The sequence below is a fragment of the Seriola dumerili genome, unplaced genomic scaffold, assembly GCF_002260705.1.
Source record: "Seriola dumerili isolate Sdu_G_001 unplaced genomic scaffold, Sdu_1.0 BDQW01000111.1, whole genome shotgun sequence".
NCBI classification, from domain to species: Eukaryota; Metazoa; Chordata; class Actinopteri; order Carangiformes; family Carangidae; genus Seriola; species Seriola dumerili.
In genome coordinates this window covers 768,303-840,391 of record NW_019174366.1, presented here as the reverse complement: position 1 = coordinate 840,391, position 72,089 = coordinate 768,303, and the positions used below count along the sequence as shown (strand labels likewise).

Genomic DNA, 72,089 nt, shown 5'->3' with positions numbered 1-72,089 from the left:
ATACGATTTATTTAAATTTTATTTAAGAAATGAATGCCATTGATGTGTTTTTTTTTAATTTTTTTATTTGAAATTCGATTTTGCATGTGTGCAATATTAAGTTGTATCAAGCTTTGTTTGTCCATATTGTTTGAACTGTTTGGGTCCATTTTTTTCAATAAATATCAATGTTGGCCCCGCGACTTTGTCCCAAGTTTTAAATTTTGGCCCACTGTATATTTGAGTTTGTCACACCCCTGCCTTAGAGAAGGGGTCACTGCAAATCAATACAAAGTTGCTCTGACTGGTCATCAACATTTCTATAGTTATGGGAGTGGTCCACAGGACATGATTTGTCACTGATGTTTTGATGAATATGAAACTAATTGAATCCCAACTGAACACCCACGGGAGATGTTAGAGTGACCACCATGAGGGAATATCTGTATGAAGATTGTTCTTCTTCCAGTAGAGTTCAGAGACTTGGAGCAGTGAAGCTGTTCTAGCAGCTCATGATGGAACTCTTTATGCTGGCTTTTCCTTTCATTTGTCACCTGTCTGTACTTTTTCTGATAGGTGAGGGCATGTATCCTTTTAATAGAGCACAAATACATGCAGTCTATTTCTTTTCCTTACATTACTGAACTGTCAAGCCTTTTATCTTCTGTTCAGTAATGACAAACCACCAGGCACTTTGGTCAAGACTTTGATCTCACAGCCTGGTGATTGTCTTTAGGTTTTTCCGCTCCGATTACTGATCCCACAGCAGCAGCAGCAAGAGGAGGAAGGCGTCCCCAGTTAGCTCTTCCTGCCCTGTCCCTCCCTCCCTCTTCTTCCCTCACTACTCATCTCGCTCTCTTAGGGGTGGAGTTTGTCACTGAGGAGTGAGGCAGATTCTGTCAATGAGGTAGTTGCTGTTGAAAGCAGAGGAGAGCAGACAGGTAAGGAAGGAGAGGTAGAAGAAGAAGAAGACGAAGGAGAGGAAGCACCAGATGTCAGCAGAATCAGGTAAGGACATGTCTAAAATGTATGTGTAGATCTCTGCTGGGGAGCGTTCTTGTTCAGTGCATAATAATAATCATTAACTGATGTCTAAATGTCTCACATTGTTTTGTCAGTACTTGGTATTCATTAACACAGCCAGATACACAGTGCATTGAATGAAATCTGGTTTTTACAACTTACCCAGCCTCATCACTGTTTATTTATAGCTAATTTGATTTAAAACTACCAAACATGTAACGCTTCAGCACAAAACAGCACTTTGACCCGTTTACCACACACTCAGCTCTTACTTCTTGCAGTATTCAGGAGCTTTTTTTAAGACTCTCACAGTTGCACAGTCTGGACTACGCTGCTGAACAGCAGCCAAACATTAGCCCTCATTCCCCGATGGCTTGTCTTTCTGAAAATTGCTGGCTGCTAAGGACCCTGTCATTATTAAGATTAGAAGAAGAAGCTGCTGCTGTGAATGGAACAGGCATGTCACAGCTGTGTGTTTTGTGTCCATCACTAAACTGTGGTTGGTCAAGGCAAGATGTAAATCAGCTGGGTTATGTGACCTTAATGAGCTTTTATTATTATCTGAAGCTTGTGCTATGTAGTGGGGGAGTGGGTGAACCAGTAAATAGACGAGGAACATATGTTCTGTTTTATCATTTGGTATATATCAAATGTTTTATGTTTAATAATGTATAACATTTGACAGATGATTTATGATGTTATCCAGTGCACTTTTAAATTATAAGGGGATATTAGCAAAGAAATATTTTCCTATGTTTTTACCTGTAGAACTTGGAAAGTGGTCCTGCTTTTTATAAACATCTCTTCCAGCTGGGCTCTGTCTTCTCCTAAATCTGCTTCAGCTCACACAAACCATTTAGAGGGCACTCCAGTGATTTAGTATTTCACTTCCATAAAGTTGGGGGACCCACAAGAGACAGATTTTTTCTTTAAAGTGACATTTATTCACTGGTGTGTCAATCCTTTATATAATGCAACTTGAAGGCGTCTTTCTGTTTGGACCTCCCTGCTTTGTCTCCACATCCTCAGTTACTTTACACTTTAGGGCTTTCGCCATTATTTGGTCTAGTATGACCAATAGCCTATGGTGACTAATGTTAGCTAATGTTAGCAAACTTTAAATGGCCCATACTTGGGCCACATGCTAGTTTTCTTCGGTCCAGTATATGCCTGTTCTATGGCCCGATTCTGGCCCATATCAAGCATGATCGTCAGATCTACTTCCACATCTGGACAATTCTGGCGCACACACACAGAAAATCTACCAGCTGTCAGCCAACATCAGAGGATAACAGCTGGAATCTGCACAGATGTGGTAGTATATGGGCCAGGACTTGGGCTGAGGACCCAGGCATGGGCGAGAAGATTGCTGACTTTGTGGACTCTTTTTAATTCTGCTATTGTTTTCTGCTACTGTTCATCAGAAGTCACAACAGGCTCACTTTAGTCTTAGTCTTTCTTCTTGTATTGCATTCACACATCTTTGGGAATCAGCTTGTGGCTAGAGGCTGAGTGACTTCTCACAAGCACTATTCTCATTAGCACTATTTCAGCTGCAATGGCTCTGCAAGCTAGCTCTCTGAGCAGGCTTATAAACGAAACAGCTACTAGACTATAATAGCTTCCTGTTTTGGTTTCTTGTCAACACTGTACTGGTACTGATCAAAAACACAAATGTCACCAAAGATGTATGATTCCACTGAAATGAACTAACTTTGCCCTGAAATTGTTGTTGTTTTGATCTTCATTCATAAAGTTTGTGTAGTGCCCTTTAAGAGGTGAATCAGCTGGAGAGAGTGGTACCATACCTTCCTACTTCATGTTTTGTTTAGGTTTGGATCAAGGAGTGCATGTTGTACTACCACAGGCTTTGTTGGGAATGTAAATGTAGTCTGGTCATTAGGACCCTGCGCTTTGACACTCAGCAGATGCTGGGCCTCATCCTGAATGACTGTTAGCTAGAGAAACTGTTCAGTTCTGACATGTGAGGTTTAATTTCAGAGTGATTGTGGTTTGTGGTCTTTACTTGTCTATGCGGAGCTAAATCCACAGTATACTGTACGTGACTTCCCTGGATGCATCTTGTTGGCATTATATTGTAAAGCGACTGTAACATTAAGCTCTGCCAAAAAAGGAAAAGGATCAACTGCAAACAGGGACGAGAACCTCAGAATGCCCCAGGCAGATTAACATTAGGACCTTTCCAGCACTCCACCTCCCATCTGCAGCCTCCCCAGCTGGGCTCACATCAGTCAAAGGCTATCCAAATCTTTAACAGGACAGATTACTGAGGCCTTTGTGCTGTTACACTCAGAAGTAAATATCAGGTGACATAGCCAGGCGTTTAGTCTGACACAATGCTGGACAGACTGTTATCTGCTAAGATGTGATCTACTCTCAGCTGTGGCATGCAGCTGGACTTTGTTTTGCTACATATCTCAATTCTGTCAAAGCTGCCAGGGAAGGTAGCATGAACATATGTGCTCATTGTGGGTAACAGAGACGATTTTGCATATCACTTTCCCTCGATCTGACTGTTACAGACCTTTGCAGTAACTGCTGTTAACATTAGTAAAACAACTGACTCTGTAGCCAAGAATATACACTGTAATCCTTCATATACTTCAATCAGTACACTTTTCTATTTTAACTGATTAATTTAGATCACAATTTAAGACACAAGCAGAGCATTCTGGGATTTGTAGTATTAGCGGTACATGCGCTGTATAATACCGGCAGGCCAGCTCTAGTAGTCATTTGGTATTGCCTCGCGGGCCAAATATAATTACACTGCGGGCCATATTTGGCCCACGGGCCAGAGTTTGACACCTATGCTCTAAGGCATAGGTGTCAAACTCTGGCCCGTGTTAGCCATCCCAAAAATGGCGAAAAGAGAGGCAGAAAACAGGAGCTTTCTGGACAGGTGGGAGGCAGAATATCTGTACAGTAAGTAACAGTAAGTTCCAAGCAGTGGAAGTGAGTAAATGTTCAGTTAAAAGTGGAAAGGTATAAAAATGCGTTGATGAAATTTGACATTTCTGTCAAATGGTGGAATAAATAACCCCGTGAAACTTAACAATTGGGATTTATTATGGTTCCACGAGTCGGGAATGAGACATCAAGTCAGGATAGCGAAAATGGATCTAACTCACGACAATGAAGCTCAGAAAATACACGATTCTGTCAAACATGGTGTGCTGTTAAAAAGCCTTACCTGTTGTAGCATCCTGTTTCGCCTTCGCCCACTCCAGTACTTGGTACACAGGCCTCATGGTTACTAGTGAGAGAAGACGAGTGACGAGCTACCTCACCTATCATTACCATATGTTTTCCACATCTCTGTGGACCAGTGCCTCTGGTTTTACAACTCTCAAATGTGGATTCATCGTTGTGATGAGGCTTTATCACTGCAGCTCTACTATAATATCCCTCTGTATGTAACTGTGGACTACTGTTGTTGCTGACTCAGTCTGATCACTTCCTGAAGTCACCTGAGGAAGAGCTGCTCTTCCATTTTTCCTTACATATCACACTAAAACATGTCATCACATGCGTTTTTCATGACTCTGTTGACTGACGTCTTTCACATGGATCTAAATGCAGATGTCACTTTAGTCTCTGTTCCTGTTGAACACTGGTCAGTTTAGCAGACTAAAGCTCCTGCCCCCATCCTCTTGATACAGAATCTGAATCATCTGGGCCTGATCAGTCATTTTATACCTGCCACAGAGCATGATGGGATGTTAACTGCTTCACTGTACCAGTGCACCTGTGTGGAAGCATCTGCATGCATTATACTTCTCCACTCACTGATTCAGGTTGTTTCTTTAGTTTGTCATCTGTCTGTATTTACTGCTGTTTTCCTTTGTGAGTCAGTGTTGTATTTGTCCTGGATAAAGATCAGGAGGTACAGTACTTTTCAAAGAGCCATGCATTATACCACCCTGGTGCCCATCATGTAAGTATCAACTTCTGTCCAGAAAAAGAACATTTCAGGTTATTTCTTTATGACACCAGCATATTGTTATAGAACACCACATTACTTTATTTGGTGCTTTTTTTTAATTAATCTTCTTCTCTTAACTTGTTTTATAGGTAAATTCAGTACAATTTGTAATGAATAAGTAAACACCACTGAAATAACAGGGAAGAAAAAAATTTACAAGAGAAACCTTTTTAATTCCTCCAAATGTCATTTCAACACTGCTTAACCTGTAGTTGTGTATAGAGCCAATAGAGGTCAGTAAAGAGCTGTGTTGCTAAAATCCAAACATTTGACAGGTTGTATATTCTTTAAATGCCAGAAAGCATCAACCCTTCCAGTTCAGCCAAATTAGAGCAGTGGCTTCTAAGATACAGGTTCAATACATTGAATTAAAACATCATGAGGACAGATTTATGTGTTTTTCTTGTAATACTATAACTTAACTCTCATTACATCATACATTTCTTATTTAAAAAAATATTCATTATCCATATCAGTTATAGGGTCACAGGATGCCTGGAGCCAATCCCAGCTGACATTAGGCGGGGCACACCCTCGACAGGTTTCAGTCTATCACAGCTGATATTTAGTGACAAACAACCATTCGCCAATTATCCTAATGTGCATATCTCTGGACTGTGGGAAGAAGCCAGAGAACCCGGAGAGAACCCATGCAGACACAGGGAGAACATGCAGACTCGACACAGAAAGCCCTTCTCACTGTGAGGCGACAGTGCTAACCACTGCACATCCGTGCCGCCCATCTTTAAAAGATATGATTTTTGGGTACCTCTTTACAAGACTATCCTTATAAAGGATTTATGAATGGTTTATAGCTAGTTTATTAATCAGCTTGTTAACACTTTATGAATCATTTATAAGCTGTTTTAACACATTAGATTAAAAGAGCAATAGTGACCTGTCGCTTGCCAAATAGTGAGCCCATATGTATATGTACTGTTAAGCCTACTGAACTTTCTTCATCATCATCATCCAGCATTTGTACCTGCTGCTTAAGTTACATTTATTTATCAGTTACAAACATTTGTAACTGGCAACAGGGAGTCTTATTGTAAATAAATTAATAACCTAATTATAAACCATTTATAAATCCTTTATAAGGATAGGTATTTTTGAAATAAGAAAATACTTGATTGTAAAAATATTAAAATGTTTTCTTGTAAATAAAATCATGGCTAATATTTTTTTTTCAATATGGTGACATTACTGTCACAGCATTATTTTCCCAATAGCGGCACTAACACTTCATCCTACCAGATCCTCAACTGTAGTACAGAGTGGTGTTGGTAATTGGTAATTACCTGTCCATGTCTTTTTTTTTTAATTTTTTATAAGAGTTATTGATGATGATGAAAACATTGTATGTATTACCCTATGAGTATAACATATATCACACATGAGGCTGCAGTCGTCATAGTTACAGTCCAAATCACTGTTGTTGCTCATGACTGTTGTTTGACTGAGAGTTTCCAGTCAGTGCATCAGCCTGTGGTTGTCGTTCAGAGCTGTGCAGGACTGAGGCTCATTACAGTCCATGGTAGAGTGTTTGTCAAAAGGAAGCAACATTCCTCAGCTTCAGAGTGGACTGCTTCACTAGGTCCTGACAGCCCCTGTGGTTCCTGCATACCTATTAGTGTACAGACTGTTACACTACTGTGCCAGATGGAAACTTCAGCAGCGCTCTGACAGGACAAGCAGCACAGACACACGACCAAATCAGACTACTTAGGAATAAAACAAACTCAGAATGGTTCGAGGAGTCTGTGTGGGGTTTTTTGATGTGATGCTGGTCTTCCTCCTGCTGAGCTCGATCACAGGCTTGTTGCTGATGGATCACCGCAGAGATGCAGAGGATGACCAGGAGCTCAACAAAGCTATTTTGGAAATGCTACATATCAATAAAGTGTCTGCGAGTCATCAGGCCAAACCACATCCCTACATGAGGAGGGTCTACCTGCGTTTGGACTCACTAGAGGCTCAGGACTTTGGCAGGTCAGATGGAACACTAGTGCAGAGCTTTCGCAGTGTTGTTGGTAAGGTATTTATTACTATTATTATTAGTGCTATTAAATCTATCTAAACAAAGAAAGTGATGAATCCACTGGTTGACTCCAAGATACTGGTGATGGTGCATTAAATAGTGAAGGTACTTTAAAGCTGCTATCATTGATATTTTGCTTTCTGGGGGCAGTGGAAAAACCTGTTACCGAGATTTCACCTTATAAAGTTGATGTTTCTAACATGGTAGCAAACATACAGAGCAATATTAGCATTCATTTAGAGTGGTGTCAGTGAGAAAGCACCTACTGGAAACTGGGTTGTGATGAGATGTGCTGTTATGGAACCAATACAGTAAATTAGCAGCAGAGCGTAAAACCAAAACAATAAGCTAAAAGAAGCTAAAAAAGCTCTGTAGAGCTGAGGGATGAGTGGCCCTTTTTACATTACACATTGTCTTTTGTTAATATAAAAAAATATTGATTAGTGCAACTTTAATTGGAATAAGTAGTTGCCTAAAAGTTAAGATAAGTTGAGCATTAACTGACTGGAAATACCTTTGACATCATTGGGGTTATATTGTGAGACCTGGCAGGTATTACGCTGTAACTGCAACTGTTTTACAGGCTGAGCTGTGCTTCTTATTAAAGTGGTGGAATGTATCTTTGATTTTGTATCAGCTTCAAAGGAGCTATTTTTAAGTTTTGCCATAGCCAACGTTAGCATTAGCAGCTGGTAACTTACCAATCGGTACCACTTTACAATAAGATGACCCTTATAAAGGGTTTATGAATGGTTTATATATATATACCATTTTATTAATTGACTTGTTAATAAACTAAATCATTTATAAGCTCTTACAACACATTAGATAAAAAGGGCAACAGTGACCTGTTGCTTGCCAAATAGTGAGCCCACATGTCTCTGTACTGTTAAACCTCATATCTCATTAGTTACTGAGCTTTCTTTGTTTTCTCCATCATCCAGCATTTGTACCTGCTCCTTCATCACATATTTGTTAAGTTACTAGCAATTAACCTCCGTCAGCATCTTAATGGTCAAAATGTTCCATTTGGCAGATCAAATTATGGCAAACCAAATGATCATATCACATGACCAGATTCATCCTTTAAGGATTGTTTACCTTGACATGTATCAGCAGCCGTCCTCATTCTAATCACTGGTGTTAATCAGATTGTTCTGTACAGTGGAGATGCTTTTTGCTGGTTATTATAAAGTGTAAAACACATCTCCTTTTACTAATGAGTTACTATAAGGCTCTTTATTACCAGCTATAAATGGTAGTAACATTAGTAAGATTAATGAGTAGTAAGTATTAACTTCATCTTGCCTGCATCAATGTATGAAAACTGTGTTTATGATTTATAAAGTTTTAACAACAATAAACCATATATGAATCCTTTATAAGGACAGTCTTGCTGTAAAGTGGAGGTTAGAATACGCCCTATGAGACGGGCCGACTACGTTGGAGCTAGCTGGTTAGCATGCTAACTTCAGTAAAAAAAAAAAAAAAAGACGTGAAGGAAAAACAAGAGCAGTACTCTCCACCTCTGGATTCAGCTGTTGGTGAGTAAATGGACTCACAACGTTTCTTTGAGACTGTTAATGCTAACATTGGCTCTGTAGCCGTGGCTAAACTTATGAATTTCTCCATTAACTGATCATTTCCTTTTCTCTTTATGATATGACTCACCCAGGTCCAGATGAGGCTCCTCCAGGCTGGATCTGGTTCAATGTCAGCAGTCTGAACCCCTCCATGCTGGGTGCAGAGCTGGTTCTGTTCAGAAAAACCCTCCACCCCCGCCCACTCAGTGTGACTGTCACCCTGCACAGTGTCACTGCTTCACAGGGAGCTCTGCAGGAAAGTCCAGCTCTGGAGGAGAGACTACTGACCCTGGACCAGCGACCCTCATCTGGATATGACGTGTTTGATGTATCAGCTGTTCTGGCTGTGAAGCCTGTGGAGGTAGTGGGCTTTCAGCTGCGTTACACAGATGAGAGTGGGAGTCTGGTCCTTCATGAAGCCCTAACACAGAGTCTATACTGTCTGAGCAGAGGCTCTCTGAGTGAACCCTTACTGGTGCTTTACCAAACACACCCTCTCCACACCTAACTCACTGGGACCACTGTACAGTGTTGAAATGACAAGTGAAGCTGATACAGCATTTTTATTATAACCTATCTAATCAATTCAGTGTTATTCACCTCTGATATGTTGGATATTATGCAGAAAGTTTGGGAAAAATAGAGATCATAATGGTGAGGTTGACGTTTTGTACATTTTGTTATTGACACTTGACAAAATCAAATCCAAAATTTGTTTTTCTTTTTTTTTAACTTTTGGGCTTGAGAAATGTGTCACAGGCAACTTTCTTTAATGAATGGCCTTTTCAAGCATCAGTATCACTGTCAGAGATGCACTATTATTATTTTGATCTATATCGTTTAAGAAAAACTACTGCCTAACTTAATTTTAGTTACCATCTCTTATTTTGAAAGATTCCACTGGAAGTATTAATTCTTTAAGGTCTGACTTGACACTGGTGGAGTTGATGCTTGCCATTACAATCATGAAAGTTTACTGTTCTCTAGTGGACACAGTGAGTAGCTACCACACAACATAAAAACTGAAGTAACAGCAGTGCCATAATTGACTAATATAGCTAACAGTTATTGATTAATAACCATTACTATCAAACTCTATCAGTGTCTTTATTAGAAATGACACCAGTAACATCAGTATTGGTAACAGCTGCATAATGCAAAGTTTTGTATTCGTAAAATGTCAGGATAGAAATGTAGTGTGTTTAGAGGTGGTCATCAAGAAAGAGAGAATTGTTCTCATGCTTCCTGTGAAAACTTTCAAAGTAAAAGTTAGTGACCAAATGATAAGAAATTATGAGTAATTATTATTATTATTATTATTATTATTATTATATTCATTATTATTGTTGATGTTTAGTCTGAGTTTTAGAGATCTCAGTATTGTCGTTTACCAAAATTACAAAAGACACTTCTGGTTTTATTTGTCCAGATTTTGAGATATCTGTCTCCACCCAACACAATGGAGGTGAAAGAAGTTTTGCTTCCTTATTTCTTTTTCATTTCTAATCACAACATTTCTCCCAGCAGTAGTGACTTTGGATGTTCCACAGAACAGAATGTGAACAGTTCCAATATGGACTATTTCTTAAGTTGTTAAAAACCTGAACAAATACAACCAAAACTATGTGTTGGAGAACATGAGATGTAGCCTACTGTATAAAATACCTTACTGCTTGTGTGAGTATTTTTACACCGTCATGTACATGTTGGTGGATAAAATAATTGTGAGTTTTATTGATATTCTTGTTATTAATATCCCATTCATTTGGATTTGGATCCTGTTGAGGATGGAGGGCTTGCACTGGGTGACAGGTGAAGTATAGCCTGGACACCTCTCACAGGCTACAACACACTCATATATTGATAAACACATTCACAGTCGCATCTACAGGTAATTTAGGGTCTTCAAATTGGCAAACCTGCAACTCAGGCCATGTCTTCAGATATACTGGAAAATTTAGGGATTTCTTTATGACATAAAGAGGAATTTCCATTCTACATTTACACACATTGTTAGACCTTTTACACATTTTGGGTTCTTAGCTAGGTTCTAACACCGTTTGGACTAAATAGACCTTTCCTAGGCAGAAGACTAAATAAATATATTACATTAAAAATTAACCTGGCACAAGACAATAATGTATATATGACAAAGTTTCTTAAGTGGGTGGGGTTATGCTGTAGGCTAGCAGTTTGTCATTATACAGCCCTGGTTATTATGTCTTTATGATTATTACTAACAGGCATGTAGCTACCATTCAGAACACCAGTGTTAATAATAACAAAAAGAGGAGTTACCGTTTTCTGATGACACATATTACACATATTGAGTGTTTTTCAAAAAAGAAAGACAGAAAAGAAAACACACAAAATTGAAACTGAAATTAAGATATAAGTAAATTCCACCAAAATTACATACAGAAATGTAACATAACATTTCACAAAAACTGAGTTTGCAAAAAAAGAGTTTGCACTGACCTATTTCAAAAATCCTGCCTATACATTCACGATGATTATGACGACGACAGTGATGATGATGATGATGATGATGAGGATAAGGATGAGGATGATGAGGATGATGATGATGGTGAAGATGATGAAGATGAAAATGAAGATGAAGATGACTGAGCAAATGTTTTTAGTTCAATTCTTATATTTTTAAGCAACATTTGATAGTTTTTTTGGGAGGAAAAACAGAAAATATATTTTTATGATAATTTATTATTTTACGAGACTGCTACTACTACTACTACTACTACTACTACTAATAATAATATACTTATTATATAATAATAACAGTTATTAGTAGAAGTAGTAGTAGTAGTAGTAGTAGTATTAGTCTCGTAAAATAATAAATAATCATAAAAATAGGTTTTCTATATTTTTCTATAAGTTATTATTATTATTATTATTATTATTATTATTATCATTAAGTAGTAGGCTATCATATTATTAACTCGACATCAACATCATCTAAGACACAGGAAGTGTATCATTCTTCCTCTGATCTGATTGGTCACAGTCTCAGTCCTTCAAGTCTTTTTGTAGCCAATGATTGACGACCAACCACAGTAACTGCTCCGCCTCCTGTAGGCGCAATTCTCCCAGAAAGCGGAGGACAATATTTTATACCGCAGTTTGTCGCGTTAACGTCCTTTGATAATTTTCCCGCCGGGTGTGTGAGCGTGTCCCGATCTCCTCTCAGCATGGCGCCTGGGTGGATGTGATGCAGCCGTGTGAACGTTTGAAGACAAAGTGAGATGCTTCCCCGGAGCGCTGAACCTGTTCCATCCCGCACACAAAGCCTGTGAAGCAGGCCGTTTTTCCGACCAGAGACGCTGCGCTTATGATGCCGAAACATGTCGGGGAATCATTACAAAGGACACGAAGTCAGCTGCTGCATCAAATACTTCATTTTTGGATTCAATATCCTGTTCTGGGTAAGACTTTTATTTTTTTTATTGTACGCGTCTGCGCCTCTATCCAGTGCAAGTCGGTTATTTTCATGTCCACTGGCCAATAGGGAGGAAGGCCCGAGTCGTCATTACATTTCATCCTGGGTCCGTTATCTGTCAAGTTCATATTCAGACTGAAATCCGTCATTAATCTTCCACTCAGCCTGAACGCAGTCAGAAATGTTGGGACAGAAGCAGCTGGAGCTCGGTCCACAACAGAGAGAACTAATCGGCTTTTTGTAGTGAACTAATGACAGCTCAGCGCCTCAGTGTCCGGCTGCAGGCTGCAGGCTTATATCATCCACTCACACACTCATATCACATTCATACTGGTAATACTGAAACATTTCAACTTCAACTTTACAATATATGGAGACATGACGTCATATGTTTAAAAAAGTGATGTCATTCATGTCAACGCACTAAGAATCATGTGCGTGTAATGGTGTAAGAATGTCAATTATTTTCATTATCGATTAATCGAAGGATATTAACTATTAAATGCCAGAAATAATTGAAAAACGCACGTTCCCAGTTCCTTCACTGTCAATGTACAACTGTCAACTTTAGAATCAAAGGAATAAACACAGCTGAGAACATTTTGTTACCCTGTGTTATTATGACTGAATCATTAGATTAAGTGATGATGAAAATGATCTTTAGTTGCAGCCCTGATGGTCATGTGTCATGGAAGAAACATTTTTTTCCACCATCATGGTGATAATAATACAAAAAGGTTCAGATGCTTGAAACTAACATTTCAAATCTGATACACTCAATACACTATGAAAAATATACAGTACAAGAAATTATATTTTCACATACAGTATAAGATATGTTTCTTTTTATGCAGGCATGAAATATGATTTAGGGATTACAGCTATTATAGCTATACAGCTAAAAGGACAATCTTAGAATTCCAACTCTAACATAAACCATATTTTAAAAAAAAATTGTGGTACGTAAGTCAGCAATAATAGTTCTAATCTTTAGTATTATAGTAAATAATTCCAAAATGAATTATTATAAATAAGGGCGGCATGGTGGTCCAGTGCTAAGCATTGTCGCCTCACAGCAAGAAGGTTCTGGGTTCGAACCCTGGGCTTGGTGCCTTTCTGTGTGGAGTTTGCATGTTCTCCCTGTGCCTGTGTGGGTCCCACAGTCCAAGGACATGTAAATTAGGTTAATTGGCGACCTTAAAGTGCCTATAGATGTGAAGGTGAGTGCAAGTGGTTGTTTGTCACTATATGTCAGCCCTGTGATAGACTGGCGACCTGTCCAGAGTGTACCCCGCCCTCATCCAGTGTCAGCTGGGATTAGCTCCAGCCTCCCCGCGACCTTACAAGGATAAGTGGTAAAGATAATGGATGGATGGATGGATGGATGGATGGATGGATGGATGGAGATATAAATAAATGCCACTATGAGATAAGAAAGGCGAGGGGCAGGGACAGGAACCAGGAGAACATCACAGAGCCACAGTGGCCTCAGAGGAAATGTTCCTGTATTTTCTTTTAATAACAGTTTGACAGACTGATGTCATGTCATTATGCATCAACACATTCACTGTAATATGACATGACTGTGATTTGTTTGCAGCTGTTGGGCATGGCCTTAGTTGGAATTGGATTGTGGGCATGGAGTGAGAAGGTGAGTACAGACACTCTAGATAGAAATACTGTTTTATATTGATATTTAATATATATTTTTTATTTAATTGTTTTTTTGAAATTGCTAGAGATTTTTATTAAAGGTCAATTACAATTATTATAATACTAATATCGTCCTGATTTAAACAGACAATCACTCATTAAATGCTCTTTATCATTTTTATGTAACTGCTTTTTCCAATTGAAGCTGCACTAATCAATATTTTATATTAATAATGGATCAAGTAATTTAAAGGTGTCTCTTGTAGAGACTGAGCTGCCCTGAGCCTACAGAGCACTTTAGTCTAGCTTGTTGTGTTGGTTGTACAACTCCAGTCTCATAAATGTCATTACCCCAACAGCAGGCAAAAACCTCTCTGTACACCAAAAATAGACAAAGTTAGCAACTAGCTAACTAGCAGCTTGTTTTGATGCCCTCTAGTGGGCAAAAAATCTTTAGTTTTAAATTCCAGTTATCCAGTGTTTGCAGAATTTTTTCCTTGTGAAGGATGATAAGTCAATTTTTATTTATATAGCGCCAGTTCAAAACATAAGCTATCTCAAGGCACTTTCCAAATAAAGCAAGTCTAGACCTCTTTATGATATTATTTACAGAGACCCAACAATTCTCACCAAGAGCAAACACTAGGCGACAGTGGCAAGGAAAGACTTCCTTTTAAGAGGCAGAAACCTCGAGCAGAACCGGACTCAGGGTGGGCGGGGCCATCTGCCTTGACTGATTGGGTTGGAGAGAGAGAGAGAGAGAGAGAGAGAGAGTGTGAAAGAGAGAGCAAGAGAGAGCACAGAGGAAAAGAACAAGAAAATGCAATGATAGCAATATTAATAAAAGTGATAGAAGCGGCAGTAACAACAAAAGGAATGTAATGGCAACTGTATTGCTCCTACTGATAAAAATAGTAATGACAGCTAATAGTATTAATAATTATCATTATTAATTATAGTAAAGTAGGTGTTAAACAGGATCATGGGGGCAGTAGGTGGTTTGCAGTTGCAGGTCCAGAGTCTACAGCTCTGGAGGCGGGAGGACCTGCAGAGAGTAACAGGAAGGAGATAGAGAAGGAGAAGGTGGAGAGAGAGAGGCACACAGCCTGGGCGCTTCATGTGCTTGAGGGAAAAAACAAACAGTTAGAATGATGCAGTGATATTCAGAAAGTTAACAGTGATCTCATCGGCAGAACAACCTGGATTATACTGTACTGAGTTTACTGATTTATTGAGACTGAGGCCCACTCACCAGTGGTAGGATGACAGCAGGTACAGAGCCTGAATTTATAAAAGAATAAGAAGCTAACTGAAAGTTAAGGCATAAAAATAGGTTTTAAGTTTAGATTTGAAAGTCTGAACGGAGTCAGACAGTCTGATATCAGCAGGGAGGTTGTTCCAGAGCAGAGGGGCCTGATAGGAAAAGGCTCTGCAGCCAGCAGACGTCTTTTTAACTCTGGGAACCGACAGGAGCCCTAAATTCTGGGAACGAGGGCATGAGCTGGAGTATGAGGTTTAAGCAGATCAGGCAGGTATGAAGGAGCAATTCCATTTAGAACCTTATATGCCATCAAAAGCACCTTAAAGTCTGATCTGACATGAACAGGAAGCCAATGAAGGGAGGTTAAAATCGGTGTAATTTGGTCAAATTTTCTGGATTTAGTAACAATTCTAGCTGCAGCATTCTGAACCATTTGAAGGCTTTTAATACGAGCACGTGGCCAGAAAACAAAACGTTACAATAATCAAGTCTTGATGAAACGAAAGCATGAATTAAGATTTCATTATTTAGTCATCAGACCAAATCATAGCCATGTTACGTAGATGAAATAATGCAGTCTTGCTGATATCTTTAATGTGCTGATGAAAGGAGAAGGAGGAATTGAATGTGACTCCCAGATATTTGACTGTGAGACTATAAGAAATAACACAGTTATCAAGAGTTATTGTTAATTGATCAAACTGGTGTCTATGTCGGGTCGTGCCATCATCTCGGTTTTGTCTGAATTTAGGATTAAAAAGTTATGAGATAAACAAAAGTTGAAAAAACTATCGAGTTTAAAATAATGTTCAAGCTTTCAAACGTAACACACCATATGTTTATCAAATCATTATTATTCCAATTCACCGTGAAAGCAGGGTGATAGAAATAAGAAGACTTGTCAAACCATGTGACTGAAGCAGCTCATATTCCCCAATATCTAGTGAAGTGTTATAAATCAATCTTTCCCCCAGAATTCAGTCAGGTTCCCTCCTGTGTTATGCCACTGCGACCCGACTGGCAAACATGTTCTGACAGAGGTGTAACTTTAGACTGACTGTGTTGTTGTGCTCCGTCTCCTCGCTCCAGGGGGTTCTGTCCAACATCTCATCCATCACAGACCTGGGCGGTCTGGACCCAGTCTGGCTCTTCATGGTGGTTGGGGGTGTCATGTTCATCCTGGGCTTTGCTGGATGTATCGGAGCACTGCGAGAAAACACCTTTCTGCTGAAGTTTGTATGTTCCACGTTAAGAACACGTTCCAGTCTGAACGCAGCAAAGACTGATCAGAAAATCCAGCGTTCTGCAAATGACTCAAGTGTGAATTGGTCTTTTTGTCTTCTTTATGTTTTAGTTCTCTGTGTTTCTGGGAATCATCTTTTTCTTGGAGCTGACGACGGGGGTCCTGGCGTTCGTCTTCAAGGACTGGATCAAAGACCAGCTCAACCTGTTCATCAACAATAACATCCGGGCGTACCGGGATGACATCGATCTGCAGAACCTAATCGACTTCACTCAGGAATATGTGAGTTGAGAAGACAGTTGAACACAAATGTTCAGTCATGGCCTTGGAATTAATAGTTTGACACTTACTAGCGTTTTCCTGGGCTTTCAATCACGTCTCGCCTGCTTCAGCACATGAAGTTTTCAATCTGCTGAAGAAGTGAGATGTGATTTAAAGCTCCAGAAAAAAAGTTTGTAAGTGGACCTTTAATTAAATTGTTAAATTGTTAAATTGTTAAATTGTTAAATTGTTAAATTGTTAAATTGTTAAATTTTTAAATTTTTAAATTTTTAAATTTTTAAATTGACATTGACATGCTGACATGACATGCTAAAAACAATGTAAAACATCTGGGTAGTTAATTACATTATGGGAGAACTGTTATAAACATGAAATTAGATTTTAAAAATATTTGTAGAACTATTTTTACTAGTAGTACTCAGTGCTGTGTACGCTGAATAATGTTATTGAATGTTTTGCCAGTATATTTAGTTTAAAACTCCGTGTTGATCCATTAGAAGATATATTTGTGGTTTTAAGAACCAAAAACCATCTCAGTGTAGTTTTACATCTCCTCTCTCAGGCTTATCTCTGGAGCTCTAGTAACAACAGGTTGGCTAGCCAATCAGAAGCGAGGAGGCTTTGAGCCTCTCTTCTGATTGGCTGACTGTTTATTTTTCAGGTAAACACTCAGATAAACTATATCCTGCAAGGTTGGATGGTGGGTCCAGGTGGGCGAGGCTTGGGCATGGGTGAGGGCAGTGACTGCTTTGTTGTGACATCACAAAGTTACAGAAGTCCTGATGGCTGGTTTTAAGGCTCAGTTTCTGAATACAGGCTGTGTGCATTTCTCTGTGGACTGAGGCTTTGATACTTTCACAGTATTAATATAGAACCTAGACCTGCTTTATAATCAAACAACACATGGACAGAGACCTTTAGACTATAATGAATTTGAAGTCTGATCAAGTCCATTTGCTTGTGAAAAGGCCTGACTGTGAACACTGATTCACCGATGATCAGATCTTTTCCTTTCTGCCTGACTTCAGTGGGAGTGCTGCGGTGCGTTTGGAGCAGACGACTGGAACCTGAATATCTACTTTAACTGCACTGATGGGAATCCCAGCCGGGAAAAGTGTGGAGTTCCCTTCTCCTGCTGCACCAAGGACCCAGCGGTACGAGTCCCCAGCACGGCGTACATACACACATTTATAGAGTTCATGTGAAGCTGTTTGAATTTAATGCATGTGTCTGCAAGGTATTTAAAACAAACACAGTCTAGTATGTGGACTGTAGCAGCTCTTTGAGAGAGTTCGGACCAAATTTTCCCTGTTACTTCACAATGAAATCTTGACTGTGCAGTTAATTGGGTTGTTGGCCCTGCCATTCACTTCCCATCAGCCTCAGTTGTGCTTTGTGTTTAGTCCTAATTAGCAGTAGTCACATTCTAACACCTAAACTAAAATGATGAACATGGTAGATATTACCTGTCATCCGAAGACTGCAGAGACCACAAAGGCTGAACTGAAACGACATGTTCTGGTCCATGGAAATTTCCCATTAATCCTTGACTGCTGTTTTGAGCAGTGATTAATCTATAGATATAGATATCTATGGCGTGTAATGAGTCTTGGAATAGGTTGGGGACCCACCTTCAGGATCCTTGGTTGCCCGGGAAACGGGCATATTTGAAGTCTTTGAGTCTTTGAAATGGCACAGACTGCTGTGATGCAGTTGTTTTTAAATTGCAGCCTTCAAGGATGCGGCCCCTGAATTGAGACACAACTATGCTGTTACACCTGTGAGCATGCTGACAATAGCATTTAGCTCAAAGAAGCTGTGACTAAATACAGTGCTGCTAACATGGCTGTAAACTCTCAGTCTTGTTCTTATTAGCTGCTAACTTCAAATTGCTGCTCACAAACTTTACTCTTTCTGTCTGTAGGAGGATGTGATAAACACTCAGTGTGGATACGACATTCGAGCTAAACCAGTAAGTAACATATATCTACATCACTCACTCTCATTTCCTTCCTGATTTTAGAGTTGGTGATTTTCCTCTTCCAAAGATGGATTAAAGCTGTTAATAGCTAATATTTATGCTTATGTTAAATATGACAATTGAAGGCCAAGATTTAAATACAATAGGCCGTTTGTCACCTAAGAATGAAAAGGTGGGAAAATCTCTGAAGAATGTATTTTTATCAAATAATTTTACAAAACAAAACAAAAAAAAAAAAGTGGGAGTCCAGGTAAGCAGACAGCCATCCTTACATCTGGAAAGCTTAATATACTTTGCAGTTAAATGTCATACCAAGCTGTAATTCTATGTCCTTTTTCCAGTCCAGTTCTATCAGCACTGACTTCATCCTTTGAGATTTAGTGGCTCCCAGATCCAGTAGAATAAAATGGGTGTATCTTTCAAGGCTGTGGAGAAAGCTTCAAAAGGGGCGGTACTTGTTACTGTATGCAGCCATTGATTTAGAGCGAGAGCTTTATCAGTGGTCCAAATGAAGAGAATTAATTTCCGAGCAGAGTGCAGCAAAATATGCAAAAGGTCTCCATTACAAAAATCAGTCATCATTCAGTCACAGCAGGTGAGTCCTTACACCCAGATGTAAAGGATGGTTGAAAATTTAATCAAGTTGTTGAACAATAGTAATCCAATACCACCAGACATGAGGGCTGCTCCACAAACAATGAAAGAATGAACCGACAGCTGATTGACATTTAGTACAAAGATCTGATAGCTCTAGATTCATTCTGTGTCTGGCTGCAGGAGTGAAATAAAGCCAGTGTAAAATAGGAAATGTAATTCAGCCTCTCCCAGGCTGAATTAAATGCTAGGACAGTAGAAGACATTCCAGGCCTCTTCTATTATAGTGCCCACATCAGATTCCCACTTGCCTATAACTTTGTTAAGTTGTCCACCTTGTCCACCAAAAGCCTGTTGTGCTCAAGGCTCAGTAGCAGTGGCTACCGAGTCAGTCAGATCCAGTCTATTTTTGCACCAAAGAAATGATATTATAGCATTATTTAGCTGTGCAAGACATAATTGGGAGCATTTTAAAGAAAAACAAGAGACATGGGAGAATAGAATATTGTAATAAAGTAATACTGTAATAAAGGCATAAAAAGCCTGAAATAATACTTTATTAGATTAGCTCAATCCCTTTGGGAACTGACTGTCTCGGAGAGTATAGATAAATCAAAACATCATCAGCATATAGACGTACATAGATCTTATTTAAAGAAATTACTTCTATGCTGATATCTTGGTTTAAGATTACAGACAATTTCCATAGCCAAGGTTAACAATGGTAGACTCACCAGGCAGCCCTGTTTTGTGCCCTGTTCAGTACTAACATTATTGGACCTGAGCCCATTAGTAGAAGGGAGAGGTGAGGTATACAAGATCTGCATCCACTTAACAAAGTTTTCCCCCAGATCAAATTTATGAGCATGGGGGGCGCCCTGGTGTCTCACCTGGTAGAGGGCGTACCATGAAGGCTTAGTCCTATCAGCAGCGGTCCAGGTTCTAGTCGGGCCCCCATGGCCCTTTGCTGCATGTCATCCCCTCTCTCTCTCCTTGACTTTCGTGTCTCTCTCTCTCTCACTGTTGCTATCGAAATGAAGGCAAAAACCAAGGCCTCAGAGCTGTACATTGAGGAAGGCTGAATAACACTGGGTAGTCATCTTACATTATGAGAAGAATACCTCCCTTGTATAAAACCAGTCTGATCATTAGTGATGATGGAAGGGAGGACATTTTCTAAACTTAGAGCCAAGACTTTTGCTAAAACCAAAACACATACAGGCCAATATGAAGAACATACATCTGGTTTTACCCTTTTTCAATACAAATGGAATATTTGACAAATCTCTCCTAATTTCCTTTCATTAAACTGTAGCTGAGACTGAAAATTAGTTTTCACAAAATGTCAGATTTGCAGGGGCCCTGAGAGCTCACTGCACTGCAACTTAAGAAAACACATGCAAACAGACAAAACACTGTCAATCTGATGAAGATGTTTTCTGAATTTGTTTGTGTTTTGTCTATTTGCATTTGTTTTCTTAAATTGCAGTGTGTTGAGCTCTCAGGGCCACCATACAGTTTGGTTTTTAAAATCTGTGGTGTGAGTGCACTCAGTCAGAATGTGAAGATGATGACAGGCATGTTCATACAGGACTCGGAGCAGAAGGACTACATCAATGTAAAAGGCTGCGTGCCACAGTTTGAGAAGTGGCTACAGGACAACCTCACCTTGGTGGCTGGGATCTTCATAGGAGTTGCACTACTGCAGGCCAGTTCCATTCACACATTTCACATTCATGCTGCTGCAGAAAAAATATTCTCTTTGAAAATGTTGCCATTATATGTTGTTGCTTGTTTTTCATCCACAGATTTTTGGGATTTGTTTGGCCCAAAACTTAGTGAGTGACATCGAGGCTGTGCGGGCAAGCTGGTGAGAAAATGATCTGTAGTTTTACTTCTTCCGTTCTGTGTCTCATGAATCCACATTTTTATCCTTTCAAGCAGATTTCCCTTGATTTGCACCCATCTGTTTTTACTGTTTCCATTTCACAACATGAGACATTTCAGCTCTTTGTCATAGTATAATTCCTGGAAGTGTCTCTCACGTTGTAGAGATATTTTAGATAAAAAATAAAGTTCAAACTCAAATTAGATGCACTGTTTTTATGTTATACATAAAAACAAACATGCATATGTGGATAACATGAGGGCACAATATTGTAAACATACAAACATTTTGTTTGAATTACACCAGTCACATTTAGCAATGGTCTGGATAATGTAAAGGCATTACCTGTTAACACTCTTGAGAGAACATCAAAGTCATTTAACAATTAGATGCAAAGATCATCAAAACTTTTTTTAAGAAAGAACAAACCTAATAACCATTTTTTTTATATAATATTTATATAATATTTAAATTGTATCTATCGATATATCGATATATCAATATAGATACTGTATATCTATTGGCTCTAACAGGGTTTGTACATAAGTCTGGAGAGTATTGAGCCGACAAAGTGATGAAAGACTTCATATTAAAGGAGCTAATTGTAAGTTTTTGCTATTGCTACATAGCTAACGTTAGCAATAGCAGCTGTTTACTTACCAGTCTAGAGGAAACGTTGTGAGTTCAACATCAAACTTAATTCCTTTACTCACCAACAGCTGTCTCCAGTGGTTACTTCTATTTCTATCATGTCTTTTCTTCTCTTGAAGTTAGCATGCTAACCAGCTAGCCTCACTCAGGTTGGACTGTCTTGTCACTTTCCGATACTGAGTCACTGTAGTGCCCAGTCTGCTTAAAAGAAATAGCTGCTCAGAAGATGTATTATAACCTCTTGTATTGTAAATGAAACAATGGCTCAAGCTCATTGGAAGACTGGCAAGTAAACAGCTATTAACGCTGACATTATCTATGTAGCAATAGCAAAACTTACAAATAGCTCCTTTGATATTCATATTTTTTAGTATTTTGTACACAACATAACAGTGTGTGCACTGAGGTTACCATTATCTAGTGTGCACCAGTTATCTTGTTCTCACAAAATCCAAATCATTTTCATAGTACTTCAGGTGCTCCGTACTTAAGTCCCCATGAATAATCTTAATGTTGTAAGATCACCATGTAAATTGTACTTAACAATGAAAATTGGACACACATGTAGTTTTGACACCGAGGCTGTAGGGACCCATTAAACATGTGTTCCTATAGAAGAGGTGCAGACAAATGCCCAAAACTCTTCAGTTTTTCATCAAATATCTTTTTCTTCATGATAAAAAAGATGTTTGACCTCAGCAGAAACTCCACAGCAGCCTGAGGGAAGTACAGGGAGGAGGCTTGCTGAATTTTACCATTACATTGCCAACACTCACCTCAAACCTCATTCTTCCTCCTCCATGCTTCGTCAGGGTGCCCCCCCCTCTCTCCATGCGTCGACTCCCACCACACTCCAGCAAGAAAGCATCGGCTTACTACTCATGAGACACACACACACGCTGTTTGTGTGTTTGTAGCCGGTGGGTGTGATGGATCCATTTGGTGATTTGTTTTGTCTTGAGCATTGCTGTGATTGGGTGGATGATCTGTGTGGTGTTGTGTTGTGTTCCATTTATGATACAAGTCTGGAAACATGGAGTTGTGTTCACTCTACACTTGTGTACAGTGTGATATGGAGGCCAGAATGTGCCTATGCAGTGATTGTTTTGTCAATTTGTCAGTTTTGATTATATCATCTAATGAACTGAAAGTTTAAAGAGCCAATGAAATGAACTCTGGTGAGCGCAGCTAAATCCAAGTAATGATGTCAGAAATTTACAGAAACAACAGTGATGTGGCTCATCTAGAAAAGCTGAATTGCTCTTCAAAGTGACTTAAAACTTAACAACTGAAAATAATAGTTACATGTCCATTTCTATGCTTAAAACGTTGCATTATATGCTCACAATTAAGGCTCAAATATTCCATAGGCTAAAGGCGTTTTCACATTATCATGAAAAAACACAAAAACAACAAATGAAACAATTATTAAAAATCAAACCATATCAGTAAAACACAAAACAAGTCAGAATGCAGGAAATAATTAAGATAACTACAAGTAAAACATGACCAAAAAGATATTTGCTTGACAGAACATAGCAACATTAGCATTGTTGCTAAGGTAGCACAGTTTAGTAGGGCATTACAGAGAGTTTTGGAGTAGTAAATACTGCACAGAACAGACCCTTGCTTTTCTGCTCTAATATGAATACACCTGTATTCTCTACAAGCAACAGAACACTATTACATATATTATATTATATTATATTATATTATATTATATTATATTATATTATATTATATTATATTATGTTTGGTTACAGAAGAGACTCTGGAGACCTTGTCCTTCAAGTCAACGACTATGTTTAATGTGGAATTTACATTTAAATCAAGGGAAATTCAGATTGTGTTGATGGAGCAAGGCCATACAAATTCTATTAAAAACTGTTAGATTCTTCAAAGCACAGGTCAAATCAGTGAATGAATTGTCAGTATGACTGCATGTCAGTGATTTTCCTACATGTTCCTGTTGAGCTGTAGAGTTGGGGTGGTTTGGAGTGATGTGACTTAGACAACAATCCTTTCTTTCTTCGTGGCCTTTTCTTCCACTGCCTGCTCGCTGTGACTTTGTCCAACTGAGGACGTTTTTCTGTTTCTGTCTTTTCTCTGCTTCATCTTGTAATCCCATATCATCTCTCTAGTTTAGATCCTCCGCAGAAACTGTTTCCTAAGCCTAACCCTGAACTTCACTGTTTCCTGCTTCCCTGTCTCCTTAAGTTGTTGAACCACAGGACAGTTGGAGCCTTGTTAATGACTACACTTTGGCTTTTTAATGAATTCAGCTCTTTATCTTTTTACAGTTTCTTTACCTAATGCTGAAACAGCATTTCACTTCTAACAGGTAACCCTTCTCTTTTCCTGAAATACAATTTCATAAATAAAATGTGGCGTTTAACAGGATCACGTAAAAAGTCGAATATTCATTAGATTTTGTTTTGTTTCTTTTTGCCAGTCTTTGAGCAGAACGTCAGGGAGCATTCAGAGGACGTCACTGATCACCTGCACCACGTTGTTCACTGAACCAGCACCTTTTTCCAAGGCACTAATATGTGAAAAAAATGCTCTGTATATAACACTGTGTGTGACTACTGTAAAAAGAAAACAGCTGGAGAGGATGGTTAAACATGCACTACACTACAATGCTCCAGTTTTGGTAGCTGCGTCTAGAGAGTAGGAATTTTGATACATCTTTTTGATATTAGATTGGTATTTTTCACTGTGGAAATAATGCTCCATTGCTAAACCCATCACATAGGACTGTGACGTAGTGTATAAAAGAAACTGAGGTGTACTTCTTTCAAAGTTCAGTGCTTGTTTTACTTACTTTTCCATCACTTGTCCACAGTTACAGAAGTTAGCAAGCTATAACACTCTGGCTGGTTTTGGACTGAAAGCCCGATCTCTTTGTTTTTTTGTTTTTTTGTCAAAATAAAACTTTAAAGGTCCCATATGTTACACTTTTCCAGTGTTTTATTTGAGGATATATTTTTGGTTTTAAGAACCAAAAAGAACCAATCAGAAGAAAGGACTTTTGAGTCTCTCTTCTGGTTGGCTGACTGTTTTCTGAGTGATCCAGTAAAAATATAGCAGATTTCAGGTAAACACTCAGAGAAACCAAATCCTGCAAGGTTGGATGGGTGGGGCTTGGGGCCTGGCTGAGAGCTGTGACTGCTTTGTTGTGACATCACAAAGTTACAGAAGTCCTAACGGCTGGTTTTAAGGCTCAGTTTCTGAATACAGCTGTGTGCATTTCTCTGTGGACTGAGCACTTTGATACTTTCACAGTATTAATATAGAACCTAGACCTGCTTTATAATCAAACAACACATGGACAGAGACCTTTATACTATATGGGACCTTTAAGGGTATTTGTGTGTTACAGCAGATTACAGGACTTCTTCATTTACCGCTGTCTCTGGTCACTTTATCTAGTATTTTTGTTATTGCACTAACAGTGATGTTTAATTTGTGTTCAGTCAATCAGCAGTGAGGATATGTGTGTGCTCTGTTGTGATGGTAGAGTTGAGCTAGATATTCTCCAAATGCTGACTCATCCGGCATTAAAGAGGAAATTACCAGTAATTACTTCAACTATTTACCATAATGAGTTACTACTTATCTAATGGACTAAAAAGGACCTCAGTTAATTACGTGATGGATTCTCCCATCACTAAAGGAGACAAAATTTCACGACCACTGTGTAGCTCCAGAATGTGTGTCAGATTCTGAGCCACATGTATTTGGAAGGACTGGGGAGCTGCACCTTTGTGGTAGAGGCCATGTGTCAAGAACAGTAGGATAATACAGTAGTAACAGTAGGACAATAATTGTCTGGTCAGATTTCTAATCTAGTTCACTTCTTTACCCAGTTATAGACCATTTTATTCTATTACAGCATTAAACGTTAAAACTTTGACTTCTTCTGTTAAAAGAATAGATTTGGATCTGGGCAGTCACATCTCACATGCCATATGTACACTGGTAGAGAACTTTGTAGTATAATGGTTTCCAGCCCTTAAATAATCATGACCAGCCTTTAAAAGATGGGGGAACAAAATCTACAGTCCAAAGTTGACCTGAAGCTAACATGATGTTTCAGCAATCAGAGCTAGCCAAATCAAACAGGTGTCTTTGTCTTGGCATTCACATGTAGGTTTATTTTGGCTCAGCAAGTGAACAGCAGGGAAAATATTTGGGATGACACAATCTGGCTAACTCAGACTGCTAAAGCTAATGTCATGCAGTAGTAGCTTCAGCTGAACATGCTCTTGCGTGCATGTAGCATGTGAGAAAATCCAAATCAATCCATTAAAGGTCCATATTTGACTTTTCTGTGTTTTATTTGAAGTGTTGATCCACAGGAAGATATATTTGTGGTTTTGAGAACCAAAAACCATCTCAGTGTAGTTTTACATCTCCTCTCTACGGATTCTCTCTGGAGCTCTAGTAACAACAGGTCAGAGAGACAATTAGAAGAGAGGAGGCTCTGAGCCTCTCTTCTGATTGGCTGACTGCTTTCTGAGTGATCCAATAAAAATATAGCAGATTTCAGGTAAACACTCAGGCTACATCCACAACACTACAAAACAATCTCCATCCAGACTAACACACCTGAAAACTCATACAAATCACATACACTGACCATGCGTGAGCAGTTTAAACAGGAAGTAGATTGTCTGTTCTGCAGTTAATTTGTTGCAAGAAATACTCTGAGCAAGGAACAGCAAAGACAGTTGAAGCATCAAAACACAGAATGTAAGTGAACAACAGCAGCTAGCAAAGACAACAAGGTCGGTAACGCTTGTAATTCATTATTATGTTGTATTCAACACTTGTGGATGGGAGGTGAAAAAGTAGCAAGCTATGCGTTTTAAAACAAAAACGTAGTAGTGTGGGCGTAGCCTGAGAGAAACTAAATCCTGCAAGATTGGATGATGGGTCCAGATGGGCGGAGCTTGAGAGCGGTGACTGCTTTTTTGTGACATCAAAGGTCAAGAAGTCCTGACAGCTGGTTTTAAGGCTCAGTTTTTGAATACAGGCTGTGAGCATTTCACTGTGGACTGAGGCCTTGATACTTCCACAGTATTAATGTAGAACCTAATCCTGATCTATAATGAAACAACACATGGGCAGAGCCCTTTATACTATGTGGGACCTTTAAATGGAAACAGGATTTTGTGGGGAAATATGTTTATATGGTTTAATAATAAGTTTGGTTTTAGTATTTGATAAATTCAGATACTGTATTGGCAATAGTATGGAAGGGATACCCAGTCCTGAACAAACCACATCACATATGAAGAGGTCACTGGTTTGGAAAATGACTCTTAATTTCCATCTTTTTAAAACAGTTGTAGATAGTGAAGTGTGTTCAGGTCCTGATACATAAGTAACTACAAAGGTTATGTTGGTGTCCACCCCCTCTGTCATTTGATATTAGCACTTTGATAAGGAATTCATGTTTTTGGAGGACGTCTCAATAATCTACCAGTTTCCAGTGACGCTGGTGGAATGTTAGAACATGGCTCAAGGAACACGTCGTTTGTCTTTGTTTTTTTTTTTTGGAGAATTTTTTTTCAATAAGATGTTAAATATTTTCCTCATACATTAACTGCACTCACTTGAATGGAAACGAATCTGGCACATGTATCCTGTGATTGTCTTTCACTGTGTATTTTGATGCAGATCTGACACTGAATAGACCAAAATCTACAAATCCAGCCCAGGTATTAGAATCTGGAATTTCAAAATGGTGTTAAGAAGTTTTTTTTTTTTTTAAAGTGATATTTTCCTTAAAGCATCCCATTTTTTGTTTCCTCAGAGTTCAAATTGTTATTTAGAAAATTTGAATTCAGAAAATTTGAAGTGTTAAGATACTAAAAATGGATCAACACTGTTTTTGATACTTATTAATATTTATTGTATGTTTGATTTGGTTTTATGATTTCCCTTTGTACTGAACAGCTACTGAAGCTTGTTCCAGGTTCAGGAGTTGTAAAAAAAACTCTAATGAGGAATGGTGCAGTCATTCATCATGACCTGACCCATGGATTGTTTCTATGATCACAGTGCACTGATGAGCTAGAATATTAAGACCACCCCTGTCTAATACTGTTGCTCTTTCACCTGCCGCCAAAACAGCTGCGACCTGCGTCACCACTGCTCACCTGGAGCTCCCAGTCGTCTGGTCATGATGAGTTGGTCCAGGACTTAACACCTGCTCATTTCTAACAGATCCTGACGACAAGAAGTGACTGTCTAATACGTCCTGGACATTTAGAAGATAATCGTTATTCACTTTGTCTGTGTGGTCTTAATGTTCTGTCTCATCAGTGTATATCCCACAAACATTGTAATGTAACTACCTCCTCTTATTTGCTTTTCTCATGTCCCACTAAAATTGGACTGATTTTAATATAAAGTGAAATTACTCAATAAAGGCCACAAAACTGCATCTTTCAGTCTTTAAAGTGGTGTTTTTGGTTGAATCCCTGAATGTCTGTGACTGAGTAAGAAAGTTACATCATTGGTTGGCCGGCCGAGTATTTATGGGTAATAATTACTATATTGTATTTGATTATTTTACATCAAAAAATGAATCTGAACAGATGTTGAGCACAGGAATCCTCGAATAGTGAGCCCTGATCACATCAGCACTGCTGAAGTTCTTGCAAGTCAGTTTTTCACAAAACCTGTCAGGATATAGAATTTAACAATTATTAAAATGTTGAAATGTTTGCTGGGGATCTGCTTGTTTCTTAAGCTAAGTGGTTACTGATGACTTCCGTCTCCCCCTCTCTTACTCAGTGTGTTTTATGTTTCGTCATTCCTCTGCCTCATTATTGAGAGTGGTTCCTGTAATCAGTGTAGTTTATTTGCTGTAGTGGAGGTGAGGCTCAGTGGCAGCTCCACATCATGGAAACCCAATGATTAGCTGCTGTAGTTAGACAGCCCCCAGTGGCTGAGCTGGGTTACACCATATAAAATACCTGACACAAAAAGTTTTAAAATACAGTATATCTGAGTTGAAGTGCTGAAATGGGAGAGATTATTTCAAAAATCACACCCTGTGCACACAGTCACGGTTATAGACTATGTTTTTAAATGGTCTTGTTTTGCACCATACTGTTGACACCAAGAGCTCGAGTAAAAATTTGTGTTCATCCTGGGGCTTTATGAAATACATCATAAATGCACTGCGACAACAGACATTAGAATTTCCAACTCAGAAATATGGTCACAACTTCTCCTTCTATTCCTGAGTTACAGTGTTGCATAATGGCCAGAGGTGTTTTTGCAGAACATTATGATGTCACAGTGATGTTGACCTTTTGGATATAAAATGTCATCACTTCATCATTTTATCCTATCAGACATTTGTGTTATGTTGTGTCATAATCAGCGTATAAACTTTTAAGTTTTTTTTTCATTTGTGAAAATGACACGAGAGGTAAGTGAAAAAGAATTTGTGGGGGCAATCATTTTTCATTCGTTTTTTTTCCCCAGAAAAAAAAAATCACTTGCCTCTTGGGGATGTTTATACAGATAAAAAAAAAACTTCGCTAAAACTAACATCTGTACAGTTGGTCTATTGGCTGACATCGTCAAATTCACTCAAATAACACAAGGTGAAAGTTAAGTTAACATCTGGTCTGAACATGACTTCACTGTGAGATGGTAAAAATGGGATCAGACATGAACTAATGAACTGATCCATGTGACATGTAAACGTTCCACCTGGGAGATACTGAATCAATAAAAGACATGAGCCATCACCAGCTATCATCTTTTAATTATCTGCTGAGTTACAATCCTCCAAATGTACAACTCATGACATTTACAACAAACATTTAAGTTTATAGTAATTTACGCAGTTACTATGGATACATTTCCACTGGCATGTGTCTTCAGAAGAGCACAAATCTGATAAATAACCATTCATACCTTTTTAAAAAAAAGTGTGGGCCCAGACCAGGAAACACACCATGGCGTGTTAACAGGGTGTCAGTACAGTGTCGGACATGCTGAGGTGTTTGCAGGATCCCTTTGACTAGAAGAACCAACTGTCACACGAGGGAGTGACCTGTTCTCTGGAGGGGGGTGGGGGTGGGGTTCTTCTGCTGCTGCTGCTGTGGCAGTGGTTAGAGGGGGGCGGGGGGGACGGGTGTTCAACAGAACATATACAGTGAGACAGTGATCTGTGTTTGCATTCAGTTCCCTGTTCTCACCAGATCCCAGACTTTGCGCCACGCTGCCGCACCACACACTCAGATCAGTTCTTTTCTTACTGTTGTGGTTTCAAACAGGATCAGGGAGTGAGATCTTGACGCTGGACTCATGTTCTTCAGCTTTCTCTTCTAACTTCTTAGTCTCCTGCCAACTTTGACTTTAACTTCAGAGCATTTCCTGCTCATCTACAAATATTTAAAAATGATCTTTTACTGAAATTTTCTTTAATTCTGGCCACAGCACACCAAACTAAAGTTTTCAACCTGTAAAAATTTGTCAATGCAAAGTGTCAAACTGTGGTGCTCTGATTGCACCGATGTTAAATAGACAGTTTTCTCGGCCGTGTATAAAGTGGGAGAAAACGGTTAGGTGGGTGAAAAGACAAAAAAAAAAAAAACATGATTTAGTCTCTAATTCACATTAACACTAAACATCTTAAATCAATGATTCATTGACATTGATGGAAGAGACCTTTCTTGGTCACATTTCTGTTACTTTGCACCCACCTGACATTGTTTTTCCCCACATTATATGTCACTAAGAAGATTGGCAACTGTCTAGTGAGTTTGTATTTTTACATTCTTACTGTAATAAATCTAATGAGCCTTTTAGCAATTAAAGCCTCTGGGAGATGGCAACTGAAGACTGTGATACGTTGTATGACAGTACTGGATGGAGGCTGACAGCGCCCCTGCAGAGAGTTGAACATTTGTGTTGATGGTTACGTTTATAAATCATTATATTTCCATTGGAAAAGACAATTTTGACCTTTTCTTCAAATGAACCTGCACACGCTCAGTCGTGGAGCTGAACTGAACTCAATAACAAAGCTAGACTCCACTACAGCCCTGATCTTCTCACATGATTCTGTTTCAGCGATGGGGGTGGAAACCTGCAGAGCCTCTAGCTTCACTGTACAGTTGTCAGACCGGAGTGGGGTGAGGTGGGGGTGTTTGGACAACTGAGCAATTAAAAATCTGAATAAAATCTCTAGATCCAAGTGCAAAAACAAGACAGGAGGTGTGAGTAGAGGAGGGCAGGCTGTACTTTGGAGTATGCGAGCAGTAGAGAGGTAAAAATGAACACTGGCACACCTTCAACAGGACTAAAACATGCACAGTTTCTAGTCAATTTATACTTGAGCTACATGGGACACGACTGGGCACATCATGGATGGCTGCTTCTTCTTAAAAATGAAAGAAAATCACAACAGGGAGGTCTTTTTTTTTTTGTTCTTTTGTGCACATTTTCACTGGTGGCTGACGGCGGATGGGATCACAGCTATGGTCGTTAAAGAGTGTCGTCTCTTAATCTATTGCGTTAGGCTGTCTATGGCGCCTCAGCTCCTGTGGAGCTACTTGTAGCAGAAGATGCATGCACAAGTAGAGGTGGGGACCAGGGCTAGACTGATGCATCAATTTAAAAAAAAAAGATACCAACAAGTCAGTGGTGTCGACCTCTAGATAAATCATTGAGCATTAAGGGCTGTCAGTCTGTAAAGCCTGAAGCCTGCCTCACCTTGCCTTGAGGACCTGCTAACCCACCTAAATAAATCTCATTGTTATGGCTTTCAGAGGAGAGTTTGGTGTCCCATGGTAGATCTAAAAACAGTTTCAGAGGCTTTCCCACCCTCACATCTTATTTAATTCTGGGTGAATTCTTGTCATTCAAAATAAAAGTTGTATTAGAAAAAGCTCAGGTGTATGATTTAAATAGAAACATAAAGCCATCAGTCTAACCCTGGTGGAGGTGGATGGGGCAGAGGGGTTGAGGGTTGAGACATAACTGGATGTCTGGCTGGCAGTTAACGAGACATGGTACCTTGGCACATGAAGATGGGGCACTGGGGAGAGCGGTCATGAGGTGTCATTGGGTGATTAGGTGGTCAGGCAGGCATTTCAGTGGGTGGGTGGGTGGTTTTTGGGCTCGGACACAGTCATTTAGCTCTGGGCTGTGAGTCGCTGCTCTGTGAGCGACGCCTGGTGTGATACCGTCTTGTTTTCATGAGCCCTCAGCTTGGACACCACGTCGATGAACGCCAGGCTCTGGACTTCTTTGTGAAGAGGCTCTGACATGAAGAGAAACAGGAAGAGAAGCAGCGTGAACCATCACATACAGATCATTACAAATACCACTCACTACGACTATGTTCTTTTTTCTTTTGGATTGGTGTTCATCTGCCGTCAGTGAACCTTAGGTCCTGTTCAGACCTGTACAGATCAGTTCAGTCCTGGTATTAACATCTGTCTCAGGTGATCTGATCACCAGTGGGGACGTCCTCTGAAGGACCAACTACTCTACTGACGTCCTCTGTCACAGTCTGATTAGTCCAATCACAGTTTCATCATGAACCCAAAATATTTTACCGTTTCAAATGGATGAAACCTAATTTCACTGTAGAGCTGTGAGCAGAGTAACGATTCACTCAACCCCTCCATACCGCTCTCTCTCACACACCCATACACACAAGCACAATGACATCCCTGTTTATTGGCATATAAAGCAGGAAGTGAGGTCTGATCACAAGGGGTCACTGAGACACATTTTATGTGTGAACAGACAGACTTACAGCTGATCACTTGTGATCAGAGCACTGAAGACGCATGTTGATGCAGGTCTGAACAGGGCCTCAGTGCGTATTTAATTTGTTTCACAATAAAAGCCTGAGAGTGAAGGATGATCCCTTTGAGCTGCTAGAACACATTTAATGTGAAACATCTTACTCAGAAATGTAGAGTTTCATTGTGGTTACATTATATTGTACTGTTAAACTCAATACTGTGGAAATATACAGTACATTACCCAGCAGATGTTTCACATTAAAAGCCAAATGTGTAAAGAAAGTAATTACAATCAAATTTAAAATCAAATAAAAACAAAACTCAGTGAAATATGAATAAAATACTTTTTACATTTACATTTACTCATCTGTCAGATGCTTTTATCCAAAGTGACTTACAGTGAGGGACATCACCGAAGCTTCACCATGGTGTAAGGACTAAGTTCTACATCTATTTAATAAGTGAGTGTGTGTAAGTGAGTAAAGAAGTGCAGTGAGAGTTCATAGTAAGAACTAGCAACAGAGTGACATGTGATCAAAGACCAGACAGGCTACTGCATTCTGGACCATCTGTAAGGGTTTCACTGTGTGTGTGGGGAGGTCCACCAGAAGAGCACTGTAGTAGTACAGGTGACAGATAACCATGGTCTGGACCAAGAGCTGGGTGGTGTACTGAGTCAGGTAAAACCCGATTTTTCTGATTTTGTATAGAGCAAAGAGATACAACCAGGAGACAGATACAACACTGTCAGAGAAGAAGAGCTGGTTATCAAACATGACACCAGGTTTCTCTAGACCTTGTTGGGGTGAGGGATGAAGAGTGGAATTTGGTGTTGAGTATCGACCGACAGATGACCTACATAATCTTTTTCATGCTATAAAAAAGACCCAAGAGAAGCTCAGAGGTGAAAGCATATGTAAGTCTCACCTGAGCCCATGACTGCACAGATGAGGATCATGGAGTTGTACTTGATCTCTGGAGCACTCCTCTCATCTGACAGCAGCTTGTGAAGCACCGACACCAGGTTGGCTCCAACAAAGTCCTTCTCAGCTGCAACTGAGATCCAGAAAAGAGTCTGTGTTACCACTAAGTGACACAGAGCAGATTGTCACGTTACCTTTGGGGATATGATAAATAATGCCGGTGGAATGCTCCCTGCACCCATTCTCACAAGTCACAGGACTGAGTCAGACTGTTTAAACTCAGTCCAGATCAGACGTTTAAAAAAAAAAAAAAAAAAAACTCTAAACCTGTCCTCCATCATAAACGCTTTTTCTTTAACACATTTCCCCAAGACGATGCAGTACATGTGTTTTTGTATATCATGCAGCTGCTGGATCTGATCAATATCTGATTACGTAGATGTTTAAGCAGTTCCACAGATCCTGAATCAGGTGGTGAAGGTCTCTCAGAGAATCGTCATTGGTTGTGGGCTTGACTTTGAATAAAATTGAATAAATAAATGGATTTCACTTGTTTTTGTTTTAAATAAATTGCAAACTTACCCAAATCAAGCGCTGCTATGAGACCCAAAGCCACCAGTGCTTCATTCTGCATAATCATATGCTCACTAGTTGCCATGGTAACTAAATGCTTCACTCCTCCTCCCTGGATGACAGTTCTGACGACTTCCTGAAATCCACAAAAAAGGATAATTTTAATAAACCACTTCTGTATTTTCAGATAAATACAGCAGCTCTGTATCTGAATCTGTCATTTCCTGTGTTCATCATGACACAAACCAGTGTTTCCCATAAACTGGTTTATATGGCGGTGCAACACAACTTCAACATTAACATTTTTTTTTTAAATTTCAAACTCATAAAATCTTGGATTTGTGAGTTTTAAATTTGCTCAGTGCAAGTGTTTCCCATAGTTAAGGGCAAACTGTGGAGTCTTTGATCGGGTCCCTGTTTTGTTTATATTGTGCACACGCACAAGGATGCAGATGCACACCAAGACACACAGCAGTGCAGCAACAAAGGCTGTAAGGAAGAAGAGTGCTAGCTGTAAACATGGCTGTGGACACTGCACAGTTTCAAACATAAAAATATGCTTTGCAAATGTTTTTAAAGGAAGGAAATGCTAAAGCTTACATGGCTGTTAAGGGTTTTCACTTCCATTGTAAGACTTAGGTGCAACTTCAGGGCCTGAGCTGAATAAACAGAAGGACTCTGCTGAGAGTTCTCTCCCACTCTGGGGAGGAAGGACATTGGCCTGAATATAAGACTGTATTTGGGTGTCTTCCTATATCACAGGTCTAGATAATTATTAGATTTATTACATCAGATATTTGAATGGAGTAAGCAAAAGTGTAACAATGGTATTTTATAGTGTTGAATTATGGGCTGTTTGTAGCCTTAATACTGCTAGGCCAGCTAAGCTAATGTCCTTTTACAGAGAGTTAGTGACAGTGGTTGATTAGCCTGGAAGCTGCAGAGGAAATCAGCTGATGTGAAGCGTGGAGTCTGACCTTGGACTTGCTGTGTCGGATGAGGGCTGACAGGAGCCTGTTGGACTCGCCCATCACTCCTGCATGATCTTTGGCTTCACACCACTCCACTAGTCTCTCCACCAGTTTCCCATTGGTCCCCAACTGGTCAGCTGCTTCAGCTAATCCAACACACACACAGCACTCAAGATTACTTATTGTGGTGTCTACTGTCACCTAGAGCAGTAACTTCAGTTCCAAAATAAATAACCACATTTCATTTGGTTCAAATACATATTATTTTTTGAAATATATTAAATGAATTTTAGATGAGAAGCAAACTGACTTTCTTCTAAGCCATGGTGCAGCAGTCAATCACAGTGAATCACATTTTTAATTCTGATTTTGGAGACATTCTGATATGAAACCATCTGTGTTTCCATATTTGTGTGTCTATGTCACTCAGACTGAGTGACAAGAATCTCTTTTGATTATCACACCATAACTTAAACAGAGCTGGGGTAAAAGAACTAATAATTGCTGTTGGGTTTGGGTGATATCCAAAATGTAATATCTCCAGTCAGTCCAGCCAAAATAATACCATACACGATAATACTTAATATCGGCCCTTTGCTTGGAATATCTTTCACAGGGACTTCAAACTGAGTGAACTGGTCTGTGGATCATGACAACAGGATACTGACCATGTTTCATTGCTGATGTTGTGTTATCAGAGTCGGTTTTTCAAGACTTTCAAGGATTCAAAGAAATGATTAAATTTCTACCTTGTGTATCGATGAGCATACGTAATGTTCCCAAAAGTTTAAATTGTACTGGAGGCATCTCTGATTGCAAAAACTTCAGCACCACATCTGCTACGCCCGCTGACAGCATCTTGGACTTGTTTACCACTGGAAAGGAGGAACAACAGAGTTAATGTAAACACTGTTCTGACAAAAAAATATACAAAAGATTTTCATTGATTATCAGATCATTCTTTGCAGTTTTTTTTTGTGTTCTACACTATAACGTTAACATTAACCATCAGTAGTACCATCTCACATTCAAGACAATAATTACACATGGCAACTCTCAAAATACAAAGCTGAGGTTAGAAAAATGTGCCCACAATATATATATATATATATATATGTAATATAAAATGTGCATGTAAGAGAAAACATTTGGATCCTATCTAAAACAGAACAGAACCCATGGAAAAATTTCTGGTACTAATGTGCAGAAATTAAATTCAAACTAGAACAACCACCTCCACCAACTGATGGAGTTACAGGAAATATGGTAATAACTGGTCATGCAGAACATTGTGATGTCACCTTGAAGTTGACCTTTGACCTTTTGGATACAAACGTCATCATTTTATTCTATTATTAGTGTATCCAATGATTACCCTATGAATTCTTGAGTTTTGTCCAAAATCGTGTCTTGCGAGGTCACAGTGACCTTTGACCTCCAAATTCTAATCAGTTCATCCATCCAGCACAAATGAATGTGTGTAAACGGCTGTGACGGTGTGGATTTTCTTCTTTTTTCTTATGAATTATCAATTATCAAATAACTAATGGTCAATTCTTTTTTTGTGTGGATGGAACACAGTCAGTGATGAGAACTAAACAACCATTATTAAATTCATATTTCATATCACACACATGCAAAAAAATGAAAAAAAAAGAAAAAGAAAAAAACACTGCAGTGATGACAGTAATGAGCTCAACCCTTTGATAAACAACATATGATGCCAGTATTGCAGTATTGCTTGAAATATCACATTCACAAGGTCAAAAGCATGTTTTGTGAAGTCACAGTGGCACTAAAATCCCCACTAAAATCTAATCAGTTTATCCTTGAGTCCAAGTGAATGTTTGTACCAAATATAAAAAGATTCACTCATATACGTTCACGAGAACGGGACAGACGAAAAAGCCGATACATTATCTCCGGCCACGGCTGTCACTGTCACAGAGGCATTAAAATAAGGGTGCACTTGGTTCCTTTAACGTATCAGATCTATTGACACACAGACTAAAGAGCTGCTGAAGGACATTGGTACCCCAGTTGGTCAGGTCTCCATTACTAAGAACCAAGTGGATCCATTAAGACCTCTGTGACAGATCTTGTATGGAACACAAATTGGTCTAAAATGTCTACCATGACGTCCGTGTTAATACGACACATTTGCATGTCTTAAGACGGCAGAAAATACCGTGTTTACACACCAATTTTGAATATCTTAAGGCGTTTGAACCATTAATACTTCCATGCTATTGGTTGGCATCTACATATCCACCCCCCTTTTTGACAGAGGGGCTACATTTCATATACTTTGGATTTATGTATATTGTGGTCATGTGGGCTCTCGCTAGTGGACAGGGTTTTTCCTGCATAAAGAATTGCGAGCCGCCTCCCGACAAAATTCTACTACTTGTTTTCTCAGTACTCAGTGGATTTGATGTTTGTACTACGGCAATGTATTGGCGCTGCATCGTAATCCGTGCATCAGACAGAGCCATCCGAAATTGCCAAAGAAGAAGAATACGAACGCCCAAACGACTTTCTGCTTGCAGAAGGAGGCGGCCACCTGATTTTGCTGCTTTTCAAAAGAGTGAATATTATCTCTTTTATACCCAAGCACCCCCAGCTTCGTGAAAAGATTCTCTAAATGAATGTTACATCCCATCGTGTATGTTTTTCTTTTTGTAGAAATGTCCCAAATCAAAGATTATTTTAAAACGAGTTCGCGAGGAGGAGAATCACGAGGACAGGTGAAACAGTGCAGAGTGCAGACATCATTATTTCTTCTAATATGGGAAAAAAAGTTAATTCATGTTACTGACGAGATAGGGTTAATGTGTCAGGACTGACAGTAGGCCTAGTTCTCAGCCACAAGTGGAAGGTGCCGGTGGAGGAGAGGATCAGAGCACGAGAGAGGAGTCAAGGTGAGAGTACCAAGTCTTTAGGAGTGTATTAACGAGTGTACGTTTACATGATTTTAAAATCACTTTTTAGTAATTCGCGGTTTAGTACCACCCCTGCCTAATTTTTGGCCAGGAAAACCCCTGGTGGGTACGTTTGGGCTACGTACCTATCATGTTTCAACAGTGAATCAGTATTTGGGACAGTCCATTTGTGCTGAGGGGGGGGGTCAAGAATTAGTTAAAGCTCCCGACTAAATCACTGAAACTTGTGAAAGACAATCTGAAGCAATGCAACATTGTGAGCGGTGAATCTGTGCGGATTTGAGTGACATCTGTTTAAGTAGTTTCTAGTATCTGTTTGTATACACAATTTGTGAGTGGTCAGGTGCTCCACTCAGGCTCCGCCCCCTCACCTGCTCTGTCTCTAGATTCAATACAGGCCCTCATTCCTGTCCAGAAGGTTAACAACGTGTGTGTTTTCATTCAACAGGAAAACACTCTCGCCACTAATCAGATCTAATCAGACCTTAAACAGTTTACACTGAAATCAAAAGCTTACTGAATTATCATTATTATTAATAATGTGAATATCCCTAACCTCAACTCATAGGTAGGTTGAATGGGGAATTGTTTCTTCTCTTAATGATTAATGATGAAATGATTAAGGTCTCTACGGTTTCCCCTAAGAAACTGATGAAGTTATAGCACCCAAATTTAAATGCCTTAAAGGCTCATTTATGCTTCCTTTACGTATAAAAATAGATGCATACATTTTAAACATTATAACCTTCACTGACCACATACTCACACGCATCCTTTACATTGGGATGGATATTAAACAATGCATCCACTAGAGGGTGCCACTCTGAGTCAGAAAATACAGTTCTCATCTGATCTCTGTCCAGCTGTTGTCTAGTAGTTGTCTGTCCTTGGCCCCAGTGAGGTAACATCATATATATGTTTAGAATTTCTCACCAAGTCGCACAATCTTTCCTGAAAAAGTTCCGCCATTTTCCAAAGTTTTCTTCTTCGTTGTATTTTGCTGATTTGGCTTGAACTGTGGGCTACACTGCTTGACACTGCCCCCGCGGTTTCCGGTGCTACTACTATGTGTGGTAAATATCCATACGCTTCCAGGATACGTGCAGAAATATGCATGAAATGAACACAGAGTACAGACAGAAGGCTCCGTCTGTATCCGTATGAGTATCTGGTGTAGAGCATAAATGAGCCTTGAGACGTTCAAAATTGATGTATTAACACAGACGTCAAACTTAGCCCTCAATAGATCCTGGTGTGTGCGCAGACTTCTCTATGTTTGGCTCATGGTGTAGCAGCTCACCAGGTATGGCCAGGTTCCTCAGGGCACTGAGAGCTGCGTGTTGAACAGTGACATTGCCTTCTTCAACGTGCCGATCCAGCAGCTCCAGGAGCTTCTGCACAATACCAGTGTCCACCATGTGGATGCAGTTTCCATCTGTACAAAATACAAGGAAAGTAGAAACCGTATTGTTGTGTCAGAGACTACTCTTCAAGAGGAAGTCAGACAAGTGCTGGCTACTGCATCAAGCCTGTGATTAATAGTGTTATATATATTCAAAGTGGTTGAAGACACAGAATGAGATGAGAACAGCAGCAGCACGACTTTGGCTCATCTTGAAACAGTGTAAAGTAAAGCTTACCATTACGAGCAAAGTTGGCGATGGCCAGAGCCCCCGCCAGCTGCAGCTGATGGTTATGAGACGGTATCCAGGACAGGACCCTCTGGAAGACACTGCCCTTCCCCCCCTCAAACAGTTTCTGCATGGACTCATCTACACACAGAGGGAATACAGGTTACAGTAACAGCATACAGCTAATTTTTTCACTCTGTGTTATGAAGCAACACTTGACTGTTAACCCATCTAAGAGCAGCTTCAGAAGTGTATTGTGTTTGTTGTTAGTCTCACTGAGGGACTGAACCATGGTTATTTTTTACACGGTAGATGGTTTGTTACACAGAAAACATCTGGAAGGCTTCATTGGAAACTGTTTGGAAAGGGCAGGCGCTTTCAAAAAAATAATTGGACGAACCATCTGTCTATCATGGGCTAAGTACAACCAATCCGATTCTGCATCCTCTAGACTATTTCTTTCAATGAAGAAATACTCTCCAGTTCTGATATAACTGGTGGTGTAGCAGCATCTACACTGAGCTCTTTAGGAGCCATCATTGTTGTTCATGAGTAGTCACCTCTCTCAGCCATAGCTGCCAGTAGTTCCTCCCTCATACACACTGATTGGTCCGAACCACAAGCGAAAAAATAAAATCTGGTGTCAAGTGCTGTGTAGACCAGGGGGAAAGTGAGAGAGTTATCATCTTTATCTTTAAGTTTTAAACGTCTTTTCAAATCACTTCCATATCATACTTTGTCAGGCCTTTGTGCAATTTTACAATCAAATCATTTTCGATACATCAAAGTTGGACAACAAACATTATCACCGCGCACCATTCACAGCACTGCTTTTCATATCACTGTCTCAGCATTGTGTGTAAATCCTCAAGATCAATGTACCACCAATGTTCCTGACCACACCCCATTTTAACACGTTGGAACGTTGGAACACGTTGACCAATCACTTTCAATGAAGAAAGAATAGAATAGAATAGAATAGAATAGAATAGAAGAACGTAATGAGGAGCATGTGACTGATGGGTTTGGTAAGACTAGTGGCAGAGAGGCCAGTATGTATATTTATAACAAACAGGTCTATTCTGCTGCAATAAAATATTTCTATGAAGGTTGAATTATTCCTTCTCTACATCTGTCCTGGACAGACAACTCTGTGCATTTATATTTATGGTCATATGTCTGTAGGTGAAATTTTCATCTGCTAATTAAGGCAGTTTAAGGATGATTCTTTCCCCACATGGCCTTGTACGGTTTCCTGAAGCATCTGTGCTGCAACAGTAATGACAGAGGAAGAAAGTATGAATTTTAATTACTGTTAACACAAGGTTCCTCTTCGATCCAGATTCGTAGGTAATCTGAATCTGCATTTCTGTGCTGACAGTGTGCACTGGAAGTGGATGAATATGTGTTTTTGTAGCTGAACACCTTCACTGTTTTTTATACTGATGAACTGATGAAACTAAAACAAATTATTAGGAGTTAAAATTGGCTCCAGATACTGGTCAGTTCAGTTCAGTTCAGTTCAGACAACTTTATTTATCCCCCATGGGCAATTCATTTGTAGCTTCCCAGTCCATACATTCCAGACCCTGGTGTTCTGGTGTTTACCTCCCAGGAGCAGGAGAACCATGAGGTCCGAGGCTGTCTTGAGTTGGGCAATGTCTTCCTCCCTTTCTCCGTCCACAGTCTGAGCCACCACCTCCAGCAGACACTCCACCAGGCCTGCCTCAACCAGCTGCAGCTTTATCACATCTGGCAGGGCAAGGAGGGCAACACATTCAGAGAAGACTACAGCCAGCAGCTATGTCTGAAACACACTCATGCTGCAGTGCACTGCTGCATCATATGATGTGCATCATATGACACCATTAGCACACACGAGACTTGTCACGGCCCAATGCACCAACAGCACAGCATATGAAGCATAATAATGCAATGTTGGCAAGTTACTTCGTTAAGCTTTATTTATTCATTCAGGAGGTAAATGGCATCCATTGGTTTAAGTATAGCAGGATGAGGAGACAGTATATCTACAACCCAGTCTAGACAGTCATGTGGATGTATATTGGTCTATTGTTGGAGCTGATAAATCTGCATGGCTGCCACATCAATCAGTATCAGCTGACTGAAGATATATCAGTAGCAGTAAATATAACGGCTGAACAGAACAACATTCTGGTCATTTAGAAACGGTGTCACCATTACATAGTTTGTCCACAAGAGGTCACTGAAAAATAGATTGGAACTGTAACTACTTAGTATACATTTTGGTCACAATTCTGTTCATGTTATGAAATTCATGTTATTAAATGAATGGTAAAAAAATTTCATCCAATGTGATGAATGAACGTTTATAATTGCATTAAAAACTACAATCTGCTATCTAACCAAATGCCTTAGTATCTATAATGCTGTATTGTATCTGTGAGAATTTCAACATCAGAGGTTTGTGCTCTTGTTAAATGCAAACATTTTCTCCTTTGGAGTTTAGAACAAGCTTTAACTTAATGAAAGAGGTCTGGAGGCCACTGCCACATTTTTTTGGGCCTGTTCAAAAAGATCTTTTGGGGAAATGTCTGGAAACTTACACAACAAACTCTGGGGCTACAGATTCCACTGACATGCATATCACTTTATTTGGGTGATCTGCCAGAGGAAATAACAGGAAATGACAAATACTGGTTGGTGGTTTGCACAGTTGCAGCTTAAAATCCCATTTGCCTTCCTTTAACTGTTTTTTTTTTCTTCAACATAAAAAGACTGATAATCCAAGTCTATAACTATGGATACTAACATGTTAATATGCAAGCAATATTTGTTTTACTGTTGCAATCATTTTGCTGCTCTGTGCACTGTAGTTTTGGAAAAAAAGTACTAAAGATACTGAAAATAAAAGTAAAAAAAAGAGGTCTGGAGGTCAATGGAAGCAGACTGGGAACTGGTAGAGGTCTGTTTGTAGTAGAGCCAACAGCATACAAGAGAGTGTCATCAGCATAAAAACACACACTGTAGTACTTAGTAGGAAAATAAATATCATTTATGTAAAGAGTAAACAACATGGTACCCAAAACGGATCCTTGTGGAACACATATCATCTGTTTTGGGACTTGAAAACAAACTTTTAAAATAAGAAATCAAGAGGAAAATGACAGCAAAAATCAGAACAGATATGGTACAGTAAGGTCTACTGAAATGTCTATACAGTTAACCCTTGCTGACCAGACAAAACAAGACATCCTAAGATGTCACTATGAACTCTGGAAACCTGTAATGGGAATTTATACTTTTTGCTGAGATTTTATAGACCAAACAAACAATTAATAGATTAACTGATAACAAAAATAACTGCTTCTTGCAGAAATATGCAGGAAATATTTTTTTTATAATTTTGAAACCACATTTACCACATCAGTGCAGTAAATAATCCATCTTATTATGCTTTTTGACTTTTTCAAATAATAAGTGTTCAGTTGTTTTTCTAGAAACCACACAGAATAAACAACACACAGAATAAGAAATGAAAAAGCTGGCGAGAGAGGTTTCTCTAGAGGAGTTAAGTAGGACGTTGTCCTGGAGACTGACAATGTGGGAGCACCCAGTGTGCCTTGAATGGTGATAACAACAGTCAGTAAGATGCTCTCTCTGCAGACACACACACACACACAGACACACACACACACACAGACACACACACACACAGACACAGACACACACACACACACACACACACACACACACACACACACACACGCTGATGACATGTTTAAAAAAGAGCAGCTGAGCAAACGCAGGAGCTGTCTGCCATGACTGTGCAGTTAGTGGCTAGCCTGGAAAGCATGACTCACACTGAGCGGATAAATGACTGCACAGTAGATGGACATGATTTTCATCTAAAGGCATGAGGGAACACTGCTGTCTGTCACTTTACCGTGTGTGAAATCATACTTCCCATACAGCGGAAGTGGCCTTTTGTAGAGCTTAATAATGAAAAAAGCACATTACCATTTTCTGCAAGTGGAGCCAGGACCTCAAAAATCATCTCCTTCTTCTCATGCTCTGTCTGCTTCTGGAAAAGACGCACCAGCTCCTCAGCTATGTTGGTGGAGGCAAACTGCTCTTTGCTGGACTCTGAAAACACAAGAGGATTATCCCAGGCATGTCATAACAGAGACTCTGTCCTTTACAGTCTCCACGTCCCAAACTACACTTTGTCTGCACTCTCTTGTTTAACCCAATACATTTAATGTGCTTTCAACTCAGGTTAATGAGCCCATTTTCTGCATGTGAGGTTTCTGCAGTAGGAACTCTCCAAATGAAATCACAATTAGTCAAAAATCATTTTACATTTATAAACATTTTTTATTGCTGAAAGAGAGAAAAAAAGAAATATATAAAATTTAAAGGAAATGTTTTATGTGTGTTTGAGTGACAAACACTTGCTCGGGTTGTTCAGACAACATGCAACACAAAATATGTTAACATTCATTGATAAGAATGAAACATTAGCAGAAAGCGCAAGAAAGCTAAAGGAAGAAACATTGTGGCTCTCAGGCCTTCTGGCTATTAAACTGAGTTGATACTCGACCCATGAAGTTCAAGACAATCCTACAATAGAAAGTGGAACGTTTTTGATTTATGGTTCAATTTCAGATTTTAGCTGTTTCATAGACGCCATAGCCACACTGTAACCCCTTAACATAAAACTATGAATTTTTCCCCTTGCATTTTGCTAATATAGTTGATAATTAAATTATTTGACTGGCTATGTTGAAATAAGTTCCCTGTCTAGAAACTAGAAAATGGAGTGTCATCATGAAATGCAGAAAATATAAAATAAATATTTCTTCAATGATCCTAAACCAACACAATCAAAAACTGCTTCAATATATCTGGAAAAATATCTACAGCTCATTCACAAAGTCTTCAGACCCCTTCGATTTCTTCACAGTGTTATGTTGGTGTTTTATGCCAAAATTTTAAAAATCATATTTCCCCTCATCAGTCTTCACTCAGTACTTCATAATGACAAAGTGATAATAGAATTTTAGAAATTTAGCAAAAATGTAAAAAAAAAATGTAATTATCACACTAATGTAAGTATTCAGACATTTTACTCAGTTCTTAGTTAAAGAAGACGGGTGCCAAAGTTTCTGTCTGTAAAATTCTGCTTTCCATCATTATGATGTGCTGAGTGTAAACTCATGAGGGAAAAATGAATTTAAACTTACTAATCACCTCAGTAAGTTTCTTTGTTTGGCTCAACAGAGATTTAGATTTACTCACCAAGCTCAGCCAAATTCCCAAAGGCAATTAGACACATCTCTGTCAGGGCTGTGTTGTGGGAATGGATGCCTAGCAGCTTCACCAGTGTGGGAATCACACCCATACTGATCAGCTGGGCTTGTAAGGAATCTGCAATAAACAGAGACACAGAGAGACAGGCAGTCGATTGGTTGTTCTAAACATGATACAGAGAAAAGCATGTGGGACATTTTGACTTAAAAAACACAGTGACCATTTGTATAACTATGGTTTAAAACATGTAAGCTTAAAACACTGTGCTGCTTCTATGGGAAGCAGATGATACCATTTTGGGTATATAGGGACACCTTTAGGGAACTTAGTCTCATTTTAAAGGAATCTGATGTATTAACTAAGTCACTTTAGAAAGAAGGAATAAAAACTCTCCTCTTTTGAGTGAAAAGAGAAATTTGTGTGAACCAAAGCAAACACAGGCATTTACCATTATCTTCTAATTACCATTACAATTTAAGGCCACATTACATAGGCTAACATTACTGTGCATTCACACTGTAATGAAGTCACCAACAATACATTCCTGCCTGATGTAAAACTGGGAAACCACAGTAAACAAACTTATGAAAAAGCTCCCAAACCCCAAAAGAAAATGAATAGATTGAAGTATTAGCTATTAGAAGCACCCGAAGAGCAAAAAGAAAGCATTCAGATTTTTCTTAAAAAACAGAATAAATGAATCAATGGAGGAGACAAGAGTGGGTAGATGAGCAGAACAGAAGACAGAAGGAAAAGGTTTTAATGACAATATTCAGATCCTTATTCCGTCAGTCAGAACCTTCAGTAGCAGCACCAGCTAAACCAGGAAGAGTAAATGTAACAGTAAGTAAATAAAGTAAAAGTGTAGTTAAAAACAGTATTATAATTAAGTAATGACACGACAGATAGGTGCAACGTACAGTTTAAACACCGATAAAATATTATATTATTTCAGCCTTAAGGTCAGACGGAACGGAAAATCTGAAACTGATTCTGAATCTGCTTCCTGAAAGACACAGAAACAATAAGAGGACACTGTTCTTCCAGTGCAAATGAAACTAAAGCATCATCTCTAGGACCTATTTTATTTCATGTGTTTAATTATAATCCCATTGTTGTACTTAGTAACTCTTTAACTGATTGATCTATGAGCCTTAAGACTTTGATGTAATGTTAATTTTACTGGGTTACATAGAAAAACAAAGGGAAGGGCAAGAATATGAAAATAGTACCAGTGTGAGAGAGAAGCCACTTATCAACTCCACCATGGTCTCATCTTACAAGCACATTAATCAACCTTGCTGACCATTAAAACACATGACTCACGGATTATATTAGATCTTATTAAGCAAGGAGAAATCCAAGCTGTTTGGTTGTCAACAAAAATATTAAAAAAATAAATGATTAAATGAATGTATATGTAAAGAAATGCACAATTTAGAGTGTGATCTCTTATAACCAGATATGTCTAGGGCTGGGTATTGTTCAAAAATGTTCAGTACTGATACTGATTCTTAACGAGACCTTTTTAAATGCCAGTTTTATCAAACCCATTTTAGCAAAAGGAAAATGGCAATATACACAACTGTACATTTTTAGTTTTATTTTGAAGCTCGGTCCCTTTGCTCACTCAAACCTGTTTGTGTAAATAAACAGCCAACAGCCACACTGATGAGATTTACTCATTTACTCCTTAGGTATCGAATGACAAGACATCAATCCTCGATAGTATCAAACCAATTCAGTCGGTCCATAAAAGTATTGATGGTCGATACCCAGCCCTAAATAAATCTGTATGGATTACCCCACTTACTGTGTAAACCATGGCCAATTACCAATGATAATGTTACTTTGTTAATGCCAATTAGAGTATTGACAGAGACCACAGTATAACCATTAAATGTTTTATGTAAAAACATTTAATGGTTATGAATAGTAAAAAATTAGAAATGAAGTATTAGTCTGGCTCTAGTGGTAATCTGTGAAACATTGGCCTCATTGACGATAAAACATTTAAAACATTTACATTCAAGTTAACATTATATGACCCTGTAAGAATACTCATCAGGCATTATTGTGTGTACTGTCATGGTTATCACAAGAATATCTTACATAGATTCATGTCCTTTTCTTGAGAGATTCCTTTTAACTGATGCAGCTGATGTGTTAGTAAGTGAGAAGCTGTCTCAACATTAGCTCGATATGAAGAGTCAGCTAGATGCTGAAAGCTGCTGAAAACTGCAGAAAGCTGCAGAAAGCTGCAGAAAGCTTCAAAAACTCATCCACTCTGTTAGTACAACCCCAAACCTCCCGTCACCCAGCCAAACACATCCAAGCATGATCCAGTGCCAAGAGACACTTTGGCAGGAGCTGCGAGTCTGTCGGATCACATACTTGCTGCTGTCGACGAGCCTCGTTATCACAAAGACACAAACTGCAGGATCGTCCAGATAGAAAGTCGATTGAAAGTGATGATGATACATTATGATAGAGACATATAGAAAAGGAAGCATAAGCTGTATGTAAACTGTGCCTTGATAGCATTAAATCTGGGTAAAATCATTTCAGTCTATGCTTTTATCAAAATAAATGTGGGTATTTTATGTTGAATCTATAAAAAGCTACCACTAGATTATTAGATTATTGGATATATGTATTTTGAAAATATGTTACAAAAGTTATCAGACAGGTACATAAATACTGTCCTGCACCCAAAAGAACATTTTCAAGAAATAAGCTTGGTCACTTTGTTTCAAAGAGCCAGATGAGAAAAGTGTGTGTGAAGTAAAGAGCTTGGGTCAGGATGTGATTAGCCTAGCTTCGCATAAGGACTGGAAACAGGGGGAAACAGCTAGCCTAGCTCTGTCCAAAGCTCGAAAATACACCTACCAACATCTCCAAGGCTAATTAACGACGAATTAACACTTTGTGTGAGGCAGTACTTCATAAATTCTAACGTCATATGCAACATTCTCACAATGACAAGTATCAACATGTTGATGTTTAGCAGATAATATTTAACGTGGTCACCATCTAATTAGCAGCAAACACAAAGTACAGCTGAGGCTGATGGGAATGTCATTAGTTTTAGGCATTGGTCACATATCAAAGTATTGTACAAATTTAAATTTTGACCAAATGATGTCGCTGGATGAAAATTCAAGATAATAATTATTACATTCCATTCTCAGGGGAGCATGAATGTTTATCAAATCGAACAGCAACACATCAAATAGTGATCCATTCATATGGAGATATTTCACTGAAAACCACAAGCATCAACTTAATAGTGGCACTAAAGGAAAAGTCAATGGATCATCAAGATTGTTATGATACATCATCTGGGAACCATGAATGTCTGTACAAAATTTTATGTCAATCATCTTGTGGATAGAGATATTTCACTGGATAACTAACAACTTTGAGCTGCTGGTGTTGCTGGACATGAAGTCAGGGGGAGTACCAAAGTCATAAGAACTCATAATCTGAGGACCCTGACTTCTGTATAAAAAATTCATGACAATCCAATAGTTGTCAAGATATTTCAGTCTGGACCAACTGACAGACTCGACATTACCATCTCTAGAGCCATGCCACTGCCATGGCTACAAAACATGGAGGGGAACTAGCTAATGAATATGTTCTATCTGCTGAATCTATTAACACAGCAGACTTACAGAGGGAATGGTAGAGGGAGGAAGGGCACTGCTACAATTACCTCAGAGGTGAAGTTGAAAAAGCAACAGAGAGCATGGTGGAAAGATCAGGAGAAAGGTCAGTCCAGACTAGAAAAGCACAGAATCCTCTGGTTCAGTTCAACCCTACTGTCTGTGTATAAGAAAGAGAACATTCGCTGATTAGTTGAGATTAGTTAACAGTTGTTCTTGGGGGAAGATGGTCATTACCATTATCATTGCTATAGTTCATCAGCATGCCACAAAAGACAGTCAAGAGCTTCTCATTTTCCGGCTCAGTATTTTGGTAGAGGGATTTAATGTGTTCAGCTACTATCTGAGCCCCTCCTGCCAGGTCAACTGCACTCCTGCCCTCATCTGCAAAACAAAGAGGCCAGGACACAAATCAACCACAAAGCAAAGGAGAAAGGAAAAGAAAAATAACCACAACTTGAAAATACACATGTAAGCAATGCTAAGTAAGCAGTATAAAACATATAAATCAATGCAAACTCAGGCTATAAAGTGTATAGAGGAAGAAAAGAATTATGACCACAGCTATATGACATGAAGTAAATCCAAGCCTACATTCTAAGCATGGTGAATAAGGATTCACCTTCTATCTGATAAAGGCTTTTTATTGTTCAGATCCATACAAGAACCTGGAGTTGGATTTCTTTAATGCTGCAATTGACATTGGTGGCCACAATTCTTCCCTTATAAAATATATTTCCAGACTATGCAACAGAATAAAGCTAAAGCTGTCCTGGCAGAGTTAATACCATTATTTTATTACAGCCCAGAATTAAAACTCAACACAATCAACTGCAGCAAAATCAAAGGAACTGCAGTCTTTAAAAAAAAAATCTGAAAAGAAGCTTGAATAAACCTTCCATTGACAGTGGATATGTTTGGCATAATATAGCCTTAATGCGGTGTCCACTTCCAGATTGTAGTCCTTTGAAGGACACTTTACCTTCCATATTGATACTCATCACAAGTTCCATCATCACTGTTGTTCTTTCATTTCTTTAAAGAAACAACAAATGCACAGTAGTCAACACTGTGTCTCTAGGAGGGCTTTGTATGGGAGAAGAGCTGCCAAAGGAAGCGTTACATGAGTCAGTCCTCTCAGTATCAGTGCATCTGCTACTTTCAGTCGCTCGTGGCAGCACGCCACGCCTTCACTCTCAACAACAAGGAAATGTCATGTACATCATATTCTGTACTGTTCATGCTGACTCAACTATTTGTTTCACGAAAAGCAGTGGCCATTCTAGAGTCTGTTGGGGCCCTGAGTAAATAATTGGCCCTGTGACCCACAACAATGGGCCCCTCCAATCAGTGGTCATCACCATTATGAAAAAAATAATCCGACACCAACAAAAAATGTACGAACATGTTTTTTATTCCAAATGTTCACTTTGGTAGAATTTTGAAAATATAAATGTGAAACAATTGAAAAACATTATAATTTTCGAAATATAGATTATAAAGAACAATAAAAATTTAAATAAATAACTAAATAATCATCAACACACAAAGCACTTTTAGGGAGGTTTCCTATTGAGACGTTAATTGCAAATCATCCATTGGTTTTTAAGGGGCAGGGAGCCACATTTTGAGACATGGGAGTAAAGTTTGTCAGCCCTTGTGGGGCCCCCTCACAGCCTGAGGCCCCAAGCAGTTGCCTGTCTTGCCTGTCCACAAGCTGTGCCTCTGAAGACAAGGCAGCAGACTTCACTGTGAGACAGGAATAAAGTGAGCAGGAACTTAAGTAGAGTGATGAATTTAGCTATGGCTAGTCCTTAGCTAACACCAAGGTATCAGCCTAGGTGGGAGCTCCCTACAAGGATCAGAAGCATAACAGCTCTAACTGCTCTAATGCATCAGACAGTAATATATGATAAATGTTTCTGCACCTCGTGAGATACAGATGAGTTGACGCAAGTTAAACGTTCTCGGTATGTTCCTTCGGATGCTCCTTCGGATGCTTCCATTTCAGGTGGCTGAATAGATTTGTCTTATTACCTGAGGAAGTGTCGCTTGTTTCCTGGCATACCCGAAATGCTGCCACACTACTGACGTTGAGTGCTTTTTGGTATTTTTTTGTCATCATTCACGCTGCTAGCTCACGTTGAATTGTTTTTCAAATATGTCACAAAGGACCCTACGATAGAAACACATTATATAATTTGGCCAATCAGCACAGCCATCTAGTAGGCAATCATTCTATTGGTTTGTGAAGGTAATTTGGATTCACGTTATTAGGGCAGACCAAGTTCAGTTGGTCTGATGGTAAAATGTCACAATCTCTATGATTTGCTTGAAAAGTAGATCATGGATGTTCTTCAAGATTGATTACGATATTTAATCGCCCAGCCCTGGTACTAACTGAAACATATTTAACAGCACATGTGCAAATAAAAAAATATTACACGGCCTCAATTTGTTTCCAACTCAAAGGTTGATAACACAACTACAAAGATGATGCGCTGAGCAGTGCACTCAACAGCGCCTAGGGTCATCTAGTCTGCTGTCGGCCATAAAACCTTCTTAAAGATGCTGCTGGACCAGTGATATCCTTTGCGTCTAAGTGGACTGAGCAGACATTTTTGGGCTTTGGATGTAAAAAGAACTATTTAATCACAGAGGTATGGAGGCGTTCATACCGTTTATGCGGTTTAAAGTAAGAGCATTTCTCACAGGCTCTAATTTACCCAGGCAGATTAAGACCCACTCAGGTAGATATTATCACTTGGTTTCAACTTAAATTAATCTTACATTAGAACCTTATTTCACTCCGTTCAAACAAACTAACTTTTGGCCACACACCTGTCTGAAGTGCAGTGCACTGCAGTAACTGAGTGGGGACTAGAAGCTTCTCTGTGCACAGCCATCTAGGTAGCGTCTTCCAATAGTGTGCATGTGAGACATTTACAGTACATTGTAAATTGTAGCAACAGAAAATAACATGGGTTGTAGTCTCCCCTTCTAAAGAGTCACACACTGCGCCAGCCACCACTACAAGTCAATTCTCAGCCTTTAGTTTAAAGTAGAAATAATTAAAAACATGTGTTTTTTGGTATTCAAACAAATTAAATCATTTTAGTTGTAAATGTCTCCTCATATTCACTTATTAAGGAAAAACACATTATCTGATAAATTTTCATAGTGCTGAATGAAGCATTCTAGTGTCTTGGGGTCCTGTACACCAGTGATGGAGCATGAGATGGACGCGCGTAGGTGAATTGGTACTGGGCCATCATGGTGAAGAGCGAGCTGAGCATGAAACAGCAGCTTTTGACTCACAAATAAGTGAAAGAAATTTCCTTTGCAGAGTGTGTGGGCTCAGTGTGCTCCAACAAAACGCTTGTTGGACCATCTGACAGTCTCTGACAGGACGTCTACACAGAAGAGATTCAGCTGCTTTTTCGGTCGGCAGCCTCATGGCACCTCATGTACGTCTCATGGAACACATAAACTCCCATTTTAATCAGCTGTCTACATAGACACATAATGCTTTTACTTGTGCTTTACGTGACCTGAAACTGATTTTTACACTTCAAGTCTATTTTCCTGCATTTTATACATGTAGCTAAAGTCATTATGTACTGGGCTCTGACCGCCTGAAGGCCTCCTGTGTAGACACACAGAGCATCAGAGCTGCTGCTGCTCTGCTAATGTGCTGCTCAGGCTCCACAGACAGGGAGAGGAGCCACTGGAGGTGGTCTCATCTGATTCTACTGATTCTACTGATCCTTCGTTACCTTTACCCTTATTGATAAAGACGTCTGAAAATATTTTAAAGATTATGACTTCTTGAAATATTTTACTAAATTCGTGACATGAAAATACTTTGAATTGTTCATGTCTACAACATAAGTACTGTGTACTGTATTTGATCGTGTTGTAATGAAAGTGATTTCAGAAGATCCTGTTTCATTTTAGTATTCTACTGAACTGACCAAGGCAATGTCTCACATATCACAAGCGTGTTTCTGTTAGGTAGCAAGCAGCTGCTTCTCCACACTCTCCCAGTGCATCTACCGTAAAACCATGCCAGCTTGCTGAGACCCCCCCTCCACTCAAACAAATGTCACATCCCACCAGATTCCACAGACACCCAGCTTTACAACAAGACGAGAAACTGTGCACCAGAATTGACAGCTGTGATTAAAGCCTCTAAAGCTGGCCTCAAAATCAGGCTTTAACTCTGCTGGTCGTCCCTGAGGTCAACACTCAAATACTCCACTGGAAGATTCACTAATGAAATTTCTTAGAGCAGACGTCTCACATGTGCTCTAACATTTTCAAACACAGTCACATTATTGTCAGATAAACTGTGACACCTTAGTTTTTATGCATGTCACTAAACAAATGGAATATGTAATTTATGACTGGCTAAGACTTTAAGGTGACCATGAAAAAGAAATATGCCTCAAAATGGCAGTGTATGTTGGAAATAAGTTAAAAAATCAGATAATATTAGCTCATTGCAGATGTTTTGGATCAGTGTAAATCTTGGCAGATCAGTAAAAAGCAGTACTGAAATTCAAAACTAGGTTTAGAAAGAGTCTCTATGTTATAGTGTTTGTCCATCAGAGAGCAATGACAAGTTGATTCTAACAGTGTAACATGTTGTTTTTCAGAACCAAGATTGTTTGCTAATGTGTTTATATATTATATCAGTATAATAAAAACTGATACACTGTTATTCATTTTAAACTATCCAGGAATCCAGTATCATCATGGCTAAAGTTTATATCACCTAAAACTAGGACAAATACTGTATCAAATGTGTCTATGTTTAAATTATTAAAATGATTATCTACAGAAAAGACACTTAAGATAAAGGTTTTTGTCTTTTAGTGTTGTCATTGGGACAGATTTTTCATAGTACTACTTATTTTTCAGAATTTCACCATGTCTGTCTTCTGTTTTTTTTTTGTAATGTTATCTTGTATGTACATATGTCACATATTTACAAATACCTTGCATATCATTCTAAATTAAGTTTATATGAGTGTAGCTTGTAGTGTGTTTATACTATGCTGTATAGTTACTATGTATATATTTTCATATGGACTCCAAATAAACAAATAAACAGTCAGTGGGAATTCAACTGACATGTTCACAGCTTACAGACATCAAGGCAGGAGCTGCAGTATCTTCTATGTGGATGCAGTGAATGAGGTGTGGTTCCTTAGATCGCAACAAGATTTCCTTGGACACATCCCTATAACCCTGTTAAAGCCTTGTGTAGCTGACACACATGCCTGAAGTGCTGTAGCCCAAAAGCAGCATCATTTTTATTACTTATCTTCTATTAGGTCGGTGAGGGTGATGACAAGGCTCATGAGGGATTCAATGTTCCCTAAGCAAAGCACACTCCTACTTACGGCTGTCATAACAGATGTTGCCAAGAGCTCTGCCAGTCTGCAGTAAAACCTCCTGGTCGGTGGAGTTTAGCAGCTGAACTAGAGGAGGGATGAGGCCGGCCTCCACACAGGGACTCCGCATGAACTCTACAGAGCAGCAAGGAGATTGGACAAAAGTCTTCAGTTCAAGGAAGTTAAGAGAATCATACACAAATTAGTAGCAGAACTTTAAAGATAGTACTTGTTTACAATAGAGTGGTTTACAATGCAGTTTCAGTGCTTATTGCAGTTTGGTCGAACCTAAAAACTTCAATCCCTTTAAAAATGAATTACAGGTGAAAAATCAACACTAATCTGAAACCATCTGGTTCTTCATGCTTCCTTATCAAAGTTATTTTATTACTTTTAAGCTCTGCAGGAAAAAATACCAGCAGCTCAAAGCTGAATTCTGGAATGTAAGAACTAATTCAAAATGTGAAAGTTAAAAGAAAAAAGATGGATATTAACAGGCAGAAAATCTGACATTCCTATGTCACATTTAACTGACAGCATAAATATATATTCTTTTATCCTCCAGTTCATATTAAAACCGCAATTTTACACAATAAAATATACAAAAATGTCAGATAATAGGATGAATACTGTGTATTCCAGAGGTAAAATAAAGTCATTGCTCTGCAAGTCACAAGTGTGTCTTAAGTATCTGCTTTAAATTCCTGATTAGTGTTGCACAATTAATTGAAATATAAAAGAAATTGCAATATGGCCAAGTGCAATATGCAAATCACAGGAGCTGCGATTTTTTTTGATAAAGGTAAAATGTGTCACAACATTGTTGTGCATTGTTAGCAGTGTTGTGGTTCTACAGAGACACCCTGACCTACAGATTATTTTCTCCAGACGTAAAGGAACAACAAAAATCACATCATCATTTTCACATTTTTTTCAGTAAAAATTAAATGAAAAAAACAACCATTCCTGCTTATGAATCATATCACAATATCTGCCAAAATAATCACAATATGATTTTTTTTTTTTTTGTATCATTCAGCCCTAGTCCTGAGTGAAGAACCAGCTCAAAACCAGCAGGTGCCAGGTCTGGTCAAAATCCCTAGCCAATAATACACAAATAATTTTAAACTTTGTATTTATTACTTTCAATAAAATAAAGATATAAGGTCTGCACTGGAACATTAATTCTGTGACACAGTAACAATAATTTGTAACTTCTGATCTCATCGTTTTGCAAGTCGTCTAATGCAGCTTTGCCTACATTGAAAGCTGATTCGCCATTACATTACATTAAACATTGCCTGGTGTGGCTTAAAACAATACAGTCAGTTAAAACTGTCAGGCAGAAAGGGAGTTGTCTTTAGCCCAGCAGTCACTTGGCTGCTTGCAGACGTTTCCGGAAGCAGTGACAGATAAATGCCAGCGGGTTGTTGCCAAGCTTGGCAAACTGCTGGGGAGTGATCATTAGCTGCAGTCTTGCAAGCTGCTCAAAAACTATTCATTATCCTAACCTTTTCTTGCCCCAAGTTCTGTTCATGTCTGCTTTTCTCTGCTTTAAAAGCTTCTCATGTACTCTCACAGAGGCATTATGGAAAATGGAAGCTCTCTGACAAAGCAGTTATGCAAGGTTTGAGTCCTTACACAATAACCTCACACTCAGTGACAGCTCAGCTGCAAAACGCCAAGGAGGGCTACTGAATCTAGCCCTGGTCTGAAATGACCTGTCAATCCAACATAATACTATTCAATTCTTCAAATATCTTAATTTATACTTGAGTTCTAAAATATCCATCACTGACAAGGTCGCTCCATTTACATTAAAATAATGTATTCATGACAAACACATGGAAAAACAAAAAGGATGTGTGCAGGAGAAAGTGTAAAAACTGAATAGTGACAAATGGAGGAACAGAGATTCAGCATGTTCCTGGGTGGATGGGCTTGGAAAGCGATTCTCACCATTTTTGGCCACCTCAGCAATGATGTTGGCTACTTTAGGAGTGCAGGAGGACTGGGGGTTCAGCAGGGTGGGGAGCAGGGGGAGAACACCCATCTCCTGGATCTTCACACTGGCCTCGGTGTCTGGAAAATCAGAATCAGTTTCAATGGCATTAATGCATGCTTTCAGAAATATAAGGTGTCTATATATTCTAACTATCATTGCTATAGCCATGTCAATTCAACTTAGGGTCAAAACATGTGACATTTAAGTGTCACATTGTACAATATCAATTTGGAGGCATGTCAGATTGTTCTATAAATGCCTGGTAAACAGATGTACAACTATGTAAATAGACTAGATGGAGATGCAGCACAGAGGCACTGGGCGGATGGACATAGTGATGTTTGTCAGGATATATTTCCAACACAAGTGTTGCTATCCTCGCTAATTGGCACCACAAATACAATTAGGTTAAAGTAATTACTAATATTTTAACACCAGTTAACTGTTGCATCCAAGATGTTACACAGCCATTAAATTCTGCTCAGTTTTCTTCTTTCAGACAAGTCAAAGAGTCTCAATTTAAATTTCCATTTAATCAATAAGGATATTAATCGTCAGCAACCTCCCTGATTCCCACCAGCCTCAGCTGTACTCTGTGTTTAGGGCTAATTAGGACTTAGCATGCTAAACTAAACTAAGATATTAACTATGGTAAACATAACACCTGCTAAAAGAGTAATTTAACAGCTGTGTTTCACTGTCCTCATGGCTGAAAGGTTTAAGTATGTTTCACATCTGACCACACCCTGCATCACTGATGGGTGTGGTCACACCGTCCATCACTGATGGTGTGGTCACAACTGTGCTGTCATGGGGTCCTTGAGTACATCTGTACAACCTGTAAACCACTGCAGCTCAGCGAACACCAGATTTCCAGGGGGATAACGTTACTGTTTAATGTCAGCATGTTGATGTTAGCAATTAGCTCACAGCACCACTGTGGCTGGAAACAAACCAGTGTGGTATCTAAATGCACTGTGTATATTAAAGGGAACTTGCAATGTTAGCACATTCTGTGTCATTTCATGCCATTTTGTAGACATGAGCCACAGAAGGAGTCACACCGTAAGAACTTGGTCTTCGATTTCTGACACTTTTTGATTATCAATTTTGCAGCAGGTTGTCATTGGTTCAGGTTTTTCAGGGTGAATGAGGATGTGCCAAAGAGTTCACCATGATGCTGTCAACACAGTGTATAGGGACATTTACTGGTCAGACTATTAGACTGAAGCAATACATTGTCACAGGTTGAGCACCACAGGTTCTGAATGACAATGACTCCAGTTAAGAAAAGATCTGCTGTACAATCAGCTGGAGAACAATTGCTCATTCAACAGCGAGACGTCTACTCATCCACATTATTCAGCTGTCTGGCAAACAATGTCACGCTGTGTCTTCAGGCAGACACTGAGCAGCTTAGTCAAGGGCCTCATTTTCAATACACATACATTTCTTATCTGAGTACAATCCAGATATGATTTATTAAATTAACAGCTGAGGACACTAATAAGAGCGCTTACTTTTGAGTCATGTAGGAAATATTACAGAGCTGGTGCGAGGTCCAGTGCAGGCAGATTGCCACAGAGATTTTACAGAGCAGAAGAAAAACGGTTTTTAATACACACTCAGTGTAAATCAGGCTGAGCTTACTGTTGTTGGCGAGCGCTTTGAGCAGACAGTCCAGACAGCTCTCCACGCTGTCAGTGGCGCTGTCTGTCGATGCTAGCTTCAGCTTCTCCAGGGCTTCACTCAGGTTGTCTGCAAACAGAAACATTCAACCAACAAGAGTTGACGGGATTTTAACTGAAAGAGATGATGAGCTGAAAAGGGCAGAGAGAGAGAGAGCAATGGTGTTCAGGCTGCAAAGCACAATAAGCCAAGGTCCATGGTAATGTATTATTCTTCTTGTTTGGGAGGGGGAATTACTGCAGGTTTATTTTCACACATAAGAACGGTAACATGCCACTCGACTGAAGTTCACAAAACAATGTTTTAAGGTTGACCACACTAAGTTTCAAAGCCATTTTCAAATCGTCTGCAAATGTACCAATCTTCTGAGTAAAACCAGTTCAGAAAAACCTCTCCAACCAACCCAGGTGTGACAATAAGTGTGCCATACTGGCCAAAAAAAAATTCCAGTATCTTGTACAGCACTGTCATAGACTGGAAACCTGTTCAGTGTGTGTTGGGATATGTTCCAACCGCCTGCAACCACAGAGTAAGACTACGTCCACAGCACTACGTTGACGAGCGTTTAAGCTCTATATCAGAAACGATCTCTGTCCAGACTAACACACCTGAAAACGCATTCATACCTGAGCAATCACGTACACTGGGCATGCGCGAGCTGGTGTAAACAGGAAGCAGATTATCTACTCTGCAATTGATTAGCTGCAAAAAACAGTATGAACAGTTGACAGTATGAACAGTTATAATATTAAAATGCAGAATTTAACTGAACAGCTCCTAGCAAAGACAATAACGTCAGTAACACTTGTAATTCATTATCATGTTGCGTTCACCACTTGTCGGGGTAATAAGAACCATGGAGCTACCATGGATGTCTACGTCATCGTTTCCAAAAGTCTCTGTTTTTGCCCATCCAGACTACAACGCAAAACCCCAGCGTTTTAAAACGAAAACATAGCAGTGTGGACATAGCCTAAGTGGTTTAGAGAACAGTTGGGTGGATTAAATATCTTCTGACAATGTCAAATGATTTTTCACTAGGATAGTAGTCTTTAAGGAGGACTGTATTTCCTCAAATAAAAGCCAAGAATAAATTAAAAGCTGGGTCTCCAATAATGTCCAGGAGCATGGATAACATGATTAAATGGCCAGGGATGAATGAACTCCTGGTGCCTGTCATATAATTAGACATAATGTACATTTCTACTGCTTTACTTTAAAGAGGCTATTTGTAAGTTTTCTCTGCTGAACGTAGTTTCTTGTCAGCAGGTGGTGGTGCTTGTCACCTGATAACGGTTTCAGCCATCATTGTGTTTATAATACAAGAGGTTACAATACATCCTCTGAACAGCTACGTCTTCAGGGCAGACCGGAGGCTACAGTGATGAGACAGGCAGTGGTAAAGTTGCGTTTTTAATCTCCTGTAAAGTGTCCTTGAGTGCTGTGAAAGGCGCTGCCAAATAAAATGTATTATTATTATTATTATTATTAAAGGATTGAAGTTTGATGCTGAACTCACAACATTTCTTCTAGACTGTTCAGTAAACAGCTATTAATGCTAACGTTAGCTATGTAGCAATAGCAAAACCTACATATAGCACATCTAACAATATAATCATGCTATATTCATGCTTTCAGCCTGAAGATGTTTCACAATAAAAGCCCTGTTAATAAGGGAAGGGGTTCTGTCCACTGAGATGCTAGGGGACTTTTGATTTGAAACGGTTACAGGAAGTGTTGAGTACGTTTCAACAGCGTAATGCACAAACTAAGAGGGAAAACAGGAGTGGATCAAAAAGAGGCTTCTTACCAAAATATTAGCTTATTTGCCTCTCAAATAGAGAGAATTAGAAATAAAGGCCTGCCTAAAGAATGTTTATCTTCTTTATTTATGGACACTAAAGACCTCAGACACTGTTTGAGGAAATGCAGTGTGTAGCTGACACTGATAATAATTTACAGTAATTTGCTGGGGGTTAGGTCTTGTGGACTGGTGGATTACCATTTCTTCAGACAGTCAGAAGGTAGCGTAACATATGTGGTTTCACAGTAACTTTTTTATGATCAAGCTTTGAAACCATCACACATCTCAAGAAAATCCATCAAAGTCCAATTCAAGAGTCATTTAAGTGATGAAGTCATTAGTGCAAGTGCTACATGCATCTCATTGTCAAACAGCCAGAGGCCGACAGTGTACCGGTCATTTTAAGGAACCGACCAGTGGCTAACACATTACAGACGTTCATCTAAATCTAAATTCATACAATTCTCGCTGCTTTTCCATCTTTGGATCCAGAAACTTCACACCTCATAACAAAAGTCCAAACAGCAGCATAGAGCATGATAATATAGATGCTGCATCATTACATATGATCGTTACATATCACTCACCTTCATTACAGCACTTTCAATGTACCACACAATTTTTTCTAAATTCATCTAGTGAACATTTCACTTTCATTTTAGAGAAAAAACCTGTGTTGACAAATACTTTACCTTGTACCACAGCACCTTCAGTGTAGTGCTGATCTATGGACATTTTTGTCTAAACTGTTCTCTAACTGGTGAAAAAACAAATAGTTACAAACAATAATTAGAAAAAGACAGTTACAGACGTAACCCCTGCTTGAAGACACAATTGTTCAACCCGATGTCCATGGGTTACAATTAACTAGTTAGGAGGTTAAATAGATTTGCTGTTAATCTGAATATTCTGATGTTATTTTTTTACGAAGTACTGTTAGAACCATCCTGGGGCCAGATGCATAAAACTGTGTAGATTCATGACTAAAACTATGTGTATACACAAAACCAGAAATATTCATACACATTTTTTCGTCAGGGTTATAAAACCATGCATCACCTTTATAAAGCTCACTCATTAAGAAATTAGCCACATGTGCACGAGCCTTGTTTCCACTCCTACAATTAGCCATAAATGGGTGAAGACACTCCCTTAATCCATCAGTTGGTATTAAAAAACACTGTCTCCACCACAAGTTATCAGACACAGAGAAGAAAGACGAGACAAGAACAATTTCAATGACTGTGAAACTGAGGTAAAAACGTGCATCAGCTTACGTTAGTATAATCACACTTAATGTAAAGTCCTGTTTAACTCTGAACTTCATTTATTGGGACCAGAGACGCCTTGATGAGGCTCCAGACAGGCTCTAACACTGTGATTAGTCAATATTGAAATAGTATCAGCTTACAGAATGACTCATAATAAATAATAAGAATAATAAACAATGCCGAAGGAAACATTGAGCACTAACACAATTACTTCTGTTTATGAATTGTAAAACTGTTATTGCTGTGTAAATGGCAAAACTTTTTAATAATGAATAAAGCTCCATGAAGTCATTTTATTTTATGTTAAATTACGTGTCTCAGCTTATTTTGTATGTTTATAAGTACCAACTTATGAGCAGGAAATGGTGTACGCATGTTTTTTGTGTGTACGCATCATTTATGCATCGGGTCCCAGGTGTACGCATCTCAGTTGTATATATAAAAACAATTTGGCTAGACTGGTGAACACAGCCACTAAAGTCACTGAGAACAAGCTGGGAGGTTTGTATTCTGCTGTCCTCTGGGATGCCTTTTATGATGCCTCTGGCAAAAATAACATTAAGAAAAAGTGTTTTATTTCCAATGCAATCTAAAATTTAAATGTGAATTTTGAGATTACATGTTATTTTTTAGCTGATGGCTACCTACACTTTTACTTTGATGGAGCGTCCAAGCTAACAGTCAACAAAATGAGGAACCTGCAAACCAGCTGATTTTGCGAACAACTGCTTTTGACTTGTCTTCATCCTTCTTTACTCTGCTCCATTAAAAGGACTACAAGCCATCAATCTGCTGGAATGCCAGCCATGTTAACCACAGTAACTGAATCAATCATTTATTGCTGGTGTATGTCCATCACATGCTATGACAAATGATTAGGTTATCATTCCTGCGGCAGAGAGAAGCACTGTGTGCTGTGTAGTCTAGTCCCTCCTCCCAACTTGTTCAGTGCACCGGCGCACGACAGGCCACCAAAATAAAACAACATGTCGGCTGCGTGGAACTTTGATAAAGTCGGTGAGACTGATATAACGTACGCCATTTGCAATGCCAAAATAAAATACATACATTGTCAATGCAGCCTGTATCTGACTTGAAATCCTATTATTCTTTAGTTTGTACAATGCAACTGAGTTAATGAGACATATTGGCTTTTATTTGCTATTTTGACTATTTGCACTGTTTAGCCCATTGAATAGGCTTAATAATTTTTCTGTCTGTTAATAATTGTGTTAATTCACATAAATTAACACATGTAATTAATTAATGAATTAATTATAACTTAGTTGTCCTTACTGTAGGATACTTGTTGCTGCTATAACAAAACACAAAAAAATGATTGCTATCAGCACATATGATCGGTATTGGTGGCAAAAAAAATGTGATCGGGGCATCACTAGCTTCAATACAGTATATGTGTTTTATACACAATGATGCTTATTCACTCTGATTGACAGCACTGCCAATTCAGTCTGTACAGTCTACATTCTCAGCAAAACCTGATTAGGACTGACCTGTCAGATTTGCTCCAGACTGCACTCTAATTAGTGCAGAAGCTGACACACTACTTTCTCTATTGATCATCAGCAGAGAATAAGGTAATGGTAAGAATCATTGCAGTAACACAGGCAGTTGTCTTAAAGCTCATTCCACCATTGTACCTACAAACCAGGTGATGATACATTGCATAAGGGCTGGGTTGCAGACGCTGTTGCAGTGACCTGGTTGTTTCTGTCAGTTGCTGGTGCACTACACAACCCACACATCCATCCTTCCATCCCTGGATGTCTTATATGACAACATGAGTGCATGATTGCATTCAGGAACACCACTGCCTCACAGGGAGACTGGTTTTCTAATGTGTTTGGAGAGTTTACAGCAGGCTGTTAATGTCAATTTGTATTAAACTTTATGAAGATGCTGCACTCAAACAATCAGTAACCAGTGTTGTGTCTATCATCAATAACCAGAACAAACAGTAGCACTATAGAGAGCAGTGCAGTATAAACAGCAACACAAAGTGGGCTGCTGGATCCTATTGCATAACAGCTGTGGAGATGGAGAAGTGCCATCTACACCATCACTGCCATATCAGGGGATGTACGTTCATGTAGCTGCTGAGACCTCCACGTCGGTCCCAGCTCAATCACACCAGGCACGAACAAAGGCACTGACAGTTTATAATATTCACAGAGTTAAAGGGAAAAACGACGAGCCAGACGACCACTGGGAGCAGATAGAGGATGGAGTCAGGGAAGCTACCCCACCCGAGCACTGAGGCGGACGCGCGCACGTACACACGATTCAGCCACAGTCAGCTTTCCCTATGACTGAATAATACAGCAGAAAACTATGCAGGTCAACGAAATGCTATTCTGGCTTTAATGCATAATACATAATGTCAACAATCACCCATGCGTGGCGTTTTCATTATAACCGTTGACGGTTCAATTAAATGATGACAACAGTTGTGGTTGGCTAACTCGGTTCTGGGAGAGCTGGTTAGCTAGCAGTCTACTCACCCATCTCAGCAGGATGTTGGTCCGGAAAATGAAGCGGGCTGCTAAGCTCTCCAGGGCAGCTGTAAACCGAGTCGTACTAGCCGGAGGCCCCGCCTTTCCCACACTGCTCGCCTTGTAAACCGCCTCAAACTGGTAAAGTTAGCAGGTTTAGGATAGGTAGCTAGCTAGCCAATTAGGTAGCGACAGCAGCCGCCGGGCCGGTCAGTCAGTCCCGCTCAGATGGATGCTGCTGTGCAGCGGCCTGTACACCGGCTCACTACCAGGTTAACACATCAGACTTCCTCTCATATCCACACCAACACTCACTGCCTGGCGCTCCCCCGGACGACTGGCTCAGTCTCATGCCACAGTCAATTCTTTCAGACTGCATGAAGAGTAGGATTTCCGGGCACAACCTTCAAAATAAAACTCTTTTTAGGAACAGGATGTTATAGGACACACCGCCGGTAGGTGGCAGTCGAAGACATGTAGACGGCTGACTCCACACAGATGTGCTGTAAGGTATAATTAAGCATTAAACATTCAATCATGGACTGCTGGCAAAAAGTCAAACTAATCTCCTTTCCTTACCTCTAATCATCGACCTCGATAGAAAATGCAATGAGGTCAAGGAAAGATGTGAAGGAGAATTTATAAGGACTTAGGAAAAGAATCTGACTGCATGTAAACTAGGATTTTTTAAAACTAACTTTATTTTTAACACCTGGATGATAAATACTCCTTCCCTAACCACAAATACAAAAACAGGATTGAAATGTTGAAATAAGATAACATGCCAAAAAAATACAAATAGAGAAAGTCGAGCCATTAAAATAATAATTAAATAGAAATCAGGAACTGAGTAGGAGGTCAGAATAAATTATATTCAGACATATGGTTTCCTCTCATAGGCACTTTTGACATTGTTATACATTTGTTAAGTAGAGAAAATTTATTTTTAGTGCTTTACACAATGTGAGGTTGTTGATGATATTGTTAACTATAAATCTGAAGAGACTCTAAAGAGACTCTGAGAAGACGGAGAGAGTGAAATTATGATATCCAAGTGCAAGTGAATGCAGCATGAGTTGAATGCTTGATAGTATTGATAAAAAGTTTATATACAGTAGATGCTAAATATAAGTTCACTTCTGGTAGGTAACAATCAAGCTAATTAACATAGTCTAGGTCACTATGTGAGAAGTTGTGAGGATGGTAGGGAGATGTGGGCAGTGGCGAAATCTATGTGATACGCAGGTATACGCTGTATACCCATGGCCGCAGGAACTAGGGGTGCTGCAGCAGAAGAGCATAATGTTCTTGTAGTCTTGATATGACCAGTTCTACCCAACCAATCCAACCAGGGAAGACAACGATTATTAGCCAATCAGAGGCAGTGTTGAGCAGGTTATGTAAACTCTATAGTACCGTCGTACATTTACAATCCTGCTGCTGTAGCATTGCTAGCTAATTGAAGGATAAAATCACAAGGAGGAAAAGTGTATTGCAGGTTTTTTTTGGCAAACCACCAGCTAAAGAGAGCACATATGAAGTCCAGCCTTCCCAGGAGAGCAGCTCTATCAGCATCGTTTTCGTTTGGTTGTAGTTTTTCCTCAGAGACAGACACTGCTCCTGCAGCACCCGCCAGAGTAGATCAGCATTAGCACCACCAACACTGAGGAGCCTGCTGCTAATAGGTGTCAGGCTAGGAGTGACTTGGCGGCCAATGAGGAGCCTCGTCAGCCATCCAACTTCAATTTTCCGGCCATACCTTTTGGGAAAGAACCTTTCAGCCATGCATTTACACCAACTTGGTTGGCTAAATGGAAGTGGCTTCATTATGTGGTCAGGTTGTCAGAAGCAGGTGGATCTTGGCAACACTGGCAGTGTAGGATCCAGCGGCTTGAAGGAGCCGGGTGCTTGTTTCTGCACAGTGTGCTCGAGGAAGCTGCTATCTGCCAACAGCAGTAAAACAAAAAGTGCTCTTTCGTCATGAATTGGACCCTAGTCATAAAGCTGCTGTCCGCGCACTCCAACATACAACTACGTTAGAGGGAGCGACAGTTACAGTTGACACTCAGTCATCAATGACTGACCGTGTCTGCGATCAGAAAATACATGTGTGCATGTTCATTGCTGAACATGATCTGTCCTTCACAATTTCTTTGTTTACGACCGAAAAACAATGAAGAAATAAGTGATTGTGGCCTTCTTGATTTCACTTTAAACTTCAGTTTACCAGTTCTTAAGCACTTCAATGTTACTGTATTTTTTTTTTATCTTCAATATTTATTTTTCATTAATTATTTATTTCCCATTATTATCTGTTTTTTAGAAGGAAACACTTAAACGTTGCTATAGTATTGCAGTATAGTTGTCTTTTACATTGCACATACTTTTATGAAGAATAGAGAAAATGTTATGTTATTTGCACATATGTGCAATATACGTATATGTGCAAATCTTTTTTTCCAAATTATATTTTGTCCAGTGGTTTTCAAAGTTTCTTGCACTTTAGAACTGGTGCACTGTTGCTGACATATAGTGTTTTTAAATAAATGGAGCCCCTCCAAAAAAAAAAAAAAACACATTTCAGACTCAGGATTTTTTTTTTACTTTAAAGGTGTAATGTGTAAGCTTGTGCTACTTGATCCACCTCCATAGGGGGCAGCAGTTAATCATGTTGTTTTCCCCATGTTCCTTATAATTTATGTTAATAATTATATTAATTATTATAATTTATATATGTTCATTTATTGTTGATAGTTAAAATTGTTGATAGCACTGAAACAAATTATGAGTACTTGTAGTACAAACAGTACGCTTTTATTTTCCTATAAAAATATGAAGGCAAGGGGATACTGCATGACACATGGGTGTCAGGCTACAGCAGCATGAGGAAGGGATGATGACATCATCACAAAGGCAGGATCAGAAAATAAGGTTTATTGCCAGGTAGGTTTTTACTTACAAGATATTTGGCTTGGTGTTTGGTGCAGTATCCAATAAACATATTAACAGGAAATAACAACAAAAAGGTAAAATACTGCAACAGTCAAAAAGATAAATATACATAGATACACATATTAAAAAAATAAAACAATGAAAAAAACTATGTACAAAGTGTTGACAAAACTCCTGCTGAGCAGGATGTGCAGAAGATCACAGTATAGACAATATGTGTTCTGTGCAGGGATAATACTCTGAGGTGTTACTGTAATGTGGTTGTTGATGGTTGATGAGGCCAGACGCAGAAGAAAAGGCAGGTGCTGGTCCATCACTGGGGAGGACTGGACTGGAATTCTGGTCCTGATACAGACAAACATGTGAGAGGACAATTAGTTTAGATCAAACAAGTTCTTTATATTCAAACATGCTGGGTCTGTTGTGTGTGTATAATAATTAGTAAGGATAGATATGAATATGCTAAAATAAATACAGTATTAGGCAGTGGATCCTGAACTTGCTGGTTCTGGATCAAACAGTCTCTTTGTCTTACTTTTAAAAGAAAAGTTACTGATACATCTAGCTGGACAACAGCCGCAGGAACAGGCTAAATTCTACTAAATCACTTAAACGTCAACATCATACATTTATGTGTGTGTATTTAAGGAGCAGAGCTGTGACGAAGGTAAGACAGCAGACATCATGAAATTGTTAAACATCCCAATCCTCTACACTGAAGTTACAACAACACCACACTCTGATGAACAAGATCATCTGTTTATCCAAGACACACCGGGCAAAAGAGAGAGAAGCAAGTGCTAAGCTAAAGTAACTAGATCAGATCTGAACAGCATGTAAACAACTGCTGAGTTACTGAAAGTCGCTAAAAGGAGCAGAGAGCTCTGGCTGCTGGAGCAGAACTAGTGTAAGTTTAAATGTACAGCAGGTAGTTAGACACTGTGATGAAGAAAACAGCAACATTAACATGTTCAGACAGAGCAGCAATAAACTCTACCAGTAACAGAAACTCAAACGCAATTGGAGATGAGACACTACACTGATGTCAGCACGTCAGCAGGTGAACGGACACTAACTACAGTAGAAGTAAAATCCCTGTATAAAATTTTCTCAGATAAAAGTACAAAGTCAGTTAAACTCAGTTGGCAATTTGTTATTAAAATAGTTTTAGACAGTTGTTGAATCAGTTGATCACTGTGGAGGATGTAGTGTATATTACATTATACAAAGGTGTTTCTGTTATTTAGCCTACCTTCAGTGATATACTGTAAATGGGATAGCGCAGTATACCCACCAAAATAAAGTACACTACACCACTGGATGTGGGATAGACAGAAAGTAAAAAACAAACTTTATCCCCATAAAAACAGTCACACAGCCATGTGATTTTACCCAGCTGCTGTCTGCCGCCCCTGCAGCAGGCAGCAGCTTCCTCCGTTTTCTCCCGCCTCCAGCTGCACACAATGACTGCTGATGCTGTGTACAGGGTTGCCAACTTCCACCAGAAGAAATACAGTATGACTGCATACGGATAGCCGTCAGGTTGGTTTGTTGAAGCGTTTTTTTGTTTAGTTCTAGTAACTCAGGTTTGATTGTGTGAGGGATGGATTAAACCTGACTAAAGACCAATTGGCTGAATCTACCAACATCTCTGAGGCTGCTCACTGTGCAGACATATGTGTCCAAATTTCAGATCAGTCATAAAAGTGCAACATACATAAGCACCCAGTTTAAAAAGCACCAAAATCACTAGCTCCAAGCCCCAAACAGAAAGCCACATCAATCAGCAAGTCAGTGACGGTTTATTCAAAGCTCAGTACCTGACAGTTTGCACTTTCACCACATTTTCAAATTTAAGCTCAGAGAAAAAAAACTTTTGCCATTTAATCAGCATTACTAGATAAACACTGGGTAACTTGGATTGTTGGCAATAATAAATGTGTGGTTCACCAAGTATAAGTGATACAATTACATTTGCTTGAGTGCTGTACTTCAGTATATGTATTTATAACTTACCTAATAAACTTATGGCTTTTACTTCACTACATTTAAAAGACAAATATTGTACTTTTGATTCCACTACATTTATATGAAGTACTCTTACTTTAAAGTAGAGCTTTAAGTCAGTGTAATGAATTTTATTTTATTTTGAAAATGTGATAGACCATACACTGTGTTCATCACAGGAGAAAAACCAAGCACAGCGAACTCCCCCACTGTCAGTCATGTTTGAACCTGTCAGTGTCTTAACGATGGTGACGATAGATAAAGATGAGGCAGAAGATTCTTCACCAGAGACCATTTCCTGTGTTTACCACGATCACCCTGTGGGCCGCAGTGTTGGACTAAGTGACTGGCAGACAGTGGACAAATGTCGATCTTGCCTCCCCAGTACATCAAACTTGTTGATCAAGTGGATGGACCCCGGTGGTGGAGTAACGTTGCAGGAAGAGTTTTTAGCTCCTTTCTTGTCACCCTGAACGATGGTCCAGGGCTCCGATGGAGCAGGTGTGGGACAGATCTGTGCTTTGGGTTTGGCTCCAAGCCTTGGCCAGCGGACATCCTCATGGGTCGATGTGGCAGAGGGTCATGAGGTTGTTGTTGGGAATGCAAGAGGCTCCTGCGGCCAGCAATTCCAGGAGTCGCTCATTCTCTTGAATCTGATAGAATTAGGTTATTTTTTTAATCAGCCGAAGGCATCAAGAGCAGTCCAGGGGAGAGGCGAGTGATGGCATTGATATAAAATGTAGCAATCTGCTCAGAGATGGGTCAGAGAATTCACACAGACATATGGTTTTGTTAAAAGGTCAATGAGGACAGTGTTACAAACAGAGTTCCTGAATTGTAGTTGCCATGAGTGTGAAAGTGACCAGTTTCTCCAGGTTAATGAGCTGTAAGAAAGAGAAACTTTCTTAAATAAAGGCCAAATAATATATAACTGATATAATATGGCATTGCATTTATCTAATAACAGCCTGTGTTGTCTAATGAAGCTTCATAGGTCCAAAATGGAAGTGTTCAATGTGATGTGTCACAGCAATGGGTTGTAGAACAGTGTCTAATCTGATCATATTGTGGATCTGATATGACTCTATTTGATTTCTCATTAGCTATGGTCATGTAAAATGTGTCTAAAAGTATATTAGGTTCTCCTATTTAGTTCCCTATTTTGGTGTAATGTTATCTAAATAGGGTATAACTGTGTTTGTTTACTGTCTAAAAAATAAGATATTATTAATAGTTTTGTCTAATTTGATACAAAGTAGAACTTGTTACGTCTTATCAGTCAGCTGTAAAATAAAGTGTGACAACAAACACTTGTAGACGTTTGTTTGTGTCCGTTCTAATATGTGACTTTTACTTTTAATATAAGTTTTTTAATTGGATTGTGCTCCCCCCTCAAGCTCTGCACTGAGCTCTCTCCCTGGGTCTCCTCGACCTCATCCTCCTCGTCCTGTAGTTTTTCCTCTAACTCATCTTGTAGGGCAGAGCAGCAGAAGTGACAAGTAGCACATCTGGAATATTAAAAGGTGAATTTGATACACAACAAATTAGTTTCATTATTTCTGCTTTTGGTTGTATGAAGTGACAAACGAGGAGACACAAGAGAAACAAGAGGAGACACAAGAAGAGACACACGAGCTTGTATAAAGTATATCCTAGCGGTGGTTATCAAATATGAAAGACATTTTCAGGCGAGGACAAAAAAGTACCATGTATGAACTGATGTAGTTTAGGTTGGACTTTTAGTCACATCAGAACAAGCATATTTTCAAAAGCTAGAAGATGTAACCTTTCAACTCATAAATGCAGTTTGGCCTTACAGTTCTTCTGTTATAAGCTTATTACATTTATATATGCAAATGTATGCAAATCTGGTTAAAACAGGTGGATTTATTGATTGTGGGAAAATACATGTAACCCTAAAAAAAACAAAATCAAAACTCAATCATGTGTAACTGTAGATCCTAAATCAGTGTTTCAGTTCTCACTGTTCAAACACTTTGTGATAATTATGACCTGTACTGTGTCTCAGATGAGTCACATGGATTTCTCTATGATTGATATCAATATCAGAACAAAGTAAACTGATGAAGACAGAACCAGCGGAACCACTCACTGCTCTCATCATCTGGTTTCAAATGAACTGTGAACAACTTTGTAAAAGTGAAGCTTTTTTCTCAGTGGCAAATGGAACATGATTTTGAATCATCAAAGAAAATGTGACTCAGACATCTGAGATTTGACTGTCAGCTGTCAAAATGCATTGCACTGAAAATATAAATAAATATATTTGGGGAAAACAAACAGTACACACACGTAAAATAACCTGGACTCTATTTGACAAAATAATCTCACCACAAGGTCCAGTCAGTAGCTGTTCTGGAGGTTTTATAATCAAAACTCAGACTGGACTAACATTACAATATGTGAAACATAAATGACTGTAAATACATATCAGTGTCACAGTGCAGACAGAACCCAAACGCAGACCAGGAACTTCAGGTAGTGAAATCAGTTTATTACAAAGAATGTTACTGTAGAGGTTGGTGGAGAGTGGATGGTGGGCCGGGGCTGAGGGGAGAAGACCGGAGTGATGGCTGGCTGAAGGCAAACGATCGGTAGGCAGACAGGCAGAAGGCAAACGATCGGTAGGCAGACAAGCAGGTGAGTTGAAGCAGGTAGGCAGACAGGCAGGTGAGTTGAAGCAGGTACCCTGAACAAAGGCAAAAACAGGGTGAAAATCCGTGCTGGCAAGTTAGGCAAAAAACGTACAAGTTAACAGGCAGATAACAAGAGCTAGACATGAGCACTGAACACTAACAATTCAGTGCAATGATCTGGCAGTGGCTGTCTCTCTGGAGAGTACTCTTATGCTGGTGTAGTGGTGACTGAGCCTTGAATGAAGCCAGGTGTGTAGATTGGTGATGAAGTGATGTGCTGCAGGTGTGCCAGGGGAGAGAGACAGAGGGGAAGGAAGCAGAGAGAAAAAACAAAACAGGCTTCACAGAGGGCGGAGGCCGTGACAATCAGTCTGTGATGGAAGAAGTCAGTGTGGTTGATGGAGTGTATTTTGTCCACAGAGAGGCACTGCGGTTCCTCTGTCTCTTGTGGTGTCTTTAGCTTCTTTGAAGGGTCAGCGCGCACTTTTATAATATAAGCTTGCTGATGAAGCAAGTCATACACTTTGTTATATATTAACATTTTGTCATAAAACTAAAAAATTTCTCATAGTGGAATGGTTGTCTTAAATGGGCAGCTGTTCTGACCTTGAAAAGATCACATCTGAGAAAGGGATAAAACACCTTGTGTCAGGACTCACATTTCCAGGTTCTTGGTTATAATAAAATGACGTTTATGTGAAATTAATGAATGAAATTAATGCCAAAAGAAACAACTTAAAATATTCTAATATTTTTGAAAAATTTCATTAAAGAACCAATATTTGTAACTCCAAATAGCCTGGAGCATTGGACAGATTATGAAGGAATGGGACCCTGGACACAGACACATAAAAGGCCCCCATCCCTCCTACACAACAGTAAGATTTTTTGTCGTTCTTTTTGTAGCTCTTTGAGCTTGTTTTGACTCTCTTTGTTGTCATTTTTCATGGCTGTGACAGCTTGGCCAGCCCTACAAAACATGAGCGTACTTGTTGTGCTGTAATAAGCACGGGCAGAAGAGACGCTCCAAGATGCGGTAGGATTTCATCACTGAGCTACAACCAAGATGCCAACTTTATGTCTATATGAAAGAAAAGTTTGTTGAACAGCCAAATCTGAATCGACTGACAACATTCTGTTCCAAATTTATCGCACTCTTAACAGAAGATCCCTCTAATAAATTCACCACAATTTCACACATCCATACACAGTCTAGCCATTTATCAGCTTTTTAGTCTTGTAACATTGCATCTTTGTGGTAGTTCTTCCTCAGTGGTCGTTTTGTGTAACAAACTCAAGTTCAGTGAAACTCAAAAGTAGCATCCTTCTGAAGAGGGGTTTTGAAACTCAATGTGGGTTG

The 72,089-nt window shown here is 39.2% G+C and overlaps 3 protein-coding genes across 6 annotated transcripts; 2 read left to right on the top strand and 1 right to left on the bottom strand.

The window, feature by feature from the left end:
* The first annotated feature begins 6,755 nt into the window (after nucleotides 1-6,755).
* On the top strand, nucleotides 6,756-9,261 carry LOC111223582. Its single transcript, XM_022747788.1, has 2 exons — nucleotides 6,756-7,041; nucleotides 8,725-9,261. The coding sequence occupies exons 1-2, from the start codon at nucleotides 6,756-6,758 to the stop codon at nucleotides 9,138-9,140; spliced, it is 702 nt and encodes a 233-aa protein (XP_022603509.1). The 3' UTR covers nucleotides 9,141-9,261.
* A 2,414-nt stretch (nucleotides 9,262-11,675) lies between these two features.
* LOC111223634 (tetraspanin-5-like) lies at nucleotides 11,676-28,315 on the top strand. Of its 3 annotated transcripts, XM_022747872.1 has the most exons (11): nucleotides 11,676-12,072; nucleotides 13,687-13,737; nucleotides 16,090-16,236; nucleotides 16,355-16,525; nucleotides 17,554-17,679; nucleotides 18,450-18,497; nucleotides 20,692-20,808; nucleotides 20,909-20,970; nucleotides 22,452-22,559; nucleotides 23,940-23,980; nucleotides 24,092-24,589. In XM_022747872.1, the coding sequence occupies exons 1-9, from the start codon at nucleotides 11,992-11,994 to the stop codon at nucleotides 22,522-22,524; spliced, it is 876 nt and encodes a 291-aa protein (XP_022603593.1). In that variant the 5' UTR covers nucleotides 11,676-11,991; the 3' UTR covers nucleotides 22,525-22,559; nucleotides 23,940-23,980; nucleotides 24,092-24,589. The 3 variants fall into 3 exon arrangements, with proteins under 3 accessions (XP_022603593.1, XP_022603594.1, XP_022603595.1); XM_022747874.1 differs by lacking the exon at nucleotides 22,452-22,559 and having other exon boundaries at nucleotides 11,679-12,072; XM_022747873.1 differs by lacking the exons at nucleotides 22,452-22,559; nucleotides 23,940-23,980; nucleotides 24,092-24,589 and adding an exon at nucleotides 27,781-28,315 and having other exon boundaries at nucleotides 11,677-12,072.
* Nucleotides 28,316-29,231: 916 nt separating this feature from the next.
* Nucleotides 29,232-63,471, bottom strand: rap1gds1 (Rap1 GTPase-GDP dissociation stimulator 1). Of its 2 annotated transcripts, XM_022747870.1 has the most exons (15): nucleotides 63,123-63,471; nucleotides 57,487-57,594; nucleotides 55,791-55,913; nucleotides 53,841-53,966; nucleotides 48,670-48,816; nucleotides 44,753-44,881; nucleotides 43,472-43,597; nucleotides 41,078-41,221; nucleotides 39,479-39,610; nucleotides 39,139-39,273; nucleotides 35,646-35,771; nucleotides 34,903-35,042; nucleotides 33,935-34,061; nucleotides 33,357-33,485; nucleotides 29,232-31,936 (listed from the first exon to the last, which is right to left on the bottom strand). In XM_022747870.1, exons 1-15 carry the CDS (start codon nucleotides 63,124-63,126, stop codon nucleotides 31,809-31,811), a joined length of 1,824 nt encoding a protein of 607 aa, XP_022603591.1. In that variant the 5' UTR covers nucleotides 63,127-63,471; the 3' UTR covers nucleotides 29,232-31,808. The 2 variants fall into 2 exon arrangements, with proteins under 2 accessions (XP_022603591.1, XP_022603592.1); XM_022747871.1 differs by lacking the exon at nucleotides 48,670-48,816 and having other exon boundaries at nucleotides 29,233-31,936.
* Nucleotides 63,472-72,089: the final 8,618 nt, after the last annotated feature.

Bases quoted from the DNA above. Each gene is read 5' to 3' on its own strand.
- LOC111223582 (XM_022747788.1), top strand. From the start codon at position 6,756: ATGGTTCGAGGAGTCTGTGTGGGGTTTTTTGATGTGATGCTGGTCTTC. The intron at 7,042-8,724 runs GTAAGGTATTTA...TGACTCACCCAG, and splicing joins GAGCTTTCGCAGTGTTGTTG to GTCCAGATGAGGCTCCTCCA.
- LOC111223634 (XM_022747873.1), top strand. From the start codon at position 11,992: ATGTCGGGGAATCATTACAAAGGACACGAAGTCAGCTGCTGCATCAAA. The intron at 13,738-16,089 runs GTGAGTACAGAC...TCCTCGCTCCAG, and splicing joins TGTGGGCATGGAGTGAGAAG to GGGGTTCTGTCCAACATCTC. The intron at 16,526-17,553 runs GTGAGTTGAGAA...GCCTGACTTCAG, and splicing joins TCGACTTCACTCAGGAATAT to TGGGAGTGCTGCGGTGCGTT.
- rap1gds1 (XM_022747870.1), bottom strand. The intron at 55,914-57,486 runs GTAAGCTCAGCC...CTGATTTTCCAG, and splicing joins CAAAGCGCTCGCCAACAACA to ACACCGAGGCCAGTGTGAAG. The intron at 35,043-35,645 runs GTAGAAATTTAA...GTGTTGGATTAG, and splicing joins TATGCTCATCGATACACAAG to CTGAAGCAGCTGACCAGTTG.